Source organism: Meleagris gallopavo, chromosome 3 (genome assembly GCF_905368555.1).
Source record: "Meleagris gallopavo chromosome 3, MGAL_WU_HG_1.1, whole genome shotgun sequence".
In the NCBI taxonomy this organism is placed as follows: Eukaryota; Metazoa; Chordata; class Aves; order Galliformes; family Phasianidae; genus Meleagris; species Meleagris gallopavo.
The window spans coordinates 27,466,493-27,538,581 of NC_139406.1; the positions used below are offsets into that span (position 1 = coordinate 27,466,493).

Below are 72,089 nucleotides of genomic sequence, written 5' to 3' on the forward strand. Positions count from 1 at the left end.
GCTGAATCTATGATTACCTGACACAGGGCCCTTCAGTCTACACCGCTTTGTGCTCTAGGTTCTGTGAAAACTTTTTTAAGATCATAGCAAGGTTTTTTATGTAATCAAATTCAAAACAACCTTATGATGAAGTGCATTATGTTAAATAATGCTAAAGATTACAAACTCTTCAGAGAGAGAGTTGTATGTTTTGTGGTATTTCTCAGGCAGTATAATAAAAGCTCTGTTACTCAACAGACGACAAGCTGCTGAACAATGCACTCAAAACATCATAAAAACCTCATGCTCTAAAACTTAGTGTAGCCTCTAATGAGGTAGTACACAGAAAAAGAAAGTTAAAAAATAAATGTTTCTGGGATGCATGCATATGTTCACGCATGTATTTAACAATAAAGTATATTCAATTCAAAACTTTAAAGCACTATTTATGCTTGTTCTTCCTCCAGAAATCTTGCTCCCTCCCAGTACCTTTTGGTTATCTGTAGCAACTTTCTAGTTCATTGATAAGCAGTAGTCATTCAGTGGTTCTGGTTATATGTAATCCATTCCAAAAACCTTCCTCTATTTCACTTAGAGCCAAGTTTTCACTGATTTAAGTTCATAATTAACTCTTGCCTGTAATGCTACAGGAGGAAAAAAAGTGCAGGCAAAATAAAATTTTTTGAGCACATAAAGTGAGTATATGGAATTCTTGCCTCTTATCTTGAGCTTCTGGTCCTCTTTTTTTTCATGATTCTATGATTTTTGTTATCGGCATTCCACATCATAACATCACTGGGAGTTAAGGAATTAATGCCTCACTACCATGGACCACCAATTTTCTGAATACCTGGCTCTCCGAAGAGAACTGCTACATATCCCAAAGGACTTTGTGTTTAGAGGGGAAGATAAAGGTCCTGGCAAGTCACGGGACTCTCTCTTTTCTCATGGCCTGGCCCAGCTCCCATCTCCCTACCTTTCCCACTTTTCCCCTTTCCCAGGGCGTGTGTCTGTGGGCCCCCTGCCCCATTAGTCACAGAACCAGGCCAAACCATAAAACCATCGACACCCCCCAACCCCCCTTTCTTTCTTTTTTTTCGGGCCAGTGAGCCTGCTGTCCCCCTGTTATGGACACAGATCTAGATGACTCTGTGACAGCCTTTACTTTCTGTAGGCCATCTCTAAACAAAAAGTTAGTTACAAACAAGCTGCTCTTCAGATACTGAGATCTTCTAATTAAAATAGTAGAAAAGAATTTGAAAAAATGAAAGAAGTTTTAGAGAAGGATTGAATCTGAATTGGAAAAAGTTGCCTACACTTTTATTTTATGTACACTGAAAGCTCTTATGGAAATGCAGCTCTCCATTGAGCCTGCTGCCAATAACGATAGCTATTACTTAGTTACTGTTCATTAGAATTCCTCTGAGCCCAGGAACTTGTGGTCTTTATGCTGCAAACCTCACTTAGGACCTAGTCTTGAATGAAGGATTCTTTGCTGTTTGCAAGCTATAGGGCAGAATGATTAATTTTAGTGGTTTCTGTGAACATCAGTGCAACACTGCAGATTGGTGTAGCTAGATACTACTATTACAGAATATTAAACATGGATAAAAGTTATCGTTCTATCATCTCTCCCTGAAATATTTGATTGTAGCAAGGAACAGACTTGAAGCTGTCCTACATAAAGTCAATGCAGACAAGATCTAATTGAAAACTAAAAAATGTTTAATCTCTCTAGGAGTTCAAAATTTACAATGTGTTTATCTTTCAGTCTCAGAATAAAATTTAATACTCATTAGAAAAATGGGCTTAGACAGAAACTTACTTAGCAAATAAATGTAGTTGTGGATTACAATGTTCCTTCATAGTTTGACAAGGAAGCTTAGATCACATGGAAAAGTGGGAACATGAATCATTACCTATTATGCATTACCAAAGTTCAAACAGACTGGCTGAATAGATGCACTTGTTTAGGTCCTACAAGCATTTAAGGAAAATCTTCTGAGATCAAGAACTTTCCCAATTTTTTCTTTGAGAAATATCTAATGAATTTTTTTTTTGCTATTTTCTACTAGGACAAAAAGAGATATATATTTTTTTTCTGTATTTTTTCAGAAGCAGTATGTTCTATAAAATACATTTCATGGACACCTCAAAATTCGTTGTGTATATACAGATAGAAGATATTTCTACACAGTCCCAGAAACTGCACAAAACCAGAGAAGGTGACTTTCAGTCCAGTGATGACTGCCCTTTTTACTCACTGTCTCTGGTTAAATGAAAATTACTTGAACCTTGGCTGAAGCCATTTACAGGTAATGTTTGTGCAGCAGGCTGCAAAGCTGTAACATACTTCCTCTACTTATAAACTCTGACGATCTTTATTATTTAATGCAGATCTTAAAGTTTTAAAATTCTTTTTTTCTTTTCTTTTTTCTTTTGAGATAGTCAGAGATCTTCAAAAGAAATGTGTACTTTAGAACCAAAGCAGTGTCATTGTTAGTACTATTATTTATATTTGACAGGTTAATAGGAAAGATAGCCATTAAGGTCTTTCAGATGATTAACTTTTCTTCCATATACTGAGACCTTACTTCAGTTTTGATAATTTTTTTTCTTTTCTTTAAAGCAAAGTAGCATTTCTCAAATAATTTTGCCTAAAGTGTCCTTGCAAAGAGGACAAAAGCATAATTAATATAATCAGAAATAGCACAGCAGAATTCTCTGCCTGTTCTCTGTAAAAACACATCCTACAGTTTAGGTTACTGATGCTGTCATGTGCATAGCGCTAGGTATGAGCTAAAGTGCTTTTCTCGTTTAAGGTCAAAGCTTTCAGTGTTCTGCTTCTGCCAGACTTTTAGTTTGTAACAGATTGTTTTTATTTAATTTCAGGTACCCAAGACAGCAACTACTTTTGGCCATTTGGCCTGGCTAGACTTGGTTAAATCACAATGGAAGGAAACATGTAACTGTATGAGGGATGCCTAAGTACACAACAAGAGTACTGCTGAAGATGGCAGGTCCCCAGAATCCAACTAAGAGTTGGCATTTAGTAGCAGGGATTCTGAATAACCTTGATAATTAGTTCAAATCTATGCTAAACTCTAGTATTCAGGATTGCTTGACTTCTTCAAGCCTACCATTGCAATGAAAGGAATTGAAAATTTGAAAATGCAAGATCACTTAAATCTTGTATGCTCAGCCCTGACAAGCAGGCGTGCCTCTGTCTTTGTGCTTCCTGCTTCCCAGCGGGAGCTGGGAGAGGCCGCCCATCTCCCAGGTCTCTTTCCTGCACCCTGCTATTTCTGTGATGGCTCCCAGAGATTCCCAGTGGCATCAGGAGTTTAACCATATTTTCTGCTTCCTAAATCTTTCTCTGCTTGTTCTGAGGAATTATACTTGATCTGCTTAGTGGTTATAAACCTTAGAAAACGGGATAATTTCTGAAGTTGTCAGCTTGTTTACTAAAAAAATCATTTCTCAGCACATCCTTGACAAGTGGCACATGGGAAGGACACAGAATCATGCTTTCTCAAATCGGCCTGCTCTCTGACAGACACTGTTGCGTAAAGGTCTATCATTTTATTTGCAGGATATATGGCTAAAGCCTTGTTTTATAGCATTTGGTTAAAAAATAACAAAACTGCACTGAAATAGGATTTATGTTTTTGAAAAAATTGAGATTATTACTGATTATAATTTCATATTTATATTTCATATTTATTATGATTCTTTTCTTCAATGGTGAAAAAGATCTTTCTAACAGCTTCATGTTGTAAAGAAACATTATGAAAGAGGCTTCTCTGCTTCTTGGGGCCAGAAGAAGGGATCAGAAACAGGCTAAATGGACCACATGACAAAATTAATTAGAAGTTCAATTTAATATGGCTGGAGGTAAATACCACCTTTCTGAACCACATGTGGCCCAACCGGCTGCATCATGATAACTTCAGCTCCGGGGAAAGCAGAGAGATTCTACAAGCTGCAAAGGACTGTGTCTGCTTGAGGTAATCAGATGATGTGAGTTTAAATGTAGTTTATACATCCTTGGCAAGCTTTATTACAAAGTAAGTTATAGGAGGATATTCATATGCTTGAAAATGCAAATACAAATACCTTAGGGCTACCTCAGGATATAGATGTTAATAGAGAATGCTGCTAAGAGTATCTGGTCTGAAAGTCATTCAGTTTTATCCATAGTGTCCCAGAGATGAAATGTTTACATCCAGTGAACAGGTATTTGTGGTTCATTGCCCACATTATTTTTTAAAGACTCAATATAAATGTTCACTGTTGACTTCATTTTCACTTTGCTGCTATGATTTTTCTTGCTAGCTGAAAGAACAGCTCAGTACCAGATTTAGAGCCGTAAGGGGAAAATTATGGTCACCCACTTCTCTCGCCTCTCTGAGGACCTTCCAACTCACTCTTCTGAGCACAGCAGCAGTGACCAGCATCTCTTCTAGTTCACAAGCCTTGAAAGTTTTGACCTTAGTACTGCCTGATCAAAGTTTGCTCTTTACCTTTCCACTGCAAAAGTCTCAAGAGCAGTCCACTCAAATTTCACAGAAAACCTGGCCCTTGATAGTTTTCCTTTGAGACTGATTGCTGATTCTTATGATTGGATTTGAACCAGTGTTCCTCAGATGTGCTTCTCTTAACATTTATAAACAGGAAAAATTTACACAGAATTACCGCAGCCTTGCAACAATATGCAATGGATTACAAACAAATTTTAAGGCAAAATGCAGGCACCATCATCCCTGATATCTTTTTTGCCTGGAAGGCTGAAAAGTATTTTTGTTGTATGTGGTTCTTACAATGGTCAAATGTGAATATGTTATAAAGCACAGTTTTTTACTGAACAATTCAGATTTTCTTAAAGCTCACGCATATATCTGCCTTTCAGACATATAACTACTTTATTTCCTTTCTGAAAGAAGATTTGCAAGGTGCTCCTCAGCTTTCAAGAGGGATGTATTGCTGCTGTTAGTTCTATGTCTGCCTATCTACTATGTGTCTGCAGGGCATTTTTGTTTTCTGGGGAAAGCTGCCTCACTTGTCCTGTACTAAGGTGAACCAATCATTTTAGACAATCCCACTGCTGAAAATTTTGAACCACTTCAATTACTATGGTTTTGATATCTATCTTTGACTGGAAAGATAATAGAAATGCAAGAGAAAAGCAGCATTCTATTACCAGCAACTCTGAGAAAATTTCCAGAACTTTTACCAGCTCTTTAACATTTGTGAACTATTGCTTTCATGGTCATGGAGTACCTTCGTGTGCTTACCCTTGTCCATTCTCTCCCTATTAATTTTCTGTATTTTTCCATTCTCCTCCACTAAGAGACACTGCTCAGCAAAAGCTCTGATTGGTAAGGAAGTTGTGCATATCTTACGGTGCACTTTTTTTCAGCAATCTCTTCCCTAGACTTACCAGCTGTCAATGATATAGAGATTTGGAAGTTTTCAGCACATATAGGTATGACATAAAAGATATCCTGTGAAGGGAACAAAATAAGAAAGAACGCTGAATTGCCAGATGCTATTTTCAGATGAGATACTAGTTGCAAGCACATATGCAGTCCATACAGAAAATTGCTGTTCCAACCCAGGAACAAGAAAAATAGTGCAAATGATGCCTCTTTTAAAATCAGCTAAAGGTTGAGAAGGCAATCATTAAGCATTGAAAATTAGAAATACTCTGCAGATATGCTGTATTCAAGACAGAATCGTTTTTAGGTTCTTTTTAAAAAAAAATAAAAGCAGAGAGAAACAAGTCAGAACTGCTGAGAGTTACTTTGGCTTTGCTTTTAGAAAAATGAAAAGTAAATGCGTGAAATTATAATAGCACACTATAATATAAAAAACAAATAAACTGATTTCAGCTCATCATCTGCTGAAGCACTTAGTAAAATATCTGAAGAGAAGTCAAAAATTCTGTGAGATGCAAGTGAAAATGAGTGCCTCACTGATCTTCATGCGTGGGAGAAACCAGTAACACTTGACACAGAGAGAAAAATTATAGTGTTCCATTCTGGAAATGTTTCTCCTATGGTGACAGTGTTGACATTCTACAGAGAATAGCTAAAGTTTCTATTTATGCAGTAGAAAAACTGGCTTCCACATTGCAAATCTCTTTTTTTCTTTCTTTCTTTCTTTTTTTTTTTTTTTAATCTCAGCTATCATTTGTGGGAAAACTGATTTTATATTTTTATTTCCTGGCTGATTTTGATATCTCAGTTCAAACGTCTCAATACTTTATAAGATAGAAAGGAAAATATGAAGGATCAATTTCTTCTATTTCAGCAATGTTTAAGTAAGAACAAGATGAACAAGAAAAGAACAAGAACAAAATTCCATCCCGGAGATGTTTTTGCTTAGGGAAATTAGAATCTACCCAGCTTTAAATTTTAGTTATAATTAAAGTACCCTGTCTTTTCCTTCTTCAAGTTCTATAGAGAAATCTGTGTCACTACCAAGTCTCTATGCTGGTGAAATCTGCAGGAGCTGTTCTGCAGGGACATTACTTTATCGTATTCAATAAAGTTACCATTATATTTTAATTTCTTCCAGTTATTATGTATTGTCATTCTCCTTTGCTTATTGTTTTCACACTGCAGTAATGGAAAGAGCTGTCATAGAAGAACTGTAGGAAACTAATTGGGAATTACTCAGAGTGTGATTAATTAACTGTAATTTACTTTGTGACATTTTTCAAAAGAATAAATGCTTTCCTAAACAGCTAAAGTTGCTGAATTTAGTTTTATCAGAGTTGCTTTCTTCTGAATGTTTCAATTTCCTGTTTTATCTAGCACAGTCACCATAAACTATCTATAATCTCTTCGCCACATTCAGTGCTATGTTATACCAATTAAATGCTGTTAGAAGTTAGTGAAATAAAGAGAAAAAATCTAATGACTTGAACATGCAAAATTGTAATTAAATTTAAATTAAATATATTTCCCATATATTTTGATTCTAAGGCTTGCAAAAGTTGTGTAATGTAATAACTTGAGAAAACAATATAATTCGGCATTATTTTATGGGTTTTAAGTATAAAGAAGCATAATTAATTAAAATATAGAAGGATCTTAAATTCTCTGCTTATATTTAATGGGTTTATATATGTGAAAAACATCTAAGAGACAAACCAACAAATGCTATTTGCAATGCATATTCTTAAAAATTAGCTTAATTTGTGTGATCATTGTTTTCTTGTGATTAATTCTGTGCCTGTCTGAACTTCTATCAGGTTGAGTAGATTGTATTAGCTCAAAGCATTCAAGCTATTGGAAAGAAATACAAACGGTAGACAAGATGTCTTTCTTCCAGTAAAGTTTTTCAGTGAAAGAGTTTAATTCTTCCTGTGAGTCTGTTATTGTCACATAGCAACTGGAGGTATATAAATAAATGCTTATTTTGTCTCTGGCTAGTTTAGTACTGCTTACTTTATGATTGGTCTACTTTCATCAAAAGTCTTTATGTAAGTATCTGTGAATTGTGAGGTTTTATATGTTCAACACTTCTTGCTTTATCAGTTAACTACATATTCCTTTTCCTGGATGTCCAAGGATATCAACATTGTAATTAGCCCTGGTCTTGCCATATTCTCAGACAGTTTAAAACATTGGACTTTGATCTGGTTTTGTTTTATACATTTGAGCACTAAAAGCAAATGTCCAGAACGTGTATAGGAAAATATTTGTGGACTGACACAGTTGTTAAGAGAAGTGGAAATAGATATTACTATGATTTTTCAAACTTATTCAACAGAGAATGATGCCTTGCATTAAAGGAAATGCAATTAAAAGAAATGTACATTAGGGTAGGAACTTCATTGTTAAAACTGGAAGCAAGGAGTAGAAGATCAGTAAACATAAAAAGTCAGGCAGAACACTATTGAATGAAACAACTAAGAAACTGGCCAGCCCACCTGATGGTACATGTCTGTTTTTTCTGGTGCTGCAATTAAGCTGCTCACAAAAGCCTGCTTGTCAGATGGCAAACTGTTCCTAACAAAGGCAAAAAATGAAAGAGGAGAAAAAAATTAATGTCACAAGCTTTTCCTGGTTCTAAAAACGCTTCTGTGTGCGTCATCAATTTATCCCTATGAACCTCAAAGAAGACACTCAAAATTTGAAACCCTGAAAAACAGCAACCCCTCTGCTCGTTGGTATAAGGCACTGGGGAAATAAGCAGGAATGAAAGCCAATGCTGCATCAACTGGTTTAAGGTACCAGCTTGTATACATGCTCTTATAATGTGCAAGAATCACAGAAATACTCCAGGGTAAGCACCAGAAGACAGATCAGTGGTCCTGCTGTTGGTGTTTGGTGTTACTTAAAGTCAATAATGATAATGAAACCCATTTCTAGCCTGAAAAACAGAACAGGAAAACTAAAACCTCACAAGTTCCTACACTGGAAACGGTTTTGTACTTTGCGTATTAATCTCATGAAAAAAGTTATTTTTCCACTGAAATTCAGTGGCACAGACTTTGTTTAAGAAGGGAGCATCATTGTTAAAAATATTTGATACATCATAAAAAATTCTCTCTAATGGATAACACATTTTTCAGAATCTTGCTATATCTAGCTTGCTTCACTATTGGTAAATCTCAGGAAGATGGCAATTCTGAGAGAAAAAAATACAAGAACATCAGAAAACAAAAGCTCTAATGTTTATTTTTGTCTTTGCTTGCTAAATCAAGTAACAAGATATGAGTACACCATACTTGAACAAAATCTCTAATGTGAAAATTAAATAATACATGAGCAACTCATCCTTGTTATAATCACAAAACAGCATACGTTAGAAGCATTTTATTTACATTGCTATGTGAATGGTTCTAAGAAATCTCTTCAGAACTTAGGGTAAGAATAAATAAATATCATATGATCACAACTCTATTTCTTCAGACTTGTACAACAGAAACCACACAGATAAGTATTTTCATTGCAAAAATAGAATTGGGGAATACACTATATAACTCTTCATCATTGTTAAACCTGACAGTTACTGTCACTGGGTCACATAGGCTTTTGTCAGCCCTATGTTTATAGCTTTTTGATGCACAGCTCGAACAGAGACATTTTAATAAAGCTCTAGTGTGTGTGTGTTGTATTTTAAGGAAAACTATTATTCATAGAAAAGAGATAGGGAGGAGAAACTTCTTCAACAAAGATGATCACATCTCCAGTTTTTTATCTTCATTGCTGGCCTGTGCTCAAAGTTTTGATAATGATGATGCTGTAAAAAAGCAATTACTAAACGTGCAGGTGCTCATTTAGAAGAAGAGGAAAAGAGGAGTACTGCCCTCTCTTTTGAAGTCAGTACTTCTTAGTTTTTTAATTCTGCTACTTGAATTGTTCTCTCAGTCTCTCTCAGAGGTTAACAATTTCTGGATGGCCTCTGCCTGCCTTTATTTCAACCCAATTGTTACCAGTCAGCCAGCTAGCTCCATTAGGTGAGTAGTGGCTTTGCCATTTGAAGCTTTCATGACTTTTTTCAATTTTTCTCAAGTCTACTTCTATCAAAAGGCAATGGCACACACTCTTTAAAAAGTCTTCTGCATGAGAATAAAAGCATTGTTCCCTTGGTAGCACCAGACCGGTTTTCTACAAAGACTTGTTTTTTAGTCAGACTCCCATCATACCTTCTACATTTGGCCACTTCTGATGGAGATAGAAACTCTAGCAGGACATTGCCAGTCACCTGCAAACTGATACCTAGAAAATGATACCTAAAGTCCTACATGGGCACTCTCTTCAGTTATGCTTCATGAATTATAATTCAGGTGTCTCACTGACCTCTTTTTAATAATGCTACTACAATAGCTCTGAAACAGACTTGGAGAATAAGTAGACATGAGAAGCTAGTTTAAAACTAGATAAATGCATAGACCTGTTATATTGTTTGTTTTATGTCATTTACCAGATTCTTAAAGAATTACCAACCTTCCAATAGTCATATTCCCATGAAGTCTATCAGAGATGCTGCCATTATGTGTTATGCAGCTGTTACATCATCTACTGCTAATGATGTCATGACATGGGCTGTGTCTTGTTCAGAAGTCACTGCAGAAGCAGCATAGCATTCATAGTCACTGTTGCTGCAGCTCTCTACCTGCCACTTGCTAGTGGTTAGAGTATTTCCTGGATGCCTTGTACTACCACAGCAAAAAAAAAACCAAAAAACAAAAAACAAAAAAACAAAACTCCAGTTCAGCATAAGATGCAGAAAATAGGATATTCATATCCCAGTCTTGCAATTCTCCTTTTTATTCCTTCTTAGAGTCATGATCTGGCAGCTCTCTAATAGTTTCTTGCTGATGATAAATCCTGCCAGGGCACCACTCAATCTTGCAGCTATCATTTCTTTTCCAAGAGACGTCCTCTTCTCTCAGCTGTTGCCAATCTGTAAGCTAGCTGTGAGCATCAACACTTCTGTTTAATGTCTGTTATAGGGTGAAACACATAATCCTACAATGAGACTGATTTTGGTTTTGTAAAGATGTTTTTCCTATTTAAGAATAGCAGCTATATCCTCTTTTTGTGGCTGAAGATTTCGAATGTAACATTGACCACTTAGAGCTACAGACTATGAAAAACAATGCTACAGGTTGCTAGAGGATCAGCATAGGCTGACTTTGAAGCACGTTGATGCATTGTTTTATTGTAAATGCTGTTTATCTGGTAAAATGTAACTTTTCCTAAAGATAAAATAAATAGCTCAAGAAATCAATTATCTTCGCTTTCATATGTTGAATGGGCAGCTTTTGACTGCAGTCTGTAACATTAACTCAAAATTGCTTGTGAGGGGTTGCCACACTTTTGGAAACACTGGATTGCTCTCAACCTTCAAAAAACTCTGAGTTTTAATCTGGAGCTAAGCTCTCAGCTCACTTTCCTTTTTAATACTTTCAGAGATTGCTTTTAATCCATTTTAAATTTCCACTGTCCAAGTTTTGCTTCCCTTCCTACAGAAATTCACTAGATTTCCATGCAATTTTGAAGTCTGTTGTGAACATTAACAACAGTTTTTTATTGGTTTTGGATCTACGTTGCTGTAATACTTTTATTACCCATAGCAGTGAAGTTTCATTTGCTGTATTTTCTTTTGTGGATGAAGCAGTTTGTTGCATAGTCTGGTAAATTATCACAACTTCTTTCTCTACTGCAGCAGTATTATCCTGTTCTGCATCTTGTTAGTCTTTCCTTCCTGGATCAGCCTCAGAAAGTGATCATTAGGAAGGGGACATTTTACTGTTTCTGTATTCTCCCTAGAGACAATAGAATTGCAAATGCTTGTTGAAACATGTAGCTGTGCTCTGGATTTTTCTTGTTCCTTGAACTTCAGCAGTCTGCAGCAATTCCTTCAGAGAAGGGAGATATACAATCAGAAGAGCCTGCTTTGCTAGGAATTCAAAAGAGATTGCATTCTTTAAAAGCCAGCTTTCAATCTCCTTACTTCTTTCTCCCATTCAGTAGTACTTACAAACCCTGTTAATGATCCTGGAAAAACTGGCATATTGTGCTGCCCATTCAAGGATGAGGCTTTGCTCTACTGAAACCCTTCTATTAAATCAAGTTTCTATTTGCTCTGTAGCTAAATCACAGCCTGAGTGTTGCACTTTGTGACTGTTTATTATGTACATAGTTTGCTTTGAAGAAGCTCAATTGACTCTTAGAGGAAAAGTTCTAATTTCCATGCTTGCATCTTGCTAATGTAAGTGTACATTCAAAATGACATTAAAACCATCATTTGGCAATGTTAAGTGTGTTGGTTTGAGTGTCTTTGCACAAAAGTGATTAAACTCCTGTCCTTGCTCCTTCCTTGTACTTATGACTGATGAATAATTTGACAGGATTTATGCCCTTTTAGAAACTGAACTGAGTTAATGGATTGATCAGCAGGTTAACGACCATGTAGCTGTTGGCAAGTACTACTATTCTGTTCTCTCACCCTGTGGTTGACAGGAACTAGAGAAAAAGAGGAGAAAAATGTTGCATCTGAGAACTGCATTTCACTTAAACTCATACCAAAAAGTTGTTAGGGATTTTAATACTGGCTGATGTGCTGGTAAGACTAACATTTGCTTTGCAAAACTGTGAAAGAAATCTAGTGAATTTAATATATTCTGGTTTTTTTTTTTTTTTTTTTTTTTTTGGGGGGGGGGGGGGGAAGGGGGAGGGAGAGAGGGGAAAATCCAAAGATGCTGGGCATACAGCATCTTGTGTCAAACAGATATTTGTCCAAATTCAGCTAAACTGGTGCCCGATCGTGCCCCTGTGTCTTTCCTAAGGAAGACATCAGTACAAAGAGGTCAGGTACTTTCTAACAGTTATTCATACCAGGCTGAACTGGTACTATTCTCAGCCTGTTATGTAAGATTCCAAATTGAACGTAATCATGACATACGTTAAATCTTGTTGATCAAACCTGACTCAGTCAGAGATGGAAGAAACCAGATCTTACTAAATTCAGCCATACAAAATCACAGCATACAGCCTTCTGCAGCTGTTTCCTTTTGAGTTTCATGCTGGATTCTCATCTTACTTTCCCTGCAGCAGACTATTCAGATTTCTGAAGAGTATTTTAGCCAGACCCAACACTTTTTCAAAACAGTAGGTATTATGTTTTATACATGTGTGGCTACTAATATTTTGAAATTTTTTCAAGGTGACTCCCATTTGGGCAGAAGTGTGAGTGCCCTAGGTGTGCATAAGCTCACACTGAGAAATGGTTTATGTGTTATGTGTATTTTAACCGTGGCAACACTGTGAAAGGCAAACAGACTAGCAAGTTATTAGCTACGGAGAGTAAAAAAGATAGGATTTCATACTAAATACTAAGATGGATTAATATTTCTACAAAAAGCTCTGGAGACAATGTGTTCTCTCTGAAGTGGTGAGTCAGACAATTAGATTCACGATAAGCCTTTATTAAAAAAGAAACTTTTATCTGTTCAAGGTATGTTCAAGGAGTGCAAGTACGAAATTTGCTGTTTGCAACTGTGTTGTGCAAACACCTACCCTCTAGCAATGGTAACAAGTTTTCTTACAGTTATCTTATTTTTCTTACCATTCCCTTTTTATCTTACTTGCATAATCACTGTATTAAACAATGACTTCATCCCCACTTTCAAAATCCTCAACTATGAAAGAAGGAAGATGTTTTAAAATAAATTGAATAGGAGCTGGAATAAAAAAGGTTTGGAGGAGGGACGTGTAGCTACTGGGTAATTCTGCTATGCACAGTTGACATTTATTAAAGCCTTCAAGTCACTTGTGCAAAATGTCTATAGAGGTTCATCTGTGCTTGTGGCAAACCTTCAATCAGTCCTATAAGCTTTTATTCCTGAAGTGAATCAATACAGAAAGAGTTATTTTCAAAAAGGCCAAGTCATCTGTATTCTATTTGCGCTTAGAACATTATTTCAGCTTCTTTCCCACAGAGCAAATATCAGCAGCAGCAAGACCACATCTTTTCATATCTACATGGGGAAAAGGACAGTTCAGTACTTTTGGCAAAGATATAAAGATATTATTGCTTTAACTATTTGAAGATTTAAAAAAAATCCTCCTGATAAAAATACAAAAGAAAGAAGATGGGAGTAGTGCTCTTTGAATTGATGTAGCGGTATAAATTTCAGAAGAGACTGCATGGCAAACCTTCAGAAGGACAGATTCTGTGAAATAACATAAGAAGTGTGTTGGCTTTCAAAAATGAACTAAATCCCCTTACTCTAAGCTTGAATTAGCCCAATCCAGAAACTGATAATACAGCACAATACGTGACACAGAAAATTTTTTGCATCTTCTAACTGAATGGTTATCTAGGGATTTGGGAATGGCAGAAAACATTTTTATTGAAACATTTGCTCAAATTTCAGAGAGAACATAAATTTAACTACTAGCTGCTTATCCAGCTAGGCATTACTAGTATGCATATGTATATAAGGTAGATTTTGAAACTAATAATAATCAGAAGATCATTTATATGAACACATTTTATTACACTGCTAAGAACCTAATACCACTTAAAATAAATCTGCGGAATGATTTTAATGATTTTCATTGATGACATAATATCTGTGGATTGTTTAGTCCAACAGACATAGCACAAGGTCATTTTATTTATAATACATCAACAGCTGACAAAGCATAGACTTCATACAAATGTTTCTCTGTTTTTGTTTGATTGTTTTTTTTTCCAGATAATATTGATTTTATTATTATATTGGATGATTTTTCTAAGTTGCCATCACAGTTGCCAACGCTGATTATCACATCACATTGAGTTGGATATTAGGAAGAATTTTTTCTCAGAAGGAGTGGTGAAGTATTGGAACAGGCTGCCCAGGGAGGGCGTGTGTAGATGTGACACTGAGGGTCAGGGTTAGTGGGCAGTATTGGTGGTAGGTAGACAGTTGGGCTATATGATCTTAGTGGTCTTTTCCAACCTTAATGATTCAGTAATTTTCAGTGGTATAAATGAGAACTCAGTTGGTACAACATTTTTTCTTATTTGGCCAGGATGTCAGATGTGCTTTCTCAGTCTAACTAGCACTGATTTGGATTAATAAAGACTGAAGATGAATGAAAATGGGGTAAAAGTAGGACAAGAATTGTGGGATTCAGCACTTTATATTAATGCATAAAGTTTCCTTCAAAATTTCATTCTGTGTGGTTTAGTAAATATCTAAAATAAGGTGCTTTGAAATGAGGATGGAAAAGACAGTCTTTTCATAGCCACTATTGCAGAAGTTTTCAGAATATCACATGCATATCCCAGAACATCTTTGAGACAAAGAAGTGAATATAATTGTAGAGCAGAGATGTAGCAGCCCTTTGCAGAAGCTGTGGAGGAAGCTCCATCCTGCAGCTAATGCACACAGCAAATGACAGTGACATTTGGGAAGTCTGGAAATAGCATATAATCATTTTCTCTTGAGTTGGAGCAACATACACATTTATTTCTTGTAAGTCTGTTAAAGAAAAGTAGAGTCTTTTGAAGTTTAAGATCAACAGAGATGGGTTCCAGGGAACCCAGTGCATGTTTGGTGTTTTATTCTCACAACCTACATTCTATACTACTTCTTTATTCTACACTAATTTTTAGTCTAGAAATATTTCTCCTAGGTTTATCTGTTGGCTTTATAAGACTGGAGAATTTCTGTGTAGACTGGAGAAATTCATTGTATAGACGTAAAATAATTGAAACAACTGGTGGAAGTGCATATACGTTCTGGCTGTGGCACTCAAAAGTATCTAACAATTCTATTGTAGATATAGCAATAGGAAGATCTTCTGCAGAAAGATATCTGCTAGTCCTTGATTATGACTCCTTATATTGAAAGGGCAAATGAGCATCTCCATTTTACAGAAAAAGTGCTAAGAGACAAGAGAAAAATTTCATAATTCTCACTGGATTAAGAACAGTACAGTAAACTTCAGAACTCAGTTTAGCTGCAAACTAATTTTTCCAACAGTTATTTTATTTGTTTATAATGCAAACAAAGCCTAAAGCCAAAGACAAATGTTGAGAAAAATAAAATCTCTTGTCAGAAGTTTTGTAGTCTACTGGCTTTTCAGAATTATAAGACTCAATGTCAAATTAACCCTCCGAACTGCTTCATTCTAAAAGTATGATTAATTTTTCTTTCATGTGTGGAGTGTATGACTTGCTTGAGCTTGCACTGAATATATATTTCTTAATTGGTTTAACACTGCCAAAATATATAGCAAAAATAAACAGCAGCCTGAAGAGTCATGCAGGTAGAAGGTGCAATATCTTTTTAGGTCATTGAATCAATGGATAATTGTGTCTGGCATTTCTGTTTGCAGAACGGTATTGCAAGAACTTCCTAGTATTCATTTATAAAAGTGACTCACTGACTAGGCCCTAACTTAGCACAAAAAAGACCATTCTGGACAGATGGTGTGTGTGCCCTGAGACAAAAAAAAACTAGAGTAACATTCAAAAATCCTAAAAAGTACCAGATTAATTCTTAAAACAAAAGAATACCATTGCTATAGTTACAGGTATATGACATTTTCTGTTATCGTGTGTATTGGTGTATTGTAAGCCATATATCTCCAACATTTCAGTTGGAGCTTAAGACAAATTCAGTTCATGAGAGGTAGCCAGCCTCTCACCACATTATATGTTCTTTGTTTCACAGAGCAGAAGTATGTTCTGATGTTGCTAGCAGTCTGAGAGGTTAAAGATGCAGAAAATGCAAGGCAGACCCATGTTTAGTTTAGTGGGCTCAGCTTGCTGGAGGCTGTGAAAACTTGTCCAAAAATTTTCAGAACAAAGCTGGGCTATGCTAAGAGCATTCTATACTTCTGTTCCCTGCATCCACTAAGCAGAGTGCAGGATGACAGGTATCAGCAGTCCAAATTAAATCATAGAATCATAAAATCATAGAATGGCCTAGGTTGAAAAGGACCACAGTGATCATCTAATTTTCAACCCCCCCTGCTACGTGCAGGGTCGCCAACCACCAGACCAGGCTGCCCAGAGCCACATCCAGCCTGGCCTTGAATGCCTCCAGGGATGAGGCATCCACAACCTCCTTGGGCAACCTGTTCCAGTGCATCACCACCCTCTGAGTGAAAAACTTCCTCTACACAGAGATAATACAGGAAAGCTCTGTCAGTCCTGAGAAGAGATTTGAATAGGTTAGCAAAGGCTGACTGTTGAGTATAATGTGGAATCTATTGCCATAAGTTACAAAAGCCTCAAGACTATATACGCGCGTAAGCTGAAAGCTTGTTCAAGTCTCAATGCAGCAGGTAGTGTTTGTTAATAATGGAATTAATGTGTGGTCATGCTTTGTATTATAGTTTATGCTTCCTGACGACTGAGTGCTTCAGAGACAAAAATACTTTGTTTCCAGGGTAGACTGAAAATGCTGCTACAGACTTTTAAGCCTTTTATAAAAATCAAAATGTGTTAGAGCCACTAGCAGAAACAAAAACTATTAGTAAGACACAGAAATACTGTACATACTGTGTTATTGCTGTGGCAAAGGTTTACAAAACCGAGATCTGTTAGAGTATTTGATGGAAATAGACATGAAGCAGTTTCAGAATTTATACTGCTTGAGATCTGATGCCATGATGAACTTTTTGTGAGGGGGACTTTAAATTCAGCTAGCTATAATAATAGTCAGTTCTGAACTGCTTGGGCAGGATGGAGAGAAGAAGTACCAACACCCAGCACAATGGCTCCCGAAAGTCTCTGCCACATTCCTACTGGGCAGTCTGATCTAATGGTTAACAACCCTGTCTATGGAATAAGGGTTGGAATTGGATTATCTTTTAGGTCACTTCCAACTTAAACCATCCTATTCTATGACTACCCCTATAGCCACTGCTCCCTATAAACATCTATTGTTCCTTTAAATGTAAAGTTTTGTTTTGTATTCACTTCTATTTAGCTCAGCAGGGCAGCATAAATGCGTGAGCTGATCCCGACCATTAGAGCTTGAAAATGCAAATTATGTAAGAAGGTCACAGAAATCACAGATTTTTTTTTTAAATGCCCTTATATATTTTTATACTTTTTCAATATAAGTTCTGTGACTGCAGTGTTTTGCATAAGGAGCCAGAGGTAGTTGTAGGCATAGATTTGGGTGTGTGTAAATACACGTTACTCTCCCTAATCTTCTTTCCCAACAGGGAATCACCATCCCAATATAACTTCACAGCTGTCTCCCAACTAAGCTCCAGGACTACATGGAATAGTTGCATCACGCCATACATTTAAACAATAAAATACTAAACGAGTGTGAGCTTTGCACAGGCTGTTATGTCCACAGAGAAGCAAGATATGGACCTCAATAGTTAGAAATTGCCCCACCATTCCAAAACCAGGTAAGCAGAACCTAGAAATAGTAGTCAGGACAACCAAAGTTCAGATCACAAGAAAATATCATGGTAGTTAAGGCAAACTAGGAAATTAAATTACAGTTTAAGATCAGATCAAACAATCACTAGAGAAGGCTACAGTGGAAGACTAAGACAACAGAGATGCCTTACTAAGGTAGCAGTACTTACTAAACTAACAGCATCTTACTCAGGATCAACTGGCTCTAGGACTGCAGATTGACATCATATCTAAGCTAGCAGCAGATTTCCTCTAACATAAATCAGTTAGAGGGTTTTACTCCCTGGTTGAACTTAAATAGAGCTCCAGAGCACATGGATGTAGGGGATATCTCAGATGAAGCTGGCTGGTGCCATCTGACTCCCTTGGTCCAATTATCATACTGATTACTTGCAATAAAAAAAGAAAGGAAGCTCTAGACTGCAGCAGCTTGAGATACCAGTGCCAGCCAGAGAGCTATTTGGGCCTCTTGCTTTCGCTACCTCTGAGTTGTATGGCTGTGGGCAGCCTTCACCTGGTAATGCTTGACTGGGAGCAGCTGGAGTGAGTAGGTTGGGAGCACTAGCATGGAGAAGACACCTGTCAGGCCTTCAGATCCCTTTGGTACCTGGGAGGGGTGATTAGGAGCTGACTACAGCTGTGTGTCCTTTCTCACTGCCTGTGCTCTCAAGGCAAAGGGAGCTTAAAGCACATGTGTTTATATTCTTAATGTAAACACATTACAAGAAATGTGTATTTCTTGTTGTTATTTGTACAGCTCAAGCCTGGGGGCTACTGACAGGTCCTAATTGCAGTAATCTGCCTTACCTGTGGCTATCGCTATACCTGCTACCTGCTACTGCTCACATATTATTTAACAATAATACTCTCTTCTGTTGTTTTTTTTCTTTTTTTCTGATTTTTTTTTTTTAATTGGGCTAAATCCATAAGCTTTCATACTTACGTTTTCTTTAATTGTTTGTTTTGAAACTGCATTAGAATTGGAGGATTCTGTGTTGGAAGGGACCAATGAGGATTAAACTCTACAGTTTAATTAGGCAATACGAGCATGCTAAAAGCACTCAATTTTCATAGATGTCATGCACTCACACTGAGTTGTTGATGAGCTTTCAGAAAATTAGATCCCAAAAGAAATTTTTGATTTATGAAATGTCTCAACTTTATATGAATTATTAATGAAAAATGTTTTGTTTCTAATATGAGGGCAGCTCTGAAAGTTGTGCCTCCTACTTTATGATGTTGACATGACATCAGAGGCAGATGTTGGTGCTATGGTAATAGAGGCTGAACCTTCCCACCAATATTCCATTACATTTTGTTGCTGCGTGACAGCTGGCAGCAAAGAACAGTCTGATAGAATGGTGCCTGATGTGGAAGTGTATATGAAACATAGGTATGTCATTGAATTCCTTCATGCATGAAAAAATGGCACCCACTGACATTCACTGATACTTGCTGAGTGTTTGTGCAGACCAAATAGTGGATGTGAGCACAGTGAGGCAGTGGGTGGTGCGATTCAACAGTGGTGACAGTGGGTCACCTCCTCTGATGCACATTTTACAAGTGAACATGCATAACTACTGGTAGTGACTGTATTGCAAAATAGTGTTTTGTAGCTGAGAATTGCTCTATTAAATAGTGTTGTGTTCTTTGGATCTATTGTACTTTCCATGGAAACAAATAGAAGGCATTGCTTTTGGAGTGATCTACATACATCTATACTGTTGTTGCAAGAGGACAGACATCTTCAGCAAGAAGGCTTTAAACCTGTGTCAGCCTCCTTATTTTTTTTATCTTAAAGGAAAAGTCAAAATTTTGATTCCTCTTCCAAAAGAACTGACCATAATCTCATGTTTTCAGTTCTTGCCTATGCCGTATAACCAACTGCTAATATAAATTTGTTTCTGTCCCTGTGACCGTTTTGTGAGATCAGATTTTTCCCACAACTGGGAGTAGAAGGGAAATGCTGATACCTTTCTTAATGTCAGCTGAACAGTTTTTGCTGGGCCTTGTGTCTTTAGTATCCATTTCCTGGGGGCCACCATCTTGCATAAACTCAACTAATGAGCTTGCCATTTCTGACAACAGTGCTTGTCTACTGCTAATAAGCTCTGTGTATGCTGTTGATCAAGAAGAATGTTAAACTAAAAACTTGCATCTGGTGAATTCAGAAACAATTTTCATTGCTGGCTAACAGCTTGGTAATTTGCAAGGCTAAAACAAGGGATGGGAAAAATGACAATGAAAACATGAAACCACCCACCTGTAATGCACACCATAGATTAGGGAATCTGTAGTCTAGGGATGTATAAAGAACATTTTCCCCCATAATACTTGTAAAAAGACCTTAACAATATTTTGGGAAGCAGACAGTTGTGAAGAACACAATGAACTCTGTATTGAAACTACTGATTTTTGATTAATCTAGCACTGTATGGGAACTGTTGAGTCATGGCCTGAACCACTGATTGATCACCTGAGGCAAGCACTGAGTCAGCCATGGGAGTACAGGTGGAGGCAATTCAGCTGTATGACCGGAAGGGGTGGAGCCTGGCTGTACCTCTTTTAGACCCCCCCATTTAAGTGCTGGCTGCCTGGGGGAAGGTTTTCTTTCTGGAGATCTCTTCTTTTGGGGTTTTTTTTACAGTAAGCCTAGGACATGGGTGAGCGTTTCATTTCTGACTGTCTCTTTCCACTGTGATAATCTTTTTAACATTAAGCCTGTAAAATACCATTCTAATTATGTCTCTCTTCTAACTGTATATTTGTTAATTGTACAAATAACTCTTTATTCACCAACCATAGAGTCATCAAGTAGATTCATCGTTAAAAGAGCTCAGTGAGTCTCGTTAAGTATAGTTCTGTCAGCTTCAAGTAAACAGAGATACAACCTGGAGTGTGATAGATTTTTTTGATGATCTAAAAATCTAAAATTTTCTTATTTCCATTAATATTTATTATAATATGTAAGACTGCGGTGCAGTTTTAATTTCCTTCTACCTCCTAGGCTTGAAGGTGCTATCTTTACACATCAGACCTACCTACTGTACACTATACTATCAGTTGCAATGCTAATTCCATATCATTTTTGAGGGAGAAGAACTTCACCAGTCAGGAATTACTCATCTGTGGTTGGTTAACTATCCTGCTGTATGGGAGCAGATGTAAGATAGTTAATATATGAATAAATATCCCAATGAAGAAGATATTAAATTGAAAGAGGTTTTTGCTTGCTGAACAGTCTGAATTACAGACAACAGTCAGATGCTTACAAAAGAAGTAGATGCAAATATTGTTCTTCTATACCCCGGTATGTATATAAGATGTAAGTAGAATATGAGATAATACTTCCTGCAATAATATTCTCATGCTTTTTTTTTCCACAAGGAGAAGTGCTAAGACAATAACACCGAGCAATGCTATTAAATTCATTTTCTGCAACTTAATTTCCTGTAGTTTAGAATATCATCAGATCTTGCATTCCAAGTAATTCTCTGTGTACTGTAAATTGGAAACTGTTTCACTGAGATCTCATGATGGTTGTTTTCCTAATCTATTGAGTTGTAGATGGAAATACTGATATTAGCTTTATTAGGTGTCTGTAGAGGGAAACATTTGGAATAGAATGGTTCATTCTGCTTAGCATAGTAGCAAAATGCAGATCTACTAGCCTTTAAAGAAGGTAGCTCAAAAGCTATTTTGCATTTATGTTGTCATTTTAAGGAAGTGTTCTAATAAAAATGTGTGAAGCCTATATGTCTATGATTATTTTTATACTTACAATACTATTGTGCAATGTCAGTAAATACTTCTGAGAAGTGGCCTGGTTTTCTCTGAGATGACAATAGCTGGCTATCGTGTAACAGGTAGCTGGTGCTCAGGAAGTCTCTGGAGGATCTGACCAAACTCCTAAACTGAATAACACACATACGGATTGATTATTCATTCAACTTCAAAAAAATTTCTTTATGTGGTAGTCTAATAATGAAAAATAACCTACATGAAATTAACTGCAAAACAAACTCTAGGAAAAAAATCAAATTTCAGTTATATTTCAGAATTATTAAGATGTACTCAGCAGATTTTGTATTAAAGGCTGATCTTAATTTGATTGCAAAAACCTTTGTCGAAAAATGCTTTCTTAAACAAAGTGTGTAAAATGCATTTTTTGAAGTATGAATGCTCAAAGCTAAAAGCAAACTTTAAATTATCTGCACAATGTAAAAGCACAAGTAGTCCTCCGGCGGCTAGTTTTGCAAATCACCTTTCTCTTAAATTGATCAGGATCTTGAAACTCACAGCTCAATCTAAGTCAGGTCTATACTTTGATCTGTGTTGGACTAGTTGATATGCAAGTCAGAAGATGATTTCATTATTCCATATGAATAAGCTGGGTGACTGAGTAATGCAGTATGAATTTCAAACTGTGTATTACCAATGCATTTGAATAATTTGCAAATGATTGTGTGCTAGTCAATTTAATTTGTAATTCTTTGGAAAGTTTATATTACTTTATTACAGCCTTTTGAACCTCCTGTAAAGAAGATCAGGCTAAGACTTAAAAATGCAATATCGAAAAGATTCTGTATTGAGACTCTCAGCTTTTGTGCCTCTGAATTTGTTTTACTAACACTGTAATTCAGGGAAGATCGCAAGCTGAGAGGTTATATTATGAGAAAATACTTACATGTGGTTAATAATTTGACTTACTCTAGGCAGTGTATCAAATGGGGTAGTAAGATGCAAAATGAAGTTAGAGTTCACCCTACATGCAAGGCAAGTTCAAATATGCAGGGTTTTGGTTTGAGAGATTGTGTTTTGTATCTTAAGTCTTCAAATCAATTTACATCTGTTTACTGGAATATTGAATGTTCATCCTTCAAAATTTTTATTTATTCTGTCAAAACTATTTCACATTCTGTTCTTTTTATTACTGACAAGAATGATCAGTGTAGGACGACCCTGCCTGAACTTCCTTAAAGAAGGTTAAATTGACTGGAAAAGATTTCTTATTTTAAATACTTGAAAGTAGAGCCATAGAGAGAGAGTGTATTTGTTGTCTTTGAATTTGTTCATGCTCTTCCCCCACCTCTTTTTTTAACAAGTTTTCCATTTCTGGGATTTATCTCAGGTTATGCCTTTGTATCTCACTTAATATCTAAAGTTATCCAGATAACTCATGTCGTTTAAATAGTGGCACATCTGGATCATCAAGTTCTGTAATGTTTGGGATTTAGCAATTTGGAATAAAAAATATGAAATTAGGGGTTTGACACACATGAGCAGGAAAGACTAGGTTTTCTTTCCATTGTAGGTTCAAATAGGGCAGTTTCTACGCATGTACAGTTAGATGGTCATAGTTATCACATGGATACTCAAGTCATGCCTTCTCTAGCTGTTTGTATCTAATTTCAGTTATCTCAAGAATATTTCTGTGCATAGAATATTAGAAAGTGATTAACAACTCAATGTGCTTTCATCACAAGGCTATTATTTTCAGTGCTTTGCTTGCTCAAAGCACTGGCAGCTGTGTGCTATTCTTCCATGAAGCAGCAGTGCAGTGTCTGGTCATTATACTCTCCTAATGTGTTAAATTATACCAATATCATAAAGCAATAGTGATTTAAAATATGAAACTGCTCAGTTAAAAAAATAAACTCCCCAGCAGCCCCCTAAGCCTTTCATAGGATGCAACAGATGTTAACTGAGACTGGGAGCCTATTATAATTTGGTCAAACATTCATTTCCTAAATTCCATTTATGATTTCAGCTTTTTGATCAAAAGAAGTAGATGGAGGAGTAGCAGATCACTTAATGATCCAGATCTTAATCAACTGTGGCTCCCACTCCCCTACACATGTACTGTGTGTGTGTCCTCCATGATGGAATGACATTATTATATTTCCTTTTTTGGTGTGGAACAGGAAAGGGTAAAAGACTTCAGGAGGGGTTACTGGTTATGCCTGTGAAGGTGGTGTAACTTACGGGCATAATAATTATTTACCTATGACCAGTATATTCACTTGAGTTATTTTGTACCAAATCCTACTGGAATGTATATCCCAGGGCATGACTGAATTGAAGTTCTTGCACCCAAGTAAATGGGAATTCAACATCTGCCATAAGGAACTATTTGAAAAGATTGGTAATATCAGTATGACTGAGGATTTCCCAACCTTGTCCTTATAATTTTTCACTTATAACCAGGCAAAAAGCCAAGCTGCCAGGAAAATTAGCTTGGAATAATAGCCAAGCACATCAGTTTATCAGGGAATAAGGGAAGATAATTAAAATGTTAGTAGTATAAGTCAGGTGTGTATGAAGGAATTCATATTTCTCTTCCCAGTACTGACAAACAAACAGTGATTTTTTTTTTTTCCAATGAGTTTGGGTTGCTAATTAAAAATATATAAGTTGACTAAGTTACTAAATTATGTAAAATTGATGTAGTTCCATGTCTGATGCAAAATATACTACTAGTTATATAGAAACAGGAAAACTATTTTTTTTTTTTTTTGGAGGAAGCTTTCAATTAGGGTTATTTAATCATAAAAATAATCAAAGAAGTTGGCCATCTAATAAAGCAACTAGAGGTGACAACATGTAATAATTAATTGTTGCTACTAGGACAGAAAAATTAATTGCATGGTTTATATTTCTAGCAGTTTTTCTTTTCACTTTATATAACTGCTCCCAGAAGCACTGAAGAGTTCTACAGTAAAGTTAAAAGATTCTGGTGCTTTCTTTGCAGGTGAATCAACTGCAGGGTGAGCGTAAACAGCACTGGCAAATATCGACATGTAAATGGAGAGCATGTTCCAGCCTATTTACTTTTAAAATCATTCTTAAGGTCTTTCACCTTACCACCTTGTACCACGAATCTGAAATACAAATAAATTTGGAACTGTGTTTTTGTTATTAAGTATTGATAAATACTAAAAAGAGAAAATGATTTGTGAAAATTAGTTTCTTGAATCGATGCTTTTTTTTATATGTACTAATTCAATGGAATGAAACACTCATTACTTTTTTAAGGGGATTTTAAAGAACCACTTGGAACATGAAATAAGTATTCACTGTATGTCCTACTGAAGGAAGAAAAGCATGATTCAAATCAGTTAGGCAGAAGCTAAGTATAACCTAGATCATTTGCATTCTTCAAGATGGCAGCAGTAAAGACATCTTGTCACTGTGTTGGAATCAGTTTACATTGAGTTGAATGATCCAGACCTGTACTTCCATGCCTTCGTTCTCTAATGTCCATTAGGAAGGACAAGAGATACTGATATTGCTTCAGTACTCAGAGAAAGTGACTTAAATGTTTTTAAATTCAGACTGTGTGGTGTTGTAGGAAAAACTTTGTTTTCCTGCATTTTATGTAGACTGTTTGCACAGTTTTAATTGATGTAAGAATATTAGATTTCTATTTTTATGGCTAGTTGGAATGCTGAATTCCCTCTGAATACAAATTACAACAACTTACAGGTAGCCTTTAGTATCAGTTGGCCATATTCATCTTATAATTATAACGCATTTGCAGACTCAGGCTTTCTGGATTAATGCGCTCCACCAGAGGCTACTGTTTGTGTTTAGCTGTATGCTTCTTAATACTATGATCTTGGATCACAGGAGGATTATCCCCTTTATGAATCTCAGTAAGATTTTTGCCATTGGAAACAGGTTGTTGTTTCCCTTCATAGGAGGATCAACTTGTTGACTTCCCTTGCTATCCTGAATATCTGTCTGAAATATCTTTTAAGAGTCCACACTGATAAAATAGCCTAGGAAGGCACTAATTCTTTTTAGGATCTTTTGTAATTCAGCACTTTACATAGCCAAAGGGACTATTGTGAGTAGGAAGAGAACTCAGAATTGCCATAATCCTATTTTTTTTTTGTCAACAAATATGTCTAAAAATAGATGTTTTGGGTCTTTTTTTTTTTTTCCTCACAGCATCATTAAAGTGCATTCCTTGAAAATGTGTCCTAGGTTCTGTACCATTTTATTAACATCAAGTGACCATTATCCCTAGAAGTATCAAAGTCCATCAAAGACTGAGTAAAAATGATGCAAGCAGCACCAGAATCTGATTCCGCTCTTGATGGAAGACTTGTAATATGCAATAACCTACAGGAACGTGTATAATCACTTTGCCACCAGTGGTGTGTTTGGAAGGGAAAATTGGGATTTCTTTACTTGGAGGCTCCTTTGGTTTGTTTTGTGAGCACTTTTGAGAATGCCTACCAGCTTCATTTGATTCACTAATGAATACTGCTCTTCATGGTATTGTTTTCTGATTTGGGGGTTCATGATTCTGGGTTGTTTTTTTTTTTTTTTTTTTTCTGTAAAAGGCAGAATTATATTGCAAACCTAAAAAGATAACGTAGCTTTGTTCTCTCAATTCATATTCCAATCTCATTTATTAAATATGAAATAGAAGTTAATTTGAGAGCTAAATTTAAACCATTTCCTGAAGTTTTACTTCAGAAGTTTTTTATTTTTAACCCATTTACTAAAAAGCAGAGGAAAAATAGGAATTTGATATCTTTTCTTAAAAGATTATAAGCTTGGGGAGAAAGTGTTTTTTGACAGTCGTCAGTCTTGCATGCCTTTCAGACTACTGAGATAAAATTTGGAAACAATATGGACATTAGCACCATTGTCTACATCTGCAGATGTGGTGGCTGTCACCCTCCTGTTAAGAATTTAATATTACAGCTGTTCTTATAATACTGGTTTCTCTAGAAGGATTCAGCTTTTGTAGTTAATATGCAACTGGTGGATGAGAAGGTGATTCTGTCTGAGTTTTCCTTTAAGATGATGATTCCCAGCTGGAGCAAATGAAAGATTTTAGAAATTCTTATCACAGTCATCAACTGAAAACAGATTGCTAACATATCTTTCTGTGTATTTGCAGAGCATTTTCACAGGTTCGCAAGGAAAGACAAGTTAATCTTGAATCCATTTACATGAATACTGAAGAACTCTAAAGACTTGCAGAGGGGCTATTATATCTAATATCTCCCAGTAATTCACAGCAATTTCTACGTGTAATTCAGTAATCCTGGTTTATCCCAGGGAACACAGAAACCTACAGAAGAACTTCTCCAAAAACAGAAGTATTCCTTCTGAATAAGCCCAGCTGTTAAGGTTTGTCAGCATCTTGTATATGTGTTTTGATGAGAGTGGTACCTGCAGTATGATTATGGTGCCTAATGTGGCAGTGCTCATGGAGTAATCATTAGTAATTCACAGTTTCTGGTCAGGAGTGCAGGTCTTAGCAGTGTCATTTAAAAAGCCAGACTCTGTAGTGGGCAGAGAAGGAAAAGCCCATAAGCACCTGAAACTTTATTAGAGGGGTCTGGAAATCGGAGGCAGTACTTCTAAGTTTCAAACCCACATCTTAAGCTGCTGTCAGGGTGTCTCTTCTTATTATGCTATGTATGCCCCTAACTTAGTGCAAGTGAAAACTGGAGCATGTAGCCTAAGGTAATGCAAGATAGCATCAGGATGAAAACGCATTTTCTTTCACTAAAATACTAATCTCTTATACTTGCCACTACCACATTGTACACAGTTACAAATGCCGTGTTATTCTCAGAGCATTTGCACCATAGGGTGGGGGGAATGTTCTTTATTCTGGTACTAATCAGAGGAGAAGGACTGTGAGAAGAGATGGAGGTTGTTAGCTGGTGATTACTTTGCTAGGAGTAGAAAAATGACAGAAGGCTGAAAAGGTCTGTTGATTCTGCTGTCCTGATAAGAGAAGGATCAAGCTGTAGGCAGCCTTATCAGTGGCCTTCTTGCTGAGCAGCAGCGCTATGAAACAAGTGAAGTACCCTCCAAGCAGGAAGGTGTGTCTTCCACAGAGCATTCATAAAATCAGCAAGAAAAAATGAAATGTAGCTTCATACAGTGCCCTCTGAGGGGGGGGGGGAATAAAAAAAAAAAATAATTAAGAGACATAAAGGATTTATTGGCTTCTCCTTGGGATACATGAATGTCTGTTTTCAGGGTATGTTGGCACAAAGCATTCAGAATGGAAATGTGGACTACTGGGAAGCTTTTAAAAGCACATCTCTGCCATTCAGTATACAACTGCATTACTCAGATTTATAAAACTAGGACTGGCCACTGATAGAGGAGATGAGTGGTAATGATGCACTACAAATGCTGTGGCTTGAGTATTGATGTATGAACAGCATGTCAGCGTTTGTCCTTTGTATTTGCAGTTCCTGAGGGAGTAAGGCAGGAACTGGACAGAAACCAAACCAAAATCTCATGCAAATGGACTGGGCACCTTTTAGATGTATACAGGAAGTATGAATAAGTGAATACATGGCTCTAAGTGATTACTAAAGCTTGGTTGCCTCAAGCAACTCAGTGGCTATGAAAGAGGCCAGAACTCTCTGGTTACCTATCAGAGTGGCTGCTGCCTCCATGGCTTGAAATACATGGCAGTTCTGCTGGCCAGGTAACAGTGACTAGTGGAGCTCTGTGTCTGCTTTCTGATTCTGTGAGTAGATAACTGGATCAAAGATGAGCATTGTGTGCACAACTGAATTTTTCATTAATTTCTCTGGAGAAAATAAAGCATTTAGATTCCTTAGAATCGCTGAGCTTTATAACAGTAAAGTGTTTCCTTTATCTGAACAATTTTATTTCATATTCAGGACACAGTTTGTTTTCATCAAATATATTGGCATATTGATCAGAATCTGAAGTTGGAGGTCCCGCTGGAATCTGCACAATGAATAAAACCTGAGAATGGCTCAATAAAACTGAATATAATGTAACATAGTTACATAAGTTACATTATAAACACTTCAAAGGTGCAATTTTTAAAAATTCATTATAATATGTATTACTCTTGACTGAATTCTGGTATGATAAATGTACCTGGGTATCCTGGCAAAACAGCATACAGGGACTATTACTTAATGCAAGTAAATGTTGTTACCAGTAGCAAGTTCTTTGTTTTGAAGTCCACACTGCTTCAGAAAATATTTCCCTAAGGCTCTACTAAGGACAAATTGGGTCTTTCTGTGATTGTTTTTGCTTAAGTATACATACACATTTACTCTGTACAAAGAGTCCAGGAAAGTAGCAAAATGACTTTGCAGTCTGCAATTCTTTTGACTTTGTTGTATTCATTATTTCTCAGGATGACCCATCCATCTTGTAATTCATGTTTCTTATGTTTGGATGCTAACTGGAGCTGATGCAAAATGAATATTATTTCATTGTCTTGCTGCACCATCCATACTCTCCTTTTCCTAATTCAGAAGCTTAAAGAGTATTTTTATCTTGAGAAGGTATCCTAAATAACATACATATATACCTGCCAGGTCTCCATTCACATTCTTTTCTAACTAGCTAAAAGTGCTGCATTATGTTTCCAACAGAAATTTCTGTACCAAATTTATAGTCTTTACTAAGTAATTTACTCTGCTGAGTAAAATTCTGAGTAAAATTATTTGGATCAGACTCTGTGGCTTTTACCATTAGAAGAAAAAATCACAACAATGAAAGACTAGGTGTAAGACTAACAAGATTAGTTTATTGGGCAACACTGTGTAACTCCTCTCTTGATGTAAATCACAAGCATCTCCCAGGTACCACTTCATAGAAATGCAATATTTGGGACTAAAAGCAGTTGTTGCAACACAATAGAAGGCCATGTTCAATAAATAAATGTCTTAGCTTGAGGGGCCTGCTTATGAGAGGGATTTACTTCCCTTTCATGCACTTATTGGTGAGATAAGTTTTGCCATAATGTTCAAATTCGCTTTGAGGAGAATGCCAGTGAAATGGTATTATTACCAAATAAATGCTAAACTTGCCTTTTTCAGTTACAGGCTCGTTCTTTCCAGGCCAGAGTAATAGAGCTTGTCTTGAACTGTGTGCTGGCATGAAAGATTAAGGGCTACTGGCTGGTGATTCCTGCCTTAATAACAGAAACAGAAGTTATTTTCACTTGCTCCTATGAAAGTAATAGAACAATGGGGATTAAAACTTTCATTGCTATTGGAAGGGACAATATCTCTTTATTGATCCAACCTTCCAAGTTGTGTTGTTTTGCCACATTCCTCAGTGTGTTTTCTAAACAAGTTACATAGATAATGGGAAAATTTTCTAGGTTTTCAAGGTATTTAAATACAATTGATCTTCCCATGTAAATCTAACATCTTGGACTATTTCTACTACACATCCATTTGGCATATAAAAGCAAGTCCTTATTAACCAAACACTTTGAAAATGAAGTTTTTTTTTTTTTTAAGACAACAGTCAATATCAAATATAGCCTTCTAGGTAACACTATGTTCCTTTTTCATTCAACTCTTTTAGACTAATGTGCAAAGATCAGTTAATCAGTTTTGCACCCTTGTGAAATACAGTGTTAAATTATTTGAAGTTGTTGGCTCAAACACAGTTTAGGGAGATTCCACAATAAATTATTTCATCTACTGTCTCAAGAATCTCTTTCTCTCAGCATTAAGAAAACTTAAGTTATTTATCTGGGCATATTGTATAAGGCTAACAGACAGATACATAGTGGGAATGTGAAAGAAGGACCAGAAAACCTTTCCATATCCTATTATTACAACTGTTGAATATCCTTCCACTGAAAAAACAGTTTTAGCTGGATGTGCTTTTTCGCTCTTTCATGATTATTTAAGCATGACTTGTTAGAAAGACTTCACCAAAAATATACTTTTTCCTCTCCTCATGAAATTTTAAACTAGATAGGTGCAGATTGTTGCATTTCTTATTACTGTCTATGCTTGTTTGGGGAACAGCTTATTGTTCAGAGTTTTCAGTACACTTCCTTTTAAGCAAAGTCTTGAATTCTATAATTAGTGAGCTTGCTTATTACTTCAGTTCTTTACCTTTGAAGCACAAACTTTATCTGAAGTGTTTCTGAAGTTCCCCTTGGAAAACTCCGGAAAAAAAAAAAAATAACAAATATGTGAAGTGTTTGTTTTTCTCTAGGAAAACAGAGGTTATCTTGTTTAAATCATACAGTAGGCTTAAGTAGACAATTTTCCACAATGAATTGGTCAGCCTAAAATTTCTGTAAGCGTTCACCCCGTGGTAAAGGTTGAATTTAAAGATGTTAATATCTTCTACATTTTTCTTGGTCTTCTTCCTACTACACATTTTGAATCTTAGGTTTCACATAGTTCTTCATGAAATTACTGTGGATATGTTATATATGTTTCAAATAATTTTCTAAGAAATACAAAACAACAAAATATTTTGAGAGCAAAGGCTTGTAAAGAAAATGTTTCCCAGCAAAGGATACTTTTCCTCTCCAGAAGACAGATTTTCTTGAAGATGATATGCCTCCTTACTTTTTGTAAGGTGTTTGCAGGAAATACATAACACATAGAATATTTTTCTGTCTCTGTAACTTCTTTATGCTTTATAAATGCTTTTTTTTTTTGCCAAGTTTGAATGAAAAATTGAATAATAAATGTCCACCACTGTCTCACTACATAAACTTCTGTACAAGTGAGGCAGTTAGTTGTTTGTGGATCACATTCTTTTCTTATGGTTCTGGTTTTAAATACTCTTGACTTTGGATCTGTTTATAGTGTTGCTAGCCACCAGAACAGAAACAGCGAGAAATCAGAACCATTGTTCCCTGTTTGCTTCTAATAAAAAGACCAAATTACTCAAAACCAGTATTTTGATTATGATTTTTTTCCAGCTAGCAGATTTATCATTTAGAATTTAGATTTTTTTAAACAACATTCAATACCTCCTTTTCCAGAGAAATTTCTGTGGTTTTCTTAGTGCTCAGGATAGTAGTACTGTGCTCAGAACTGCAAAGTTTAGAAGCAGAAGAATATTGTGAGTGGTCTTACTAACATTTGCCTGTTTCAAAGCTTTGCACATTCAAAATCATTCCTCCAGTCTTCTAGGGGGAAAAGAAAAAAAAAAAAAAGAGTTAAAATAAATGAAAAAGCTTTTAAAGAGTTATTTTCCACTATATATATATATATATGTCCCCTACCTTACTGTAGGCTTATAACCAGGCCATTTCAGACCTCCTTCTGTAATATCACAGTAGCTCAAAACTACAGATGAAGAAGCAGAAATTTTAGATGAACTCTTGTACTTATAAGGCAGAAAACACTGAGATTAAACACTATTGTTCTGCTTTAAAAAATAATGGCTGCAATATTACTAAAGCGCACTTTAGAAAAGTTAACATTTGACAGGTGTCTGCTTCCCTGAGGAGACATCACAGTGATATGAAAATAATGAACTAAAAATAATGATTTTGATTAGATACTAAGCATTCCAAAGAAAAAAAAATGTCATATAAAGCAGAATATAAGAAATATAAAATTTATATTACAGAAGTATACCAGCTAAAAATGCTGTTTGTATAAGAAAGTTGGAGCAATAAACTGAACATTCAGGGCAGTGTCTTGCAAAAAGTATCTGAAGTGACATTCTGTAGCTCTGCTCTAAATAATTTATTCCATCATCTTCAAGTCTCCAGATAATTCTGCCAGAATGGATAAGGGTTCTGTCAGGTTGGACTATGCTGTATTAAAAGCAAGAAAAACTCTTCTGCAATTAAGGCTTCCCTTGGCAGCCATCCTTCCCTAAGCTCTGGAGACTGTGCTAGAAGAATTAGTGAAAGACTGTGAAAGGCATAAACTACAAAGTATTCACAGCATCTCTTAGTCAGTCATGGATATCAGTTTAACTTATCATTTGTTCCACAGCCTTTTTTTTTTTTTCATAAGACTAACTTTTGTTTTCTCCATGTTTAGATAGATAAGGGAGTTTTCAGCCATGCTTCTTTGAACTCGAAGGGCTGAATAATCTTTCCCTCCGCTGTCTAGAATGCTCAGAAGTAGAAAAAAGAAACATATTGAGTATCTAGGGCATACCCATACCTGAAGGCATCATGGTTTTGTGATGTTGCTAGCATTCTAAGGGGGACCTTGCATGCTTTCTCATGCAATTGCAGGCCTGACGTGAGCATCCTCATTGAACTTATATTTTATAGGATCTCCCTCCTGTTTTAAACATGATCGTTACAGGACAGATGTGTTTCTGGGTTCTTAGCACTTATGGGCCTGATTTTCTCCTCATTCTTATCTACACAATTTCACACATCACGGATGTGGAATTCACTGTCTGAGGGGCAGGGGCAGGAATACTGGGCTGTATAATCAATGAATACACAGATGTTATAATTATGAGATATACTAGAGAGTTTGGCTAAGCAGGTTATTATACCAAAAAGAGAATAGAGAGAGTGCTTACCCTTATCCTGCACTTGCTGTAAAACTCCAAATGAGAGATCTCTAGAAAGAGATCCTTCCCCTGGTGGTCAGCTTTTAAATGGGTCTAGGAGAGGTGGAGCCAGGCTCCACCCCTTCCAGCAGCACAGGTGAATTGCCTTCACCTGTGCTCCCAGGGCTGACTCATTGCTCACCTCAGGTGATCAATCAGGGGTTCAGGTCGTGATTCAGTAGTTCCCATACACGGGCTTAACACATTTGTCTTAGCACACGAGAAGGGAAGGAATGGATATTCTGTCGCTAGTAGTGCACCTTCAAATGCATGCTGCCTTAGAAACACATGAATGCTAGTTGTATCATTTTGCATACTCTATGAAATCCTAGATGTTTAATCTATCATCACGCAGTGGCTCAACTTGCCAAAGGACATCTTGAACCAAAGTCCAGAGAATGGAGCATATAATTGAATCACTGATCACCAGCTGTCACAACAGTCCCCTCCTCCCCGAAACACTAATGAAAGGAAGCAAATGAGATAGCGTGGTTCAAACTTTTATTCTGACAACATCCCATTGTTGTGCTTTAGCACTGAGCCAAGCAGAATTGAAGAGAAATCATCTTCCTCATTACATTTTCCCAAAGCTTATTAAAAGCACTTGTGTGCTGCTGATATCATCACAGGAGCTGACTGAAACGTCAAAGATGAAGCCAAAATGTTGTTTGAGAAAATGTATGCAAATGTATGCAAAACAGCAAGAAAAATATATTGTCCTAACCTGAAAATCCCACAGTTTTTGCGTACCTGAGGAATCAGACAGATGTGACTCGAGATAATTGTGATCATAAGTATATTGATCATTCTATTACGATAGAGTATATGATCTTTTCATTATGGTCTCTCTCTAGAATCTAATCAATTAATAAAATCGCTCCAAAGTCTTATATTCTATTTATTTACTCATATGGAATTAAATCCCAGCTGCAGCACTGATCTGCTGGAGAATACACATAGAATTCAAACCTTCTCAATTATGATGCCTTCCAGATATGAAATAAGATGCATCCTTCCCCAAACACCTTGTTTTGTCTATGCTCTTACTACATATTACTATAGCCCCTGTAAAATGCAAAGTGGATGGCTGTAGTTGTTCTTACAGAAACATGGAAATATTTATTTTTCCTTAATGCAACTGGAATTTGGATATATATATATATATATATAATATATATATTAAATTACATTCTATGACCAAGTAGAGAATATGACAGTGTTATTTTAAAATGATGTACTTGAAATACAGGCATGTCTTCAGAGGGACCAGACTTCACTTTCTGGCTCTAGGAAATTGCTGTCCTACTGGGGGAGGCTACATGTCCATGGAATAGGCAAAGTCTTTGGAAGCTTGAATCAGTGAAAAGTAGTTGATGGGGAAGATCTAAACTTTCAGACAATTAAAACAAAAGGGGGAGAAGAGAAATGCATGGAGAATGATAAATAGGGACTTTTAACAATATATATAGTACTTTGATCAATTGCTACCTTATTTTTGAAAGCACTGATTGAAAATGATAACTCCTGTGCTACTGAAGCTGAACAAATAAGAAAAAAAAAGCTGTCAATCTGTGTGGCCATTGTTTCCCTTTGGTAGAAGGTTTAACATATGAAGCTGTGTCAAACTTTGATCTTAAAAAAACCAAAAAACTCTAATGGCATTCAACAAAAATGTTTTGAAAAAAATTAAAAGAACAAATATCCTTTCCACTTACATTTTTTTCTGAGACTGCATATTCTGAAGCAAACCCGTTATTGAGTCTCTGACAATGAAGGTAGATTGCTTTTAATGATTTATGTCAGCTGAATTAGAGGTGATTTACCACTGTTTTCTCTAAAACAACTGTCTGTAAAATAAGAAAAGATCTCTCTGGCTTTGTTTCTTATCAGAGAAAATCGTCATGGTGTTGAATTCATGTTTCTCAGAGCACTGTAGTACTTGTGTAATTTCAGTCACTTCAGCAGACTTAGATTTTTGTGTGTGGAGTTTTGGACAGGAATCAAATCACCGCTTTTCTTCAGAAAGATACACGCACTACTTTCTCAAAGGAAGATGTGAAGCTTTGCTGAACACAACTGAAACACTTGTAGCATGCAAATGCAGGCCAGAGCTATAAATAAGCTTTTCTTAGTGTGATTATTTGATCTGAATTTTGTCAGACCCTACAACATTAATTCCATATCTGCTAGTAAATTATATTCAGATAATGGAAAAAAAAAGTATAAGGAAAAAAAAAGAAAGTAGCTTGAGATTTTCTGGAGTATAAAATATAGATGCAAATTTCTTGTTTTCCCCTGCTTGCAGTTTATACTGTGTTGTTAATACCCTGTTGTTTTTTTAAAAAAGCTGAGCAGTGCTTACTGTGTGAAAAAATAATTGCAACCATCTAGATATGTGAGGAAAGAATTCAATTTCTGCCTATGAATTTAAATAGTGAGTAAAGATAGTTATCCTTCTGATATTTGATAAATGGAAAAAAGATTTAGTAATCTTGAGGTGAGATTGCTTTTCAGAGAGGATGACATTTATTACCTCAAGGACATATTTCAGAAAATCCCTATCCTTTATCCAGAGGTGATAGTTCTGTTCATCAGAGAAGAAGGCAACTGGGAAAAGAAAAGATTCATTATATTTTTGTGTGCTTGAGCAGGGGCTGCAATCGGTTTATTTCTGTAAAGGACATCAGTAGAATAACGAGCGTGTTCTGCAGAGCATGAAGTTTATCCAGAGAATATTTTCCCAACTTCTTTTCAGCTATGCAGTAAATTTGCTATGCTATAATTCTCATCTCATTATATAATTCTCATTCCTTAACAAAGAAACAACATATCTACTTGGTAGTTAGTTGGGACTTAATTCACATTCCTTCATCATCTCCCTAAAATCCCAGCCATTCTAAGAGGAGCAGAACTAATAATTTTCCTTGGAGTTTTGTCCTGTCTGCTATCTTCCCTCATGGGGCTTCAGCCCCATGTTCTCTCTGCATTTGTCCTCTTTTAATATACCTACCCTTGCCATACCTCCTCTATTTCCTGCCATTTCTACTATTATTTCTCTTCCTTCCCGCCTATATAACAAGTTGCTTTCCCCATCCAGCTGAGTATTCAACCACAGGTCATGTGCTTAATCCTGTACTGTGAGAATACTCACTGAGCTTGCATGCGGTATTCTCTTCCCTTGGCTGTGGGGAACTAATTCAGTTCTTCCTCTTCTTTAAAACATCTGAGACCTCCATCTCATTCACATTGATTGAAATTGGTCATGACAATAAAAATATTAGGAGAAAACTGTCAGATAAATAGTTCCATTACATAACTCTTCCTCTTTGTTAGAAAATCAGCCTAAAATGCAGAAAATACAGTGGGGTTGGAGTATGATGGTATTTAAGGTCCATTCCAACCTGAGCCACTCTATTATTCTATGATTCCATGAAAAAAAAAACATGCACTTTTCTTAGTGGAAAGAATTTGTCTATTTGAATGTAGCATTAAATCAAAATTGTGTATTATCAAGACATGCGTAAATATAGCAGAGTAAAAACTATCATACTATCCTTCTAAATGGCTACTGCCCTTATATGTGGTATCCTGCAGGTTAGTAATAAGCTCTTGGATTTAGTTCTGTTTACTTCTTCATACCGCAGGAGATAAGCCTCAGGTCTTTCTAGAGCACAGCTTTCACTTTCCCATGGTGCCCATAGACACTGTGAGAGAAGTACACTGGCTCAGCACATTTACCCCTAAATGATCCCATGTTATTCTAACTTCAAAGCCAACACTACAGATTTTTGGGCTTAGCTGAATAATGTTCATCTGGGGAGAAATTGCTGTCCCTTTCCACTGAGCACCTTTTCAATAGCCAAATTTCCTACCTTCAGCATTTTTGATCTGTTAGGAGGCTTTAATTTAGATTACACAACCTACATAACTGTTCAACCCTGAAGCTTGCTGCTTTTTTGGCACATGACAATGGTTTCTTGCTAAAAAGAGTGAACATAACTCAGAATCAACAGCAGTCTGTCTTCTAGCTTCAGTTTTTACTGAAGAAGCAGGAGTAGATCTATCTCAGCAGCCTCACCACAGGCTGCGAAGGTAAAATAAACCAGATGCCTAAACATGGGGAAGTTAGTTGTGGGAGGAGTAGCTCATCAAAGACACCTTTATAAACAGCTAGCACTTCTAAGGGAGAAGAAGCAAGTAGGGTTTTTTCTATCTAAGCTGTTTGTCAGTTCTCATTGATGAATGCTCATAGGATAGATGTGTGAGTAAGAACTGTTTTTTTTCCTCATTAAAGTATAATGCTGTGTGACAATAGAACCAAAAACTGTTTTTTTTTCTTCAATCTGTTATTAGGAATGAAGGCCACTTCAGCCTGTTACTGAACTAATGGTGAAGCTAATCACTATTCCACAGGTACTTAGAAAAGACAGATTATTCTAGAGTACCAGATTGCTTATCTTTTTCTTCACAAGTATTTTGTCATTATAGTTTTAGTGGTGCTACTATTTTTACTACTTTTAGATTCTGTTTGTATTTTAACATTGTGAAGGTTGATTTTGTGCTCTGAACCTACAATATTGTATCTACTTATTTATTGATTGATTTTAGTTTGGATATTACTTAATTTAATATATTACACAAAGTCACTTTCAGCTTTTAATAAGCTATTTCCTGTTCCAGAGAAAAAAATATGGCCTTATATTTATTTGGCGCTTCTGAAAGTATTGACAGTAAACACACTGCTCTAATTTATTTAAATATTAGGCTTTGAATTTTGGCCTACATATCCACATGCAGAAGCTATTAGAAAAGCACTAAAAAAATTCCTACTTTGGGTTCTTGCTGCTGAAAATTGTTTCTTGTTGACAAAACTGAAACTAATTTGATAAGCTTTTGCATAACAAAGCAAACTAACAAAAGATAATTACCGCATAGGAAGGGATACTAATCATAATGCAAGCCAAATAATTTTGTAATGTCACCTGTCTATTCTGGTATAAGTTATCATTTCTCCACTGTACATTCCTTTGTATAAAATTTATTTAGCAGGTTTGTTCTTCCTCTCTCATTTTTTTTTTTTTTTTTTCCCCCCAATATATGCTGTGTATCTCCTTTTCTCAACTCTGAACAGATTTAATAAATGGTGTTTCTTCACTGCTTGATATGGCAATATTCACAATATTGGGTGTTTGGTTTATAAATAAAAGATAAAACTTCTTGAAGACAATAAAATGAATGAATCCTTTCTTATACTATTGTATATGTACTCTACTACTTAGAATAATGATAACTTTACTAATATCCATTAAATTATCCTCCTTACTTTCCCCATCTTCAGTTTCATTCTGTTTAACATTACCATGCAGTTGGAAAAAGTTCTGTGTAAAAACCGCTTGTAAAATTGGAATAGGTTGTACGTCTTTAATTGTGAGTGGGAGGTTAAAACATTTTTATGGTAGAGATTAATTATGTCTTCTTTCTGATAAGCAGAGGAACCTCGTCCTCTGTAAAACTACTGTTACATGCCATTTTTGATCTTTTTTTCTTTCTCTCTCTGTTTTCCTTTGTCTCCATGTTTGACTGCCTCTACAGCCTCTCCAGGAGACCAAGATTAGTGTTTGTAGAGATTTATGGGTATCACAGGGAGAAGTCCGCTAAAAGCCCTCTAAATAACAGGAACGTGGTGGGAACTCTTCTCTTTGCTGGAAGACTATTTCAGGTGAGTAGTTTCAGGTTCAGCAGAGTCTAGGGGAGGAGGATGAGAAAGGATGGGTGGGATTCGGGGAAGAATCATCATTTCTGAGGCTCCCTTTCCAGATCAGGAGCAGTTGCTTCCTGATTATATCCTCTGCTCCAAAGACAAATTTTTACCATCTTTCTGTTGACTCTCATGAGAGCCTGAAGTGACCAGCTCAGAGTTTATTTGAATGTTGAGATAGCAGAATGAAAGCAAATAACTTTCCCTTCTCAGTACAGTACTGCATGTTCTTCTCCTTCATGCTCACTTTAGACACATCTGCTTACAAGGTTTTAGATGATCACTTCATCATGTTCATTAGTAAGCACAGTTTTTAGACATTGCAGTGGCTGTTATTCCTGTACAAGAATGTGCATAATATCACTAGTGAGAGGGAAAAGGGGCTGTGGCCATCCTTTCTCCATTAGAAAGGTATTGCCATAAAATCATGAAGTTACGCTACTGCACAACTCATGCATAGCTCATGGGATAATGCTTTGTAAAATATTTTCTCCATATTTGGAGAATTAATCAATAATATAGTAATGTTAAAAATCTGGATTTTATGCATTGTAGGACATGGGAAGAAGTCTGCGCCTTTCCTTTTTTTTTTTTTTTTTTTTCTTTTCCCCTTGAAGGACAAACAAGAATTCAAAACAGCCGCATCACAACTGCTTTATCCTTGAATTTATGGAGTTACCTCTTCAGAAACAGCGAGGACTACGAGCTGCTCTAGTCAGGGAAATTTAGAGTCTGTCTTTGGATTTACTAACCATTTCAAACTGACTTAATAAAACACAAGGCAGCAGGAGATAGGAGGATAGGTTGGGAAAAAGAAGTAGTTGTGATCTTACCTCTATGCAGCTCTGTTCACTGAGATACCTGGGTACGGTATCAGATTGGTAGCCCTGGTATATTTGCAGAAAACTCAGTTTTTACCCCATTGTGATAGTCTTACAAAGCCTTGGTGCAGACTTTTTGGTTGTACAGTTACCTATATAACCTTGGATACATTAATAGCAAAAGCAGCCTTGGAAGGAAAATAGTAGTATGTGCATCAGTGAGAGCATCCTTCAAAACGTATGTATCTCTAAATCTCTATTTCTGAAATAGCTATATTGAAACAGATAGGAAAAAAAAAATATTTGGCTTCCATTGCATACTCCAGGTCTTTTGTGCATAGTGATTCTGATGGAAGACTTTCAGCAAGGGTCAAGAATAATTTAATATCCTTACAAAATTCAAGGTTAGAATTATATCTGGTGTTACTTTTCTAACCCACTGATTTTATGCAAATGTACCACCTATGTAACAAGAATTGTATGGAAATTTTTCGTTATGCCGTGATCCTCAACAGGAGTTATGAACTATTAAATTGCCTTGCTCAAGAAGCCTATATAAAGCTTTGGCCTCCTGTATGGTTTGTCATCCAGTGATTTAATAAGTTTATAGCAATTCTCTTGAAAAATATTTCTTCACCTTAAATGAATTAAGGATGGGGAAGGAAGTGTGCATATACTGTTACATATGAAACCCAGACATATTATTGCACAATACTTGATGGTGTGGAGCACTCAAGTTGAAGATGCGTCTGAAGAGACACTAAATGCCATTTATAACCTCAAAGAGGATACACACAACTGTTTATTCTGTGCTATTTGCAGCTATTACAACCATTTTATCCATCTTTTCTAAATTACTGGATGTAAGAATACAATAATTTTGGAGCTTTTGGCCAGATGCTTCAATTTAAGAAATACTCATTCAACATCTTCCTCTGTTAACACATTTCTCATCAATATCAGTAGTTCAATTTACTTAATATATTTTGTTATCATCTTTCTGCAGCACTCAGTGAAGTCTAATCAAAGACTGGAAACCAGAAATAGCTGAGCTTGTGTAGTGAATATATCACTTTCTTCTTTAAAATAGATAATTACTTTCCGTAAAGACACTATTAGATTTCATTTTTAAAGATAAAAGGAAGATATAACTACTGAATTTATTTCCACTAACATAAACTTTAGCAGCAAATGATAGTTACTAAACTTTAAGCTTGGAATATCACTCTGCATTCCTGCTTTTTAACATGATTGTGTTGTTTTTATGATGATTGTGAAGTGTCTGATCTCCTTTAAGGTAAAAGTTGGCAAGATCAGAGATAGAAGTTTTGGATACAACTCATTATAACTCATTATTCCAGATCCCCTTGGCTGAGATAACTTCTGCTGGTGTTAGAGAACACTATTTGCTAGAGCAAACTCTCATCTACAAGACAGTGTTCTCAACCACTGTTAGAATGAACGAAAGCCTGCATGCTATGTTTGTAAAAAAAAAAAAAAAAAAAAAAAAAAAAAAAAAAAAAGTGTGTCCATCTGGAATGCAGCTTGTCATTCATGCCACTGTCCCCACTGCTAAAATGCACCACCCACCACGTCACTGTGCTCACATCCACTGTTTGGTCTTCAGAAACATTCAGCAAGTGTCACTGAATGTCAGTGGGTGCCATTTTTTTGCATGAAGGCATTCAATGTCATGCTTTTACTTCATTTGTGCTTCCATGTCAGACACCAAAACTGTCTGACTGCTCCTCTGCTGTCATCTGTTACAGCAACAAAATGGGACAGGACACTGGTGGGAAGGTTCAACCTGTTCTGCTATACCACCATCTGCCTCTGACATTGTAGGCCATCATCATATAACAGGTGCTACTTTCAGAGCAGTTTTCATAACCTGAAGGCAGTATTGATATTTATTGAGTGCCAAAAACACATGCATAACAATTTACTGATTAAAAAATGTACTACAAAGTGGGAGGCTTTTATGTCTTACTTGAAGTTGACTTTGTGTAGCTTTGTTAAACAGAAAGATTCTGTTTTCATTATGGTAGTTGATGAGACACTACAATTGCATAGTACTGTGCAGGAAGACATTGTCAAAGCAGAGGCATAGTAAGTACACTTAAGGAAATGAGGCTCTAATACCCTATTAATGATGTATGATTATGAACAACTGTGTTCCCCAAGGCCGTGAAGATAGTAAAGAAAGAAAATAAGCAATAATTCTCTAGTTTGTTAGAGCTGCTTAAAGAGAGATCTCAAGAGGAGTGTTCTTTAGCAAGAGCTGTGGATAGAGTTTTACCATGAAGGAGCATTCTGGTAAGAGCAAATGGAGTGATAAATGGCAGGTCAAGGGTGGTAATCCTGCCAGCCTCTGCTCTATGTTGATGAGGCCTCACCTAGAATACTGCACCTGTGCATGGAGTCCTCAGTACAGGAGAGTCATAGACCTATTGGAGTGCATCTAGAGGAGGGCCACAAAAATGATGCAAGGAATGCAACACCTCCCATATCAGGACAGGCAGAGAGAGCTGGGGATGTTCAATCTGGAGAAGGGAAGACTCTGGGGAGTCCTGGGAGAGACCTTTCAGTATCTAAAGGGCTGTAAGGAAGAAGGGGACAGATTTTTTTTAGCAGGGTTTGTGGTGATAGAACAAAGAGAAATTATTTCAAAGTAAAAGAGGAGAAATATAGATTGGGTAAAGGAGAATATTTTTTTACAGTAAGTGTAGTGAGGCACTGGAACACGTTACCCAGAGAGATAATGGAAGCCCCATCCCTGGAAATATTAATGGTCACACTGGACCAGGATCTGAGCAACGTGATATATTTGTAGATGCCCCTGTTCATTGCAGAAGATTTGGACTAGATGACCTTTGAAAGTCCTTTTCACCTCAAAGGATTCTGTGATTCTAATGGCGTCATCGGATCCAAGTATTCTGCTTTAGCAACTGATGTTTGAATTGAAGTTGTCATCCAGGAGTTTCTAGGAGTTTCTTTTAGGTTCAAACTATGTTCCAGGCTTGCGTTGTCAGAAGTTGTAACTGAACACTTCAAATTGTTTAAAAAGAATGGGGCACTTAATAATATTAGTGAAAAACATTGCATTTGAAGATTTGAGGTAGGAGACAGAGAAGTTGAAAATAAGAATGTTTTTTCTCCAAAGATCAATATAATAATCAGTATTTAAATGAGATGATGCATTATTACACTAAAGTGGACTTTTAGTGTAACTAGGCTACTTGCTTATTAATAATAATGATAATAATAATGTCATAATACTGACATATGTTATTAAAGGTGATTAAACTGTTACACTATGGTGTCCTAAATTCCACATAAGACTCTTGACTTAGAAAGGCAAGTGTTTCTGAATATTTCTTGGAAGTGAATCTGAATGCCAAGGTGACATGATAACTATCACATACTAAACAAGAGAATAGGGGAGAAACTGGGGCGTTGTCTGGTTAGGATTCAGTTCTCTTTCTTTCCTCATAGCACACAACATTAAATATAACAGTACCGTTTATTTTAAATTACATTGCAGTTAATATGGCAGACATTGTTTTCCTAGTGTAATGTGTTAGAAGTGTAATTTAATACTATCTATTTAATTAGTGCAGTTTCTAGCATAACATAATTGTCTGAGACTGGTAAGGAGTGCATTGTCACAAATCAACTTGAGACAATCAGCAACGCTTCGTGGGTAGTTTTACATTCAAAAACATTCTTTTGGACAAAGCCAGAAGCTGTTTGCTTTTTCAATGGAAAATCCCAGAAATGTTTTCTGACCAAAGACCTTGCCTGAGAGCAAATATTTCCGGTTTGATACTGGAAATTGAGAGATGATACCATTGTACCCTGCGAAGGCAAAATACAAGCTCGCATCTTCAGATTTAGGTTTGTCATTTACAGCTCCTCTTCAAAATATGATGAACACTATTCTTAGGAAATGAATTTCTGATGTGGCTTCCATTTGTACAGACTTTAAGAAGCTGGTGAGAGTGATACTCACTCTATATGAAACATTTGAGGTAGTATGTAACACATCATTCTGCAGATATATTTAATGAGTAGTGTGATTTGATGTATGTGTCAGAAGGATTTGGGTATAGTGGTCCCTCTGCCTAAAGGCTCCTATAGAAGGTTTTCCTTTCTCAGAAGGGTTCAGCCATGGTTTTTATAATCCATATTGGCTGAAATGACAATTACACATTAGCTGCTTCTTCCTCCTTCCAACAACTTCTTTAGTAGAGTGGAAAGTCTGTAATAAAATGCCACTCATTCATATCTACATCAGAAAGTCATGGCTGCTTCTTCCAGAAGATCTAGTAGGTTGGGCATTCATGGGGCTTTTTTTCTCTGCCCTTTTTTTTTTTTTTTTTTTTTTTTTTGTCTACCAGTCTCTGGTGGCCAAGAAACAAATCAGGCTGTCATTTCTAAAGGTATGAAAATACAGACCCAGACAACATTTAATAGAAAATTACTCAAAATTCCAGATTCATTATTAAAGGTACACTCCTAAAGATATATACTAGTATATATAACAGCACAGTTCTGAGACCTGTTCGGAAGAAGAATTGATGCGTAAAAGTTTAGGTGACCTGGGTAAAAATTACTTGGTTTTATGTCTGCATATTTACTACCTTCTTGTTTGTTTTTATTACACTCCTGGATGCACTCATTATTGATACACATGACTAATACTTGCAGACTCCTGCTAGGATCTTGGAATTATTTATATGTTGCAGTAGTTAGTTTCAAAAGTTTACTAGAAAATGTCAAGTGTTCATCCTCTGTGTATGTAATTTTTGAATTTATTGATAATTTGCTCATTATTTTTGAAGGGAGAGAACATAAATATAGTTCCTAATTTATGTTTTCATTCTCACAACTACTTAAATGTGAAGTAAAATGTATGCTTCCTGATGATGGTCTTCACATGCCTGTAAACTAAAGGTGATAATGTTTCATGGAGTTTTATAATACTGTTCTCTAGAGAATTCTTTATATACCAGTGAGGACATGTGATTATTAAAGAATACATGTTATATATGTATGGTTTTAGATAGACTTATAATGCATTATTCATACTGCAGAGGAACCAAAGTAAGCACATTCTGAGAACAGAACTTGTAATTGTGGTATAATTACAACACATTTGTGGATAGGGCTAACGGGAATAAAATACAAAGATGAAAAGACAAAAAACTATCTATGCATTACTCTCAGCAGCCTGCTGGGTCATCTCTTTGTGTATTTCTCAGGTAGTGCACCTTCTGCAAAGAATTTAGATTTCAGATTTTGTAAAAAAAATCTCATAGCAACCCCTGTGAATTCAATTTAATCATGTTAGGAGAAGGAAAATAGTTGTGTGAGTCACATCATGAGAATTTCTATTATCCTAGAGTGAGTGTTTCTACTCTTCATATTACACAGAGAACAAAGTTTTCAGAAATCTTCTCTCAGGCTCCAGTACCCAGCCAGCCTTGCTGGCCATGGCTGCTGGGCCCAAGGCTGAGGGTAGCTGAGTGGGAGTGAGCTGTGAGAAAGCCCTGGTAGCTCTCCCCTCACTGTTAAGTCCAGCACTCAGCCGCAGCCTATGCTGCAAATCTGGCCAGGGCAGTCTAGTTCTCAGGGCTTGCCAGATTGCCTCATATCAACAGTGGTCACCGCTCTCTTGCCCAAAATAGCCTGCTCATCTGCTTCCTGCCATTTTCTCACTAAATATTTTGTTGACGTGAGTTGTAGTCAGCTGAAAGCTAACTCCTGATAAGTATGCAGGACTTGATTAGATAACCAGATTCTACAGTGTTTGAAAAAGCTAGGTATTTGGAAAGGTGGTCATAGAGAGGAGATCACATGGACCTGGAAAGCAAATTAAAAAAAAAAATATTGGAAATATATTAAATTTATAGAGAAGTATTTCTCATATTTATTTAACTTCTTTTTTTCCAAAAACTTTATGTTGCAAGCTTCTTCATGAACTATATTCTTAAATTTGCCATGAAGAGATTTGTTAGCAAACTCAAACATCATGTTTTAGACTCAGTGTCTTAGTAGTAACCTGAAATCATAAGAAGTCAGATAGAAATGAAAATATATGGTGGAATCCAGCAGGTTTAATGACAATTCAAAGTAGAACCTATTATAGGAGTTATTTTAAAGTGAAATAGTTGAATATATGAAAACACCTTCTGAACAGCAGCAAGCAGCTCAAATAATCTGAGTGTGTTAGTGGATCTATAGTGAACGTTTTTGCTCACTAACATAAATGATGGACTCACATACTGTTTTTATGCATTTCTATGTGTATGAAAACTTGTTTAGAACAGCTGATATGAAGCAAAACTGAAATTACAGATTCTTCTGTTTTAATGCGTAGAATTATTTTCTAGAAAATAGTGAAAAAATGAGTTATTTGCTCTCAGATATGTCTACTGAAAAGAAAAGTAGTTTTTCATGCAGTGTTCTCAGCATACATACGCATTTGGGACTCAGACAAAAAGGCCTTGGGATGAATATGTGCAGACATTTGAACTTGAGTACATATCAGCAGAATACTCTTAAAATTCTGAACTTAAGAATTTTGCTCTGAGATCAATGTGAAAAAGATGAAATGTAATCACTGCTTTACCACACTGATGATATCCTCACTACAATTGCATTGTCCATCTCAGGAGAAATAGGCCTTTGGGAATGCTGCTCCGAAGTTTGAGCCACAAGTACCCTGGAACACCTTGCAAACATATACTGAATAACCACCATCCCTTCTCCACATCCAGAACCTTTTGAATCCTCCTGTTCAGTCTGTATATCTGCATTTATTATACACTTATATGTATAGACTGGTGCACATCTGCTGGTCGCCCTGAGTTTGTAATCTGAGGAACAAAACTCTTAAAACAGCTTACCAAGCAGTCAGCAACCTGGCCTGGGACATTCTGTGCCTGCCTGCTGATTTGATCATGCAAGAAAGATCTCAGTGTTCATACCCAGGATCTCTGAGCCAAGGAGATCTCCAGCAAGGAGCTAGCAATCCAGTGGGATACAGCTGGTGTTTGGTGTGTTCTTGAGTCATAGTTTTTGAGGTGTAGCAGCCAGGTGATCTCAGAGCCCACATCTAGCTGCCCGTGGCTTCTTTTTGTTCATGCCAGTATGCTCCAGCTACTCTTACACTTCTTCACGAGTGCTCAAGAGAACACAGTAGGTTCAGGATTCTGCAGTGTGGACAAGGTAAATCACGTATGATGTGGAGCACTTAATTAATTTTACTATAGCATGCAGAGATTGGGGATTAAGAGTCATGCCTTTATAAGCTCCAAGGAAAACCAAATGTAGAGGCCTGCAGGCTTGGAAAACGGTTTGGCCAACAAAAGTCGGGGGGCATCTGGATTGTTTTATTTCTTAAATGTTTTCCTTTCTCTCTTCCTTTCTCCCTTTCTCCCTTTTCCCCTTCCTTACTTTTTGTGAATAGAAGCTCTTAAATTTTAAAAATAATAATTCTTATCAGTATTTCAACCATTTCCTGGGGGAAAAAAAGTCAATATTTAAGCACTTTGCCACAGGAAATTAGGAAAAAATGGTTTAACCTGAAACTGATGGAGGAACTGCTGCTGATTCCTCTACAAATGAGCCTCATTTAAAGAGCTGAGGCATAGTTGAGGTGCAGAAAATCTGTAATTATACTAATTAGAATAAAACCAGTAGCTCATTATTTATCATTTGGCTCTTTCTTGTCTTTCACATACTTTTCAATCGGCTTGGAAATGTATTGTAGTAATTAAACTGTACTTGTTGGACCCAGTTTGTACCTACATCGTTTCTTGACACACACAGAAATAAAAAGGTCAGCAGGCCATTTATTTAATAGAACTGCATACAGTGGACACAATGAAAAATACTTGCAGGCAATTTCTTTAAGAGGTTAGTGAAGGATGTCAGATGATGCTCTCAGGTAGAAATTTGGATGCCATTAACAACAGACACACATCATAAAGGCACTGTATAAAATGATATTCCCTTCAGTTCCACCTGTGCTATATTTTCTCTGAATTTATATAATACAATAAAAGTTTAGGGTTGGGTGGGGCGCCAGGGAGGGAGGTTTATTTTTACATTGATAAAATATTGTTAGGATTCTAATTCTTCCGTAATCCAGACTATGAATATATTAAATCTTTTATAACTAGTGATGCAAAATGAGTCTTTGCTGACTCATATCTGGGTAATTTACTATGTTGTGTTTTTTATTTTTAATAATTTTTTAATTTTTTAAACATTGTTGTAGTACATCTGTGTTTTCCCACACTACAATAGTAAGAAAACAATCCTTGATGAGGTGGCTGAAACTTAGCAGGGTGAGGTAGAAATGAGCATTTGGATCTTCCCCATCAGCTGTGGCTGGTTTGAAACATGTCTTTCAGCGAGGTTTGAGCTGTCAGTTAATGTAAGTAGTGGTTTCTTTCCATTATAGAAACCAGTCAGAGAACGCATCATGCAGGGAAATAGGCAACATAACACAGAAGCTTTCATTTCAGAAGTCTTAAGTCCAAGGAGTAATTCATTCTCAGAAGCTGATTTTAATCACAGTGGAAGACAGCCATCCTGCTGCTCACACATAGCCTCCTCTAAGCAACATTGTCTCTACACAGAGCCTTGCAAAACTGTGAATACAATGTGCCTGATGCCAAATGAATGTGTGATTGCCTACCAAACTAATTTCTCAAATGCCATATATAGCATCATGTTTACTGCTGATTAATGCAATTCAAATAGTTTGTATTTTTCCATGAGAAAGCAAAGATGGAATAGAATTTTGTATATTTTAAAAGTATTTTTATCTAGAACACAGTAGTAAAAAAATAAGCAACATGGCATTCTATATTATATGTGCCAGGAAGGGTAAGTTGGTTTTACACCATAGAAGTTGAAATATATAGCAGAATCAAAGCATAATTATAATCAGAGATCACTAGTTGGGAACAACTTAATCCGTGTAGTTCAAAACAAATACCATAGCCACAGATCAATGAATGTGTCCAAGTGTTAATTCAACTTTTTTAGTTTTACTTTCTTCTTCCTGATCAGCTTATTACTAAAATGATGAAAAGAAATATAGAAAGTTTAAATAAATCTGGTACATTTTTTTCTCAAAATCTGTTTAGATATACCACAAACAAGAAGCATTTTTTACATTATAAATTAGCTTTGTTTTAATTTTCAGAATCTGTATCTAGTTCTTATGTTGACTTACTCTAGGATAAAAATTGAAATTAAATTAAAACCATAAGATACTGGTTGAAAAAATTATTGGTGAAATATAATGATGGATATGCAAGAGAAAAGAATAGCTATGAAGTGTTTGGCATTACTTTTAGGTCATAAATCTGTGCACTTTTTGTGTGATTCAATATTTTAAAGCCAGTAGAATTCAGCTTTTCAAATCTGCTTCATGGCAGTTTTTTAATGAAAGGACACGCTTTCAGTTTTTCAATTTCCAATTGATTTTCTAACTTTAAAGTATTAACTGAAATAAGTACACAAAAATCATGGAAGCTTGAAAATACATGTACATTATATATATATTTATTCTGAACCTTCTAAAGTGGCTGCAAGTTACTTTGAACTAATTCTGGAATATTATTATAAATATTCTTCATTTTGCTAGTAATTCATAAAAATATAAACATTAAGTTGTTACAGCTGAATTATTTTAATAAGTTAAGTTAGCTTAGTTAAGTATACTGACATTGAGCTTGAGATGAATTACTATGTTATCAGCTGATAAAATAGTTATTATAATAACTATGGCAAAACTAAAATAATAAAGTAAATTTTAATTTTAAAATAATAACATTTACCTTGGGGTTGTTAGTGAAAATCAGAGTAAATATCAGAGTATATTTTCATTTTGGATTTGTTAGCTTCTCTATTATCCATTTAAGTTACAGAAATTATTTTAAATCGGAGTTCCTCTCTTGTAAGGATGGTTAACAGCATAGCAGCCATTGGGCTGTCTATGTTCCATGGCACGTGGCTTATCCAGAAATGCCAGCAAACTTCCCATTGCTGGCGACACAGACAAATGCGCAAGACCAAATCTTGTGTATTTCTTATTCTATCTTTATTTTCAAAGGTATTGTTTCCTACAAATGAATTGATGGGAACAGCTACCTGTCAACTGGATGCCATTTGAGAGACATCTTGGAGGTACTGTATACGTTCCTTCAGCATGATCTCTACTGTGAGGTGTGTTTCCTACTGTGTGATTTGTACACAAAATTTAGAAAATGTTAAGCCATTTTCACAATTCTGTGATGTAGAGGTCTGCAAAAGGGCTACGAAATGCTGAAGTGGCAAAGTAGTCTTTTATTTTGGAAATTGTATCTATTTGTCCATACATTAAAGAGATTTTAAAGAGATTGCTGTAAATAACCACAGGTTGATTTCTTCTGGAGTTATTTTCTCCAGCTTGTCATTTGAACTATGTAATTTGTCAAAATTTGATTCTTTTCTGTTGAAATTGTATTATTTTTTTCAACCTCAGAGTAGGAATTCCAACAGTTAAGACTTTCACCGACTTTTTTTTCTGCAGAGGGACCAGTCTTATCTTTCGTTCTTCTACAAATTAATACAATTGTAAGAATGTTTGTTATTTTCTCACATCTGTCTCATTATTTTGTGTTTTTTTCTGTATTTTATGTTTTCTCATTTTACCTTGCCTTTTTACAGAGATAAATTATTTTACCTAGAAGGGCAGTTTTAAATGACTGTAAAGGATCTGTTCACTAGAGCACTTTTTCATTGCACTGTGGAGATGGTAGAAGAAACCTGAGTCTGAAAACTACTCCATATATTTATATATTAGCCAAACATAACAACAACTACTGTGTAAATAATGAAAGATTTTGAAATGCTCCCCTGAAGTTCTATAGACTGTTATAAATAACTACTGTGAAAAAAGGTTATTTTGTTAGATAAGCAAGTTACTTACCAAGTACTAGTCTGGAAGAAAATTTCTGTTATTACTTATCCTGCTTCATTTTTCTCAGTGTACATTTGGGTGTTGCACAGACTGTTGAGAGTTTCTTATAATTGGTATGAACAAACCCACTTCCATTTGTGCTGCTCCTTCAAAATATTTAGCAGTTTCTATTACTGTATTCCTGTGAAAGTTCTATAGCAGTACAGATCCATGCAGGTATAAACTTCTTGGACAGGTTTTGAATGTTCATTAATATCCCATTGCTAGCTGAGTGGAGTTGGGTTGAGAAACGAGCCTTACAGTACATCCTTCTGTCTCTTACTCTTAAATGACAATACTAAGGGGTATAGGCACCAAACTTGATTTTCAGAGATTTCCATTAAGAAGGCCAGTACTGGAAGAAATATGACAGAATCTTGACCTGATGATCCTTGGGCTGCTGACAGACCCTATCACCATTTCTTGTCCGGATTATGTCCAATTGAAGAAAACATGGCATGGTCATTCTCATCTCCCCAAACACCACTTAGAGTAGTTCTGCTCACATTGCTCCTTGACACACTTAAGCAAAGACTAAGTAGAGCAAACCAAGATTCAGCACTGAAGGTGAAAACGGCAACCTTTATTTTCTAGAGGTAGAAACTAAAGTCAAGGTTATCAGGGCTATGAGGGGCCTGATGTCTGTAGGACAATACATATGATCTTCCTTGAATCAGTTTTGAGGCTCACTCTCAATGGGGCTTTGAAATGTCACTAAAATTTGGAATAAGTTGCATTTTCACCATATTAAGAATTCACAGTCTGTGAATGTCTCCAGAGAATAAGCAACTAGTACCCCAATCTTTATAAAAGAATACATTTTCTTCTAAAATATTTCTGGAGGAGAAAGCGCCAAACTGCTATGACTCTCTTTCTAGTTCCTCTGAATTGCAAAGTTTGTTAAGTGAGACAAGGATATCTAAGATAAATTTATTTTGCTGCAGAGTCTTGTTACCTATTTGAAGACTATCATGGAGGAAATTTCCATCTCATCTGTTGAAGTTACTGTACTTTGCTTTCCTTTCATTTAATGACAGGATTTCAAGCAGAGATCTGGAGCAGTGAATTCTCAGTTCTTGATCATACAGAATAGATAATCAAACCTGCTCCCAGTTAGACAACTACTTATCTGTACAGTTGAAATACCAGAAAGGATAATGAAATGTGCCTGCCTAGGTCAGGAGAAAGTGCTGGTTGCTTACCAGGGAAGTAAAAATTGTTTGATCTCAGTGAGCTGAAGAGACAATCTATTTCCCTTCACCTCTTTCGTTGCTGCAAAAGGTGGGGTATGCACAGCTGTGTTTCAAGAAAGAGCAGCAGGTTCTCCTGTGCTGCTTTTGGAGTTCAAGTAGTATTTTAGTCATAGCTTGAAAATGCTTATTATGGCTGGTATGCACTGGAACAGTTCAGGTAAAATCCAGAAAAATCCTATCTGAATTTAGAGCTCAATCAAACTTGGATGTAAAACCACGCTGTAGGCTATTCAACCTCAAGGTTGCATAGAAGCAAGTAAAGAAGAGGAATTTTAATTGTCCAAAAACAATAAGGTTAGTAAGTGAAAATACTAAAATTCTGTCTAAATTGTCTCAGTAGTTGTTTTATTTTTACTTTAAAGAAGGAAACAAATATCTGTTTGAATTGTGTAGATTTAGGAACAAAGAAACTTAGGCAAGACTTGATTGGCAGCAAAATTGCCCAATTGTAATTTTATGGATCACTAATAAATGCCTGCTTCAGCTTTATGCAGAACTTAAGAAAATGAAACACGGTTTTCTGGGGCTGAGTAAGTTACCTTTTTCACTTTCAGACATGAATAGTTTGATTTGAAGAAAAGTAATTTATTGGTGGCTAAGGCGAAGGATAGGATAATTTACAGTGCAATTAACTGATTTACCAACCCTAAAATTGCTTCCTGAAATATAAAACTATGTACAGTCATCTTCTTGTAAGGTTATTTTAGAAAGGGCTTCTCTTTGCTTCTCATTGCTTAGGCTACATGCCTATGCTCTGTTACCTCCATAGCACATAAGTGCTGCCTGGTGTTTAGATGGAAGGCAACAAATGTAGGGCACTTTTTTTTTTGTTATTGACTGTTGAGAAACTACTTGTAAATATGTTATGCCTGTCCATTTGTTTCATTTCACAAATCTCCTCCATGCATTTCATACCAACTGAATACTATTTCTTTTCTCTTTTTTAAAGCTTGAGCCACTTAACTTATCCATGTTAAATCATGCTGTTTTTAATCATTGTTCAATTTTGATGCTTGAGCTCTTCCCTAGCTTTCTGCTACTACCTTCTTTAGTTTAGAAAATACCCAACATTTTCAGCTTTTTACTGTCATTAAATTATCTTAATAGTTTTTGCAGCTTGGTTACATTTGCTTCTTTTGATTGTATTCCTCTAGATTTAATGTTCTTGAACTCATTAATAAAACATGTGTGCAAGAGGTTTTTCTTTGTTTTAAACCTAAGAATTAGAGAAGAACCTAAGCCATTTCTGAACCATTTCTCCTGTATGTAATGAAAAATATCCTCAAAACACTGGTAGAGAAAGCTCTGATATTTCCCCTAGACAAACAGTTCAGCTACTTGAATTTTAAGTGATAACACAAAATTTGGTACCAAGTTCTGAGTGCATTTAAAATTTTTATTGCTTTATTATATTATATACAACAAGTAATATTATCTTTCCAGTCTAGATGAGAACACAACTGTTTCCAGAGGGTTTTTTTTTGTTTTGTTTTGTTTTTGGTGTAGACAGAATTAATTTAGCAATATTTCTCTCTCATTTTTTCTCTTCTCTCTACCTGACTGCGTTTGCCCCTCCTCTCCCAGCATTACTGTCTCAAGAGATACCTTAAATTATATTCAGCATAGATAAGATGAATAAATGGGGAAAACAAAGAACAATGTAGTTTGTCGTAGTGAAGATGAGCAGAAAATTTCCTTGGAAATTGTGGTTTGAGGGTTGAGTAAAGGATAAACTGAAATCGTTACAGTTTCAGGAAACAACTGATATCAAAACATTTGTTCTGCAATACCCATCATCATAAACAGAAGCCAACGCATTTCTATTTTTTGGAAGCTAACTCCACTGCAACTTGACAGCAAATTAGAGCTACATATTTTTCCAATTCCATATCAAAGCTAAAATCTCAGATCTGTGACTTCATCCACAATATTTACTTATGCCTGCAATGATAGGAGAAGGAGATGTAAACAAGTTCACCTTTTTTTCTTTATCTTCAATTTTCATGCAGGGCCTTATTTTTATACTTGTCTCTTTTCTTCCAGCAGCCACTTGAATGTTTATGTAGGTCTTCTTTCTACTGTGTAATTTCTTTTGCTTACCCAAAAGGATGATTTACTTCTTAAAAGTTTCTCAAGTCTTTTGAGTTTGGATGGATCTTTCGATGACATGGCTATTCTGTTATCTTTTGAGTTACAATATTATAATTAGGGGAAATGAAGTCAATATAAAAACAGAGAAACAGTCACTGGTTAGTTTTAAAACACCCATCTCTGTCCTTAATCTTTAATACTAAAAATCATTCCAGTAACTGGAAGGAGGTTCCAACATATAGCATGTATAGCATCTATGTGCAGCAGGTGTAATGTCTACATGTAATCCCTCTACCAGCATGTCCATATAAGAGAAGTTCCAGACAAACAGGAGAACCTATCACATGAGAAAGCTTCAGATTTGCAGTTAATAACACTGTTAAACAGTTTCCAAATTATGAGTAAAAAAATTGGAGTCTACCAGAATCAGTGAAATAGTGATCCATCTCTAGTAAGAACCATTGTAATTACTTTTCCACTTCAGACTAAAAGAAAGATAGCACAATAATTTAAGAATTTGGTCTGTACTCTTCACAAAAGGTCTTGTTGGTCTCGCTGTTTCTTGCTTTGGGAGTTTATCAACATATCTTTGGGGTAGTGACATTGCCTAGTTGAGTTTAATTATCTGTGGAAATCTGGAATATCAGATTCTCAAAATTTTATCCATTCAGGACAAAGTAGCACTTCATCCATGTGTATTTATAAACCACAAGCAGTAACACTTCCTGTTCATTATTTAATCATGAAATCTAACACAAAATGTCCAGAAGACCTTGCTGAGATTGGTGAAGCCTTGGTGAGGCCTCCCTGGGACACTGGTCTGTTCTTGTAGGAGCATCCAGAAGGCTAAATCAAGTGAGCAAACAAAAGAAAAGAAAGATAAGACTTGCTCTAGTTTGCAGAGCAGATCACTGAAAGAATCAGGAATAAAATGCAACTGTCTTGAATCACAGGTTGCTATCCCTGTAGCTGGAATGTGTCAATTTTAGTAGCTACCTCAGAATATCTTTTTTATTGTCAGAGAACTGAATAAAGCAGATGATCATACATAAACTAGAAAATATTCAGTTAAAGAAGGCTTTACAGTATAGTATAGCCAATTTCAATATGAAATATACCCTTCTATGGAGGGAACTGTATGAATTTGAAGATTTAAATATGATACAATTGCATAAGTTTGATGTTCTCTGAGTTTTACATAAGGATAATTACATTCTATCAAAGGAAATATTTCCAGAAATATTTGACAAATAAAAACATATTTCAGATTTCAGTGTTATTAATGAATATTTCTTGTAACTTAAGGATGTTTTCAGGCTTCTGAAATTATCATCTGATGTACTGAAAGATCTGTGAGTTCTGAGATAAAAATCAGATAAAAAGTATTGAGCATATGGGAAACAGATTACTGAGAAAAGTAACTTTAGAAAAAGCATGTAAGTTTTATTTTAGTTTCATTCAGAAGCAGACGAATCTACTTATGTCTTGGTAATATGATAGACATGTTACTCTAAGTCAGGAGAGCCTGAAGCAGTTCAACTATTTAGGAAATGTACTTAATGTTTAACATATAAAGGTCTCTTTGGTGGTCGTGTTAATTCATATATTGATAGACATACTGTTTATGGGTTTTACAGAAAATATTCTAATATTCATGCTTTGATATAGTGAACATTGGAAAGAATGCCCCTCTGTACCCCCCCCCATTGAATTTTGGTTAGGTCCAATGCTGTCAGAAATTGTCAATGCCCTAACAGTTCTGTTGTTAAATTGCATTGATTTCTGGCATTGTTTTTTGGAATAGTCCCACAAACAGTGTACCTAAAGAACACTGTTTGAAACTGCTGAGTCATTTCAAACTGAATAATAATTTAAGTGAATTACCTTGAATTAGCTGAAGCAGATGTGTTCATAGTTTTGGCAAAATTAACTATGAAAAATTAAAATAAGTCATTTAGTATTAGTTAACTCAATCCATGGAATAGTCTTAAATTCCTCTCTAGAGAGACCTAACGAAAGCTCTGGATGCAGGGTTGGGATGTATGTTTAGCAGCTAATTTGCATCTTAGCTGGTATTTTCCTTGCTCCAGTGGAGGAATAATTGGAAATGTATGCAATGTACTAAATGTGTCGACTGAAGTTGCAAATTGGAAGAGACTGTGGTTGGTATATAAATCTAGAGAGTACCGCCAGGTTTGGTCATAAATATGTAACTTTCTGAATTCTACAACACATAATAAGAAACACGTCAATGAGTGATGAAATTCAGATTTCCAATTATTTTAACAACAGTAAGCTGGCTTTTGGGGAAGTATTTATTACAAAACATTCATTATTTCTAGTTGAAAAATTAGGATGGAGAGCACATAACTCATGGTGTTTCCCAGGTGAATAGCAAATTAATGTGCTTAAAATTCCAGTGGGAAAAGGAAGATTTGTGTTTGTCTTTAGCAATAAGAATTAATTCCCTCTTTTTTTGTTTTGTTCTTACTGCTGTTTTGAAGGGTGAAAAGTTATTTCTTAATATTCTGATGGAAGAAATTTATGAACCTGATCTGTCTGTGACACAGCACAAAAGAACATTTAAAATTACACAGCATTCACTTTCTGATATGTTTAAAACTGTGTCTAAAGACTTAAAAGAGCTAAGGCTATATTTCAAAGAAGATGCAAGAAGGGTAGCAGCCTCTGCTTAACAAAGCTAGATACTTTCAGATTTATAGTGAAACTATGTGCTTTAACTTTCATGAGGTCTTTAGGTAATTGCAGAGTTTTGATCCTGGCAAAAACACATCCACATTTTAGAAGGGAAATGAGATTTACCTTAATGAAGTTGGGCGGTGTGAATGTGCACCTATATTAAGTTACATTGTGATGTCTCAAAAATAAATAAATAAATAAAAATTAAAAAAAAAATTATGAATTATTACTCTGAATTCAGATTTGTGCCCTAACGGTGTAAGAAGTGTCTAGAAGCTCTCCTCAGGAGTTGCCTGCTTTGAATCACTTGTCCTGTTGGGATTCCTTTCCTAAAGGCTAAATGTGCCATTTCCTTCATACAGTTTCTGTAGAAGTCCCGAGATAATTAAGTGTCCCAAAAGAGTATACCTCATTCACATCTCATTGACTGTTGGGAACATGAGATTTTGCTGTTTAAAAAAAAAAAAAAAAAAAAAAAAAGGAATGCCATTCTATCTAGGAGACTGGTGGAAGTGCTATTGCCTTACTTTAATGGCCATGAAGATGATCAGGAGACTGGAGCACCTCCCCTATGAAGACAGGCTGAGGGAGCTGGGCTTGTTCAACCTGGATAAAAGAAGGCTGTGGTGTGACCTCATTGCAGCATTTCAATACCTTTCAGGAGCCTACAAACAGGAGGGGAATCAACTCTTTGAAAGGGTTGATAACTGCAGGACAAGGGGAAATGGTTTTAAGTTGAGGGAGAGGAGATTTAGGTCCCTTCCAACCCTGGCCATTTTGTGATTCTGTACTTTATATTGTCCTTATTGCAGGAACATTGCTGTTGAGTAAGAGAAACATGACTAACGTGGCAGATAAATCAACATTTAAAAACTTAATTTAGATATTTAGATTCCTTATTAAATCAAAAGCAATAATGTCCAAGCCTGACAAGTCTTGGCATCCTCTCTTTGTGTTTGTAAAGGTGTTAGAGTCCCATGTATCCTTATAGAGACTTATTTCTAATATGAATATCTGATTTGTATTCACAGCTAATAAACATAAAATATTTGTTTGTGAATATACCACACAAAAAATCTATGCTGTTCTTATCAGTTTTAGCCTGCTGTTTTGTCTGCATGTCTCTGTAACTGAAGCCTTGTGTTAAAGGACATGAAACATTACCTTATATTGAGTGACTACTTGTTACTGATGTTACATAGGAGGTTCCTGCATCAAACATATACATGAAATAGGAATGCAATTGTGCAGGTGAAGACCAACGTGAAGCAGGAAACTGCAAATCACATAAAAATATCCTTACTTTACATATGTAACATCACAATATTTTTTCTAAATATGTGGTTTGGATAACACTAAGATTCTATGCTGTTAACTTTTATTATTTTTGGTATGAAGGGATCTATACACTGTGAGTAATTTTACTCAAACATAAACATACTTTGGAACACAGTCTTGCAACATCTGGTACTAAGGTTTGGCTTTTTTTTGAAAGTTATCTAGATATTTCTATATGTAATACTCTATTCTGGCTGTAATTACATTTACCTGGAAAGTAAGTGATCTTCAATACTTTTATTCCTGAATTTGTTTTGTCCTTGGTGTATTTCTAACATTCCCTATTCTGGAGGACACTTCTCTGTTAAGTGGCCATTCGTGACAAAATGCAGTGCATTTGTACCAAAATGAGATGTGCCTACAGGTCACTCACAGTAGGGATTTTTGTGCAGGAAAAACAGTTATTAGCAGCTCTAGTTCTTGCAAACAGAGCTAGAAATTCTGGTCAAAAAAAGCCCACAAAAACCAAGCAAGTTAAAAACATGAAAAAATAATGACAGTTGCCCCCTGCAGTCCCTCTTGTAAAGATAAATATCCACCGTATTCAAAGACACATAAAACAAAGACACTATGCATGATCTGGAAGATGTACAATAGCACAACAACCTCATACACTAATTTCAATGTAAAGTACACAGAGGCTATATGTTCACCACATTACTGATTACCAATTTATCTGTTAAATGATGCTTGATTCTTTCTCCTTTATTTAAATATACACATACTTAAAATTACTACATAAACTATGACAGTATCTTCATCTCTTATGAAAAGATGTGTTGAGTAACCTTTCTCTGATCCAGTAATTACATAACCTAACAAAAAACAAACAAACAAAAAAAAGCAAACCAAAAACTTAAACCATCTTCCTTTTAAATTACTTGTCATATCAGTTGAATATTATATTATATCAGAGGAAAGGGAAACAGCAACGTTTTCAAAGCTCAAGTGAGTTTTTACCAATAGTTGTCATGAAGAATAGGAAGGTTATTATTCACAAATGAGTCATTATTACAGACTGTCTGATCAGGCAAGATCAACAGAATAGTAAGCTCAGTCATGGTTCTCAGGCTACCTAAAAATCTCATATACCTTTAATTTTTTGCAGTCTGTTTCCTTTGTTTTCTTTAGAAATGCCTCCTGAGGGACAAGCAGGTGTCTGCAGTGACTCAGGAATGCAGGGAGGAGAAGGTGATCCATCCACAAGGCAAATAATCTAAACTTCAACTTTGAGCCATCTACTTCTGGTTAAAGAAGATCATCTAAGAAAAAGGCACAGAGATCTACTGATGATCTGAACTAAATGAAAAAAATGCAATTGAAGTTATGAAAAATGATTCTAATAACCAGAGTGCCCTTGTGTAGCATCTGAAACTTATTACACAGTGTAATTACATTTTACCTGCTGCAGTGAATTAATTTTTTGTCTTAGTTACTGTTAGTTTTTTTGGTTGTTGTTCTTTTTTTCGGGGGGGAGGAGGGGCATGTGAAAGCAAGAAAGTTTATATCATTCTTCACATGATAAACAAGTAGTATGGTGTGTTTCTGTACTTCTTTTTTGACAGAAGAAAAGGGAGCAGAAAATCATTTTTCACCTTGATCCTAGATAGTAAGTTATGACAAACAAAATCCTTTGATGAAAAGAGAAGCCTGAAGCACGGTTTGTAAAATGACCTTTGTTGAAAAAGATTACATAAATGATAGATATAGAGTTGGATATCAGAGATATTAGTTGGTATTAATGACCCTGAACAGACTCACCTGGGACTCTTAACCACTCCACCCATAATTCTGGGGGTCCTATAGCATCTCTGTCTGGGATATCTGCCTTGGTCTAACCTGTAATGAATGAGAGCTGTTCATAAAGTACCGTCTCCTATTTTATTATGTTAGCTCATGGCAACAGAGATTGAATGTTAGTGGCTTAACAGTAGAAGCTGAACCTTCCTACTAATATTCCATTCCATTTTGTTGCCATGTGACAGATGGCAGCAGAGGGGCATTCTGACAAAATGGGAGCTGACATAGAAGTGTGCATGGAGCAGAGGTTTGTCAATTAATTCCTCTATGCAGAAAAATATTACACTTATTAACATTCATTAGTTGTTTCTGTATGTTTATGGAGACCTCTATGGAAACCATTAGGTTTGGCCTGTACCACTGATTGAGCATCTGGTGAGGATGCATAGCTCGCCCTGAGAGCACAGGTACAACCTATGTGAATAGAATATGTAGAGTATGCCCTGGGCCCATCCCTCTGTAATCTCATTTAAGGGCTAGCAGGCAAAAGGGAAATATCTGTAGTTGGAGATCATTTTCTTGTGGGTGTTTGTAGTGAGCCTTTGCCTTTGGAGTGGGGGTAGGTTATTCTTCTCTTATTATTGACTTTTTTTTCAAATACTTTTCATGGGTTATCTTAAAACTGGTCAGGCTGCTTCAGTTGTTCTATACAAGACCAAACAGCGGATGTGAACAAAGTAAGGTGGTTGGATGTGCATTTCAAAAACGGTCATAGAGGCAAGAAATGTAAGCTGTATTCTGAATGTCCATGCAGATTTTTGTGACCATGGCAGGAAGGCTTTTGTTCATTGTTGGCAGAAGTGTACTATGTGGTGACAATGTTGAACATATAATGCTTTATAGCTGGGGAATTTGCTTTATCAAATAGTTTTTTTTTGTATTTGTTCTGGTTTCAATGGAAATAAATAGGAGATGTTACTTCTGGAACTACCTATGTGTATATTGAAATTTCTCTTGATTTATAGGATATCTTATAAAATGGATAAACCACCAGTGTCAACTCAGGGATAAAACTAAATTTTCTTATTCGTCAGCTGAATTCACTTATAGGAAGAAATGAACTTGTCATTCCTCTCTTCCATAAACCTGTTAAATATCAGTGTCTTATTTAACAAACAGCTTTCAAGTATTTGAAAAGGGTGTATTATTTTCAAAGACCTTAAGTATTCCATGGCTTAATCTTCTAAATTTAATAGAAGATACCTTTTATTTCTTTAGATTTTGGTGGCTTACTATTAATAACATTAAGAAAAGAATCATTAAGCTTAAAAGATAAAGACACACAATGTGGAAATCATCTGTAGGCAATAAATATGGAATGTGACACTGTTTTCAGAGTGAAATCACTTTGAAGATCATCATTAAGTAAGTCATTGTAGTTATTTTCTAGAATCATCTTACAAATTGGACTTTTTAAACATAATCAGTTAAATTGAAATGGTATCCTGACTAAGATCAGGATTGGGAGCTGCAAACCAAGAAATGCGCTGTCTATACAAGGATTTCTGTATCTTTTTTTCAGAAAGCTTCATCAGTGTAAAAGAACTGGGATAATATTTAAAGGATAATAGAGAAAAAAAAAAAAAAAGGGCTGTAGCACAGAAAGGTAGACCTGGTCTGAGTTCTGATATCTTGACAAAGAAAACAGAATGACTCTTAAGTGTGTTCAAGTATTTTTAGTGCCTTTATAAATGTCTTGCAGCTGAGATATATTGTTTCTGGTAAAGATGAGGATTAGTCACTAGATTTTTTTTATAGACCTCCTTTTCATGTATGCTTTCACCAAAGCTTTCACCAAATCTTTCACCAATTCTGTTTCCACAACTTTTTTTTTTTTTTTTAATGGAGATATTTGATGCCCCAAGGAACTGTTGTAAGATGGATATAGTTGTTTTTCATGTATTACTACTCTTTCTACATTAGAAATACTGAAATATAATTTTTTAAATGTTTTGAACCAAAAAATAGGAAAAGCTCGGTGTAAAACTTTCAGATGTCAACTTTGCATCAAACTTTTTGCCTCTTGTGGATGTACTCTGGATCTTGCTGTGATTGTTTATGCTTTATAGGAGTCTATGTTGATTGCATACTATCTTTTGGAATTAATTTTCTTCTAAGATTTTCAAAGAATTACATTAGAATTGGATTGTACAAATCTTGCTTTTTTTTTTCTGTAACACTGCATAAACAATTTGATTGTATAAATGTTGTAGTTTACTACATTCTAGTTTCTATTAAATGTCTTGCATTTGTGAGCTTGTCCTTTGATGTCTGCTTCTTCCCCTGTACCCAGTCAACATTCATATGTACTTCTTACAGCTACTTTCCATTCTTCATGTTAATTTGTATTTACATGGTGAAGTTGGCTAACCTTTTCCATTTGCTAACTTGCTAACCATCCAGCAGCTCTCACTGGAGTGTGAGTAATCACGTCTTCAGAAAGATCAGTTTACATGTCTTATATCCTGTAGATATAGATCAAAAAGTTTGAATTTTGAAAACCTTCACAAATGCATACACTGAAGGTTTTGCTTTGAGACAGAAAAAGGTTTTCCAAAAGCATCTGTTTTCTGGGACATTTTTAAGAGGTTCTCTTCTGACCCATCACTCTGTTCATATATGCTTCAGTTACTGCAAATATTGTGTAGAGTTTCACTGCAAACTCTTTTGCTGTGTATAATACCTGAAGTAAGAAGTAGGATTTTGCTGTTAAATTCATAAAACTTTTATGTAAGAGGAAAAAGTAGACTGCCAGTATAAAGAAATGGTGTTAAAGGTGAGCATTGTATGTTTGTAAACTTTGCAAGATGCATATGGTCTGTTGCAGTGAATTCACAGAGCCCTGAGCTAGTCCTGCTCCTGCCAGAGCATCTGTTCTGGCTGTAGCATCTGTAAGAAATGCAACTACTCTTTCTTCATGAGGTCAACCATGCTTTCTTAAACCAAAATTATTTTTGTCAAGATGGAACACAATTTGACCAGTTGCCGTGCACTGAAATTTTAAATTATCCAGATACTGTATATGACTGATTTATATGAAGACTTTTTTTTAACCTTCAGCTAGTTAACTAAGCCCGGCACGAAAAGGCCTTTCCTAGGGACTTATGTACATACATAGATAGATTTAGATATATACATAACTCATATCTGGTGTGTACCCAAGAAGAAAATCACTTGTTCAGCAGGAAGGCTCATCAAACAAACATAAATTGGTTCCATTGTCTGGAACTTGACTGTCCTCACTGGACTGTGATGAATGCTGCTCATTACTTAGATTAAGCATCCAGCTTTGGGAAGTCTACCACATTGTGAATTGTTTCACATTATTAGGCAAAGAGAAGGTAGTCATATAGACAAATGGCACTGTTTTAACCAATTAACTCAAAAAGTCTAGATGTAGTACATAATGTCAGATTTATAATAGTTTACAATTAACACTGGCCTTGGAAAGGTTTTCATACCCACTGAGGAGAAAATTGTCACTAGGGATGTTCTCTACTGGCTGAAAAAGGTTCTGAAGTTGTATTTATCTTCTTCTTTAGGGGCTGCTTGCTTTTCAAAAGCAAAGCAGATATTTTTGGCCATGAAATTGCCCAAGTGACACTTTCAGGTCTGAATCTAGTCTGAAGCCATCTACTCTTTGCTATAGATGAGGCAACATTGAGCTCTTAATAGGAAGATGAATATGAGAGATGTAATCTATAAATTAAATTTTTATGATATGAACAATGCAAATTCACCGTGTTGTGTAAATAAAAGAATAAATAACTCAAAATCCTTAGGATTTCATACAAGAAAGAATTAAATAATTACTCTATAACAGCATCTTTCTCTGTACGTTGTTCCTTTGTTATGATTTAATGATTAGGAGTGCGTGGTGAGCTGATTCTGGAACTTGCATGTCTTATGCAGAAGGAAAATATGTAAGGTATTGCTATTGCTGTAATTTGCACTATACAGTTAATTAAATTAATAAATACTGAACTAATTAAAGATGAAGAGGTGCAGGTGACCTTTTGGTTTTGCTTTGTATCAAGGTGCCCTGAGTAGAAAAAAAACATTTAGGAACTTTATTGTTTCCTTCTAATGTATAGTAAATGTCTTTTGGACTAACAAGGGACAGCAGTGACAGTAGTGTTGCGGGTTTGTTTGTTTGTTTGTTGTTGTTTGTTTGTTTTTTTGAAAACTGAATGATCACCTGTGTCTTTGAGATCTAGCCAATAACTTTCTGATTTTAGTAGGTCAGTCCAGAATAATCTATTAATTACAGTAAATCTAGATGTAGTTTTTATTTTTATTTGTTGTGTAAATGAGATCCCCAGACTAAATAAATCCTCAAGCTGTGAGGGATGTTTTGAAAGTAATGCTTCCTGTTTGATTACGTAGCCCATGACATCAGAGGAGGGTGTTGATATGGCAGTAGAAGCTGAACCTTCCCACCAATAACCAGTTACATTTTGTTGCTGTGTGACAGATGGCAGCAGAGGGGCATTCTGACAGAATGGCAGCTGACATGGAAGTGAAGATGGAGTGAAGATGTGTTGTTGAATTCCTCCATGCAGGTAAAATTGAAGCCATTTTGTATACTCCTTTGTACCCTCTTTGTATCTGTTGTAGTTTCCATTGAAATAAATAGGAGGCATTATTTCTTGAGCAACCTACTAGAAACAAGGCTCTTCACCATATATTAGTAGATAATTCAAAAAAGGAGGGTAGCCTATATCTGAATATATTATGTCTTTGTTCAGGCCTATTTAGCTTATTCTAGATGAAGTATGACTAGTTTGTATGTAAAAAATACTGTATGATCTATCAAGCATCACAAATGAACTACACAGCTTTATGAATTGTTGTTTCTCATCTGAGCAGGAGTAGCTGTTCATGAAGCAATTCTTAATAACATTTACCAGTGCAGATACACTGTAAAAACATATTAGATTAAAGCTTTCATTAGCATGATTGAGTGGTAATGGCTTAACAAGTTTCCTCCCTTCAGCTAACCTTTGCTATCCATTAGTTGAGTGCATGCTTTGCCTGTCAATTTGAGAGAGAATACAGTTCAGTTTCAGATTTGAGTGAAGTCATGTTATTGTACATCTAGCTCTTAACACTGGAGATGAAACGAAGTGTGTTATCTCATAACTGAAGTAGGCTAAAAGCATCAGGCAGATGGCTACTTCAGCTTAGCGGCATAACCCATAAAGATCATGATAACTTGCATGTCTCTGAGCCAGCAGTGCTCTACTAGTCTGTTAGAAAAGGGTGAGGGAAGATGAGTGGGGTATTGAATTGGAATTGCAGCATTAGGCAGGACAGTGCCTTGGCAGCAATCTGCAGGCAATGAGTATGTGTGTCTTCCTTGAATTGGCTTTTTTTCTCTGCATAGAGCTCCAAGACTACCCTGTGGTTTAAAGTTGTATTCTTAACACTTCAGAGTGTTTTTGTATTGTTCTTGTTTGTATGTTTTTATTTAAAGATGGGTTTATGGAGCAGTTACAATAGTAACTGTGCTGTTCTAGGATATGACAAAGGAGCATATCAAAATGTTCTGTTTAAAATTGTTTAAAGCCTGGAAGGAATGGAACTGGAGTAATGAAAGATCTGGAAGAGAGTGATGGGCTTTATTCAGCTTTGTCTTAGAAATGCTAATTTCTGTGGCAGCAGTAAGCTTGATATACAAACACATATGGGCTTGAGCCTTAAGATACATTTTTGTTATTAATCACTTTAGTACCTAGTCAAAAGTATTCTTTCAATACTTGCTAATTTTGAAAGGCCAGCTCTAGATGTTTTTCCTGTTATAAAGAAGCAATAAGAGCATCAACCAGCCGACCGGCCTGTGGAGTTAATCAGAGAATTTTTCCTTTTGTACTCTTTTGTCTACTTTCGTATCTTTTGACTCTTGATTTAAAAAAAAAAAAAAAAAAAAAAAAAAAAAAGCCAAAAATAACTTGCCATTTCTGGAAGATATTACATTTTGTCTTTAGGCCTTTGTAATTCAGGTACTACTAACTCTTTTAATCCCCACGGCTACTCTGCATCTCCTATAAGAAGCTAATCTGAAGCTGGACTTGTTATGATGGAGAATGAGATAGACACTTCGGGTGAGAAGCCTAGCATGTATGTGAAATCAAGATTACAAGTATCTTTGACAAAAACAAGTAAAAGGATTTAAAAACAGTCTTTAAAGTTCCAAAGTCAATTATGATTTGGAAAATAGGAAAAAAAAAAAAAAAGGCCTTAAGATATAAGTAATTAAAGCTGGAAGAAAAAACAGGTCAATACATAATTAAGAAGCTCCAACTCTATCATCATCTTACCAGATATTAAAGGAATCGCCTAATAGATAGACCAGGGGGTTTAGCATGTCTCTCATCTTAGCTTATATTTAGAATTAGTACTGATTTTTTGTAATGTTAGGTAAGATAGTCTCTTTCTGGTATTTAAAGGGACATTCAAAGCCTCACAATGTGTCAAAATTGACACTGAATGACACTGAATTGTTTATTTCCGGAAATGGAAACATATAGACTGTGATAGGATGCATTTGCTGTATTCCTTTATCAGTCTTCTCCCTTTCAGTTTATAACATCCTAGCTTTTTGGGATGTAATAGCGCACTTACAAGACCTTATAAGCCTCTGAGAATGTCACAGATGTATGCAGTGGCTTTAAAAAATTTTTGAGGAAATTACATTATAGTATTTCAGAACTAATGAATTATTTTATGTGAAAGATAATTGAAAAGATTCAGTTTATTGTGATGCGTTTCCCAGTGTGGTCTTCTGTAGTGTTTAAAATCTTCAGTGGATAGAATTTAGGGCTAGTCCTATGTTTATTTCTTCCATATGACACAATTCTGATTATGTTTCTGATGGAATGCTTGAGGTATTTTTTAAAAAAAAAAAAAAGAATATTAAAGGATTGCAAAGTAATTATTCAACCACAGATGTACAGTGACTGAGTTAAATAGGCCACTAAGCAGTATGAAAAACTAGTCAGTTTTAGAAGTGATTTCTGAAAACAAAAACAAACATAAAAAATAAAAATAAAAAATCAATCATCATAGAGATACAAGGCCTTTCACTTTCAAACAGAGGAGTGATAATGAATAAGCTGTTGACAATAAATATCCCAAATATCATACAACTGATCCCATCCCCGTGGAAGAGTTAAGATATCTTTAGATAATGGCTTTTTACATTTCTTTTCCGCAGACAACATATGAAAAGATTGCTTTCCATTGGAAATACTTCAAAACACAGAATAGATTATTAGTAGTAGAGCAAATAACATGTACCAAAGATGTAGACCTGGCACAAGGCTACCTTTTTTCTTCCTTATCACATCCTTTTCTTCCTAAATTAAACTTTAATTGCTATGAAATGTAAGCTGAAATTCTGATGGGGTTCTCTATACTACGTTTTTAATATGTATGAGGTACTAATCACCAGTTCTACTGACAGAACAAGAGTTGTGTTAAATGGCTGCTGGCTTGGAAAAAGCATTTTTACTTTTTGTGTCTGTGTATATGTCCATATGCATGCACATATGTAAAAGAAAATTATCTGTTATAATGCTGCAATAGCACTATACTCATTGCTTCTAAACATGATCAAAGTATAAGTTATCTTAGAATGGCCTGGGTTGAAAATGACCTCAAACATTATCTAGTTTCAACCCCCCTGCCATTGGAGGGTCATCAGCCTCTAGACCAGGCTGCCCAGAGCTACATCCAGCCTGGTCTTGAATGCTTCCAAGGATGGGGGCATCCACAGCCTCCTTGGGCAAGCTATATTATATAACATACGGGTATAAAGATTTGAGCATCTTTTGTTGAACTAATTTATTGGAGCTAATGTAATTGATAAGGAAACACTCAAATGCAGTTGTGGTTTTGGTTATTGTATAATTCTGACTAGATTGTTTGAAATTGAAATAATTTAAATAAGAGCAGATATCCAAGGAAGCAGGATAGTTCTAAACAATTTATTGGTCTTTCGAATCCATGAATAATTCAGTACCTTTGTATCTTTAAATGACATACTAGGAACTAGATTACTGAAATTACAAGAGTATGAGAATGATATAATATCACATAAATTTGATATTCATCTATAAAGGTTGGTTGTTTGTCAAGCTGTTTGTGGGTTTGCAGCTGACCTTTAAAAACTTGAGGATGAATCAAACTAATAGCCTGAACAATGAAAGTCTTCAACAAGTGAACGTAATAAATCTTTCCACTTCAAGAGGGAGGCAAGTATAATATATAAAACTAAAGACAAGCTTTAATAGACACACAGAACATAGGGAATTAATTCTGAATATAGAAAGATTAATTATAGCTATGGTTGAATTAGGGTATGAAATGTACTAACATATTTGAGGATTCAAGATTTTTTTGTACCCTACTTGCAACTGTATCTTTGAAACAAATCTTTCTAAAAGATGCCTTTATGAGGCAGGGAACTTCATTCCCTTTGCCTTTCAAAACCATGTCTTAGTCACAATAATTACACTGTGAATTAGAGAACTGCTAACTTGTATAGCACCAGTTGAATGGTGAGGGGGAGAAACAACTAATTCAAAAAATAGCATGACAATTGTAAATTTGACAGCTGTTTTTTAGGACTTTCACAATGGTAGTGAGGCCCTAAATAAACAATGAAGTGCAGACTGTGAGATCTTTGGGACAAAGATTCTCTGTGCAAATTCTTAGCTCCTGATTGGGGCTCTTCAATACAAAGGTTAGAATCTAATCTTTGTGCTACTGTCTAGACTTCTGATGATTGGGCATTCCTATGCTTAAGTTATCAGTTTAAATTTGTGGACTGTAATTGCCATGGTTTGGAATCTCAGTAAACAGTTACAACTCTTGAATATTTCTATTTGGCAGGACAGATTGGTATAATTTCAAGTATGTATGGGATGTTTAGGACAATATGGCTAAAGCAATATTATTCCTTCAAGGAATAGTAAGCATTTAAAGAAAACAAACAAACAAACAACAACAACCAAAAAAAAAACAAAACCAAGGGGAAAGAATAAATAACCACAAAATACTGTGAAGAGTGAGTTTTCTTTTTTTAAAAAAAGGGATTATTAAAAATGAGAAAGAATTAAAAATTTAGAAAGTAATCTTCCTATCCTACTACAAATCATAACATTTATTCTGTATTAGTTGTCAACTGCAGAACACATATTCTGTGCAGGTTACACATAGCAAATGTATGCTCTACATGAGCAAACATCTTAGAAAATCAGATTTACACGCTTTCTCTCAACAAGTTGCTTACTTTTCTATTGAAGTTCAGAAATGATTGGGATGGCAAGAAAAAGTCAGAATGTAGCTGTGTTTCTTTCTTTTTTTTTTTTTTTTTTCATATGGAGAAAATAATGTGTTTGAAGTACCAACATAGGAAGTTAACTTCAGATTTAACATCACAATGCTAGCTGTCATTGTATCACTCTTAAATCCATCTGCATCTGAACTGCAGGTTGCATTTAGCGTTGTGCTTAGTTAAAATGATTGTGGTAAATCAAAACTCTATTTTCAGTGAGGTACATCCAGCCAAACAACAAATATAATCAAGTTTAAATTGGAACTATAAAACATGATTCCTATGAAATGTGAAGCTGGGCAGAAATAATTTGGCTCTGTCCTTCAGGAGCCCTGGCTATGAGAGCTGAGCATTTTGAACGAATACTAGTGACTGAAGTTCTCCCTAGGCATTCCAGGGTCATTTTATGCTGTTCAAAATTGCAGAGTTCGATAGTGTTTACAAACTTGATGTTTTTCAGGCTTACATGGATACCAAATACAAAATGACTTTTCTAGGTTTTCAATGGGTTTCAACTGAAAGTAGATGATGTACTGTAGCGGATGACTCTGCCTGCAGCACCCTCATCACCCTCCAAGTAGTAGATACGTGTATCTATATGCCTTACTTGATCTTGTGTGATTGTCAAACTATAAGAAGTGCTAAATGTAATTCCTACCAATTGTATTGGAAAAGATGTTTTCCTGTCACCATGGAGATTTCCATATCACACATGACAAATTTAAAGCAATTAATGAACCTACATGTGATACATGACTATATTAATCTTTCAGTAAAATAAAAATGAATGAGTAAAATGTTTGTCCGCTTAAGAGGGAATTCACATAAAAGCTGAATGCTATGCTTGCACCTCACTTAGTACAGCAAGCTTATGAATGCAGTGTTATGGAATATGCTATTACATGGTATGAATCACATTGGAATACTGTAGAGTCCAAAATGCAGTGAACGATCATGCAAAATACAACATGAACTTTGTCTGAAGAGACTGGCGAAATAAACAGTCACATAAGTACAATATTTGGTCTAATAGTTTTTATTTTGCCAAAATATATGGACTTCTCCTCTGATAGCTGTTAATGTCACTGAAGTTAGGCTTGTGCCAGATGAAGATGCTGAGGTGCAGTGCTATTTGATCACAATCATGCCTTGATCTTAGCTTTCTTTTCCTTCTTGCTGAGCTGTTCTGTCGAAAGGACTAAATGGGTTGGAATGAATGTAACTGTAAGTTGCTCTAGTTACCCATGCAGGCTATTGTGGCTTGCACGGACCACGCAGGATACAAGACAGTTTTATATTAGTTACACAATTAACTGCTATTGGCTATAATATCCTATGGCAGTCTGTACCAAAGATTTTTCTTGGGTTGTTCAAAAGATGTTTATGGGAAGTAAAACACCAGCAATTATGCTGACATGAGTGAGGTTTACTGTGCTGGCATTTGGGTTTCCAGAAGGTCAAAAGTAGTTTTCCTTTCATCCCAGAGTATAGGAATGCTACTGTGAATGCTCTGTGAATGGGTGCAATGTATTTTCTATACTTGAGGAAACTGGTAGTTAATAAAGTACTAAATAGTACTTTAGTAGAGGAGACAATGAGAATTTTTTTTTTTTTTTAAATAAGCTCTCCATACTATTCCAACAAGCTTATTTTTAGAGTCATTGCTTTCACTGTACAAACCAACACTGTCTCTTTTTTTGTTTAGCCCTTGATTTGTTTTTTTACAAAAAAATCATTCAAAATCTTATGCTTTCATCAATTTAGTGTCTCAACTTAATACCATGAGAAGATGGAAGCATGATAAATTGTACAAGAAGATAATTTGTAACAAAGACACTATGCTTTTTCTGTTTGTTAGATTAGGATCTAGATCACATGTAGGAGGCAATATATGAACATTCTGATGTAAATGTAAAATGCTTCAGAAAAGATTTTATTTCCATCTCTGTATCACAAAGTATTGTTATTTCAGACAACAATCACCCAAAAGAGAAATAGGCTTTAATATTCATTTATACATGAAACTTCTTCAAATTCCTAATGGAATAATGTTGCAAGTTACAACAGCAAGGCAGTGTGAAGTGTGCTAATAATATTTGCTCTTGACTTTCTGATGAATGACAATGTGCTCATTTGGGAAAGCATCCTGAAATAGCTTCTGAGGACAACACCAATGCTAATCAATCACTATATTGCTGTCTTTCCAATACTAGCTGCAAGATGTTGAAATGCTGGTTAGGTCCTGAAAGTAGAGGGAGTAGAAGGGAAAAATAGTGCATATTCAAATACCTGACCAGATTTGATCATATTTTAGTGACAGGCTATCTTGCTTACAACATCATTAGTGTTTCTGCAGATAACTGGTTTGAATGGCTGCTGGTACTGTGCTGTTTGATGTCTTACTATACTGTGAAGTTCCACTGAAACTATGGAAAGGTGAGCTGTGCTGAAACTCTACTAGAGCGTTTACCCAGAGGCATTATTTTAAAATACTTTCACTTTCTATTATATCAATATATCTTCTTTAACTGATATCTCAAGGCAATGGGAGAACAATATTAAACTTTTATTAGTTTTCTGAATTTTCCCCAAAGGCAAAGCAAATGTTGGGGATGAAGGAATGGGAATATAATTTTATGTTAATCTATGCCATTTTTAGGTAAACTCATTTTTTTAAATCCTATGGCTAGAAAAATCCACTAATTCAGAGTCTTAAACCTGGAATTTCTAAGTGGTAGAGAGCTGGAAGGAGCTATCCAGT

General features: G+C 35.7%; 1 long non-coding RNA gene across 1 annotated transcript; it reads left to right on the top strand.

Annotated features, from left to right (window-relative positions):
• The first annotated feature begins 37,557 nt into the window (after positions 1–37,557).
• Positions 37,558–50,034, top strand: LOC109366959 (uncharacterized). The gene is made up of 3 exons (XR_014882470.1): positions 37,558–37,617; positions 38,797–38,923; positions 49,919–50,034. It is a non-coding gene; the product is annotated as an uncharacterized LOC109366959 (long non-coding RNA).
• The last annotated feature ends 22,055 nt before the right edge of the window (positions 50,035–72,089 follow it).